Source organism: Salvia miltiorrhiza, chromosome 6 (genome assembly GCF_028751815.1).
Source record: "Salvia miltiorrhiza cultivar Shanhuang (shh) chromosome 6, IMPLAD_Smil_shh, whole genome shotgun sequence".
In the NCBI taxonomy this organism is placed as follows: Eukaryota; Viridiplantae; Streptophyta; class Magnoliopsida; order Lamiales; family Lamiaceae; genus Salvia; species Salvia miltiorrhiza.
In genome coordinates this window covers 18200278-18272366 of record NC_080392.1, presented here as the reverse complement: position 1 = coordinate 18272366, position 72089 = coordinate 18200278, and the positions used below count along the sequence as shown (strand labels likewise).

Here is a 72089-nt window from a genome sequence, read left to right as displayed (position 1 = left end):
TCCATAAATTCTTCTTCAATGGCTGCCTCCTTCTCCAGGTGAGTTGGGCATTCTTGCACTATTTCCTCTTTGGGTGGCAGTTTGTCCATCGACTCTTTTTCAAAGGCCACCTCATCTTGTAGGTTATCAAGAAACTCCTACACAATTTCATCATTCTCCTACATAATATCATCTTCCTCCTGCAGATTATCAAGAAATTCCTGTACAATACAACATAAGAACAGTTATGCAATGAAAGAGTAGGAATAACAGGTTTCATATCAAAAACTGAGAATGTTACCGATCTACCTGATCCCGCCATACTCAAAGTTCCCGATCCCACATCAGTGCGAGTCTGGGCAGTGGCCATAAAAGGTCGGCCAAGAAGAACAAGATGGCCATTCTCTCCTCTAATTCTTTTTCCTGCATCCAGTACCACAAAATCCACCAGCACTCTGATTCCTCTCATCGTGACTTCGACATCCTCCACAAGTCCTCATGAGCTATTAATAGACCTGTCAGCTAGCTGAATTCTCTTATTAGTGCACTTCAGCTCGTCTTCTTTCCTACCCAACTTCTAAAAAATGTCAAGCGGCATCAAATTAACTGCCGCACCCAAATCTAGCATGCCCGAGACCTCTGTAACTCTACCTAAACCAATACCAAAAATGAAGCTGCCCGGATCTCCTTGCTTCGGTAGTGGTTGGGTTGGATTAACAATGACTGATGGCAAAGGTGGACTGGGACGTTGGATAGCCTTTATAGCTTCCACGGTTTTGCTCCTCCACTTTCCTGCGGTCCTTTGGGTGTCTTCCTTGACAAGTTCAATAGCATGAGCTTGATGCAGCTGTGGGTTTCCAGTTTACTGCGATTGCTGCAACTGATTCAAAGCCCCTGTGAGTTGTCCAACTGTAGTCTCGATGCGCTTGATGGTAGCACTCTGAGCCTCCATCGCTTGCTTGCTAGCTTGCATAAACAACTGCATCGTGTCCTCCAATAATGGTCCCGAGTGTTGGTACTGCTGCTGGTGGGGCTCAAAATTATTCTGCTGCATTGAGCCCTGATTGTACTGCTGAGGAAAATTCTATTGTTGCGGTGCCGAAAAATTTTGCTGGGGTGAGAAATACTGCTGCTGGTTTCGATATCCCATCTGCTGTGGTTTGCGAAATTGATTTCCTTGATTTGTTCCTGATCCTCTAGGAGCTTGATTTCTCCATCCAGAATTCTGTAGACCTTGATTAAATTGGGATCTGTTTGGATATCCTTGAGTAGAATAAACTCCAGCTTGTCCTTCTGCTGTGTATTCTTCCATTCTGTGACACTCATTAATTCCATGGCTAAAATCACCACAAATTCCACAGCCTTATGTATTCTGCAATCTCACAGGAGAATTTTTTGCATTGCTCATCTTTAGTCGCTGCACCTCCCTCATTATCTCGGCCATCTATTTTTGCAGCTCGTCAGTCGGTTCTACAGCACTTGCCTCAACCCGTTTTCCACGAATCAAATTCTGTTGGGAGCTTTCTGCTAAAGTCTGGAAAATCTGATTGAGCTCTGCATATGTCTTCATGGCTATATTCCCTCCTGCAGTACTGTCCACCATGAATTGAACAGTCTGAACCAATCCATCATAGAAAAATTGGCTCAACATCACATGAGGCAACTGATGTTGGGGGCATTTCTTGAGCAGCTCCTGAAATCTCTCTCACGCCTCATGCAAAGGCTCATTCGCTCATTGGATGAAATTCATAATCTGGGTACGAATTTTATGCGTCTTATGATTGGGATAATACTTAAGCATGAATTTTTTACAGGCTTCTCGCCAAGTATTAATGGAATTCCGCGGCAGAGATAACAGCCAGTTCCTTGCTCTATCCTTCAATGCATACTGGAAGCATTTAAGCTTCAGCTGATCTTTTGTGATTTATAGCAGCGGGAATATCTGCACTTGGGTGCAGAAATCTCAGACAAACTTCAAGGCGTCTTCATTAGGTAGCCTATAGAAGAGTGGAAGCGAGTTTGAATCAGTGGGCTTCAGATTATAATTCCTTACGGCAATAGGAAGAACTATAGCTGAACTCGTGGCCTCAATGACAGGCCGAGCAAAATCTCCCATGTACTGTAGATTAACCATCTTTTCTTCTTCTTTTGCGACAAACTCTTCAGAACGGTCAGAGTCAAATTCTGCAGTGTCCTCCAGATTGGTATCTGAATAAAAACTTTATGTTCCTTCACGATCTTTTTCCACAGAACTGTTTGAACTGGATTCAGCCTCCTCCCTACGGTTTGAAAATAAATCCTTGCTGCAATTTCGTCTAAACACACCACGATTAATGTTGTCCAAATGAAGCAGCAATTTTCTTTTCAGACTACGACGTCCCTGCATGCACAACACTAACAAACGGATCAAACGCACCAGAGGGAGAAAATAATTGAATCAAAAGAAAGAAATGGGTTTAGTTAGTGTGTAGAGTTTAGTGCTTTGGGTGGGGGGGGGTTGGGGGTGGGTCAGCGGTCAAAAAATCAGTTTTGTGAAAGGAAAAAAAAAATTGCTTGGGGGGTGGTAGGGGTGGGTCAGCGGTCAAAAAAATCAGTTTTGTGAAAAAAAAAAATTGGCTTGGGGAGGGGGGTGGTGGGGGTGGGTCAGCGGTCAAAAAATCAGTTTTCTGAAAGAAAAAAAAAATTGGCTCGGGGGTGGGGGGGTAGGGGTGGGGGTGGGGTGGGTAGTGATAATACATAATTTGTAAAAATGTAATGCATTTTTATGTTCAAAGTTATGCAATTTTTGTGTGAGACATTATGCATTTTTGTGTGAAAGTATATGCATGTAAAATATGGCAGTTTTTGGGGGGTAAGGGTGGTGGGGGTGGTGGTGGGGTGTGGGGATTGGGGGGGTGGTGTGGCGAAAATACTAAATTTGTAAAATGAAATGCATTTTTATGTGAAACTTTATGCATTTTTTATATGATACTTTATGCATTTTGTGTGAAACTTTATGCATCTAAAATATGTCTATTTGAGAAAATATAATTTTTTTTTTCTGATTTTACCCCTGTACAGATTTTGACTTGGAATGGTTGGAAGCTCCTTGTCATGTGTCACAATCTTGATGCGCCACATGTCACAAATGTGTGGTTTAGATTTGGACCTACGGATCTACCATAAGCTTGGGTACTACAAGAACCCAACCCTATATAGTGGAAAGATCAAGTGTAAATTCTATCTTATATATATATATATATATATATATGGTGCGGTTATAGTGAGAACCACACTTATCGTGAGAACATAAGAACCATTAAAATCAATGCATCTACTATATAAATTAATGCATTCGCTATTAAATTTAATGCATCCAAAAATAATAAATTTTTTGCTCCCTTCAGGATTCGAACCCAGGATCTGCATTCATCCACCAAGATGATGCATCCACCGTAGATCTTGATGATCAAATGGTTTAAAATGGTTCTCTGTTCTAATTTTATTTAGTGGTTCTTATTTGAACATCTCCCTATATATATATATATATATATATATATAGGGTGTGGTTGTAGAGAGAACTACATTATTTGTGAGAACGGGAGAACCATCAAATCTAATGCATCCACTGTAAAAATTAATGCATTCGCTGTTAAAATTAATGCACTAAAAAAATTTAAAAAAAATGCTCTCTTCAGGATTCGAACCCAGGATCTGCATTCATCCAACAAGATGATGCATCCACCGTAGATCTTGATGATCGAATGGCTGAAAATGGTTCTCCGGTCTTCTTTTATTTATGGTTCTTTCTTGAACCTCTCCCTATATATATATATATATATATATATATATATATATATATATATATATATATATTTGTGTGCGCGTGCGCATATTCACTTAAGTGTGACTAATTATTCAAAATTGAGCTTAAACATGATAATATGTTCTACAAAAGCATTTACAATTAATTGAGAACATAGAACAAAGTCAATCGACAATATCATAACTATGTTATTAAAAACCATTTATACAAAATTAAGAATGTCAAGTAAAGTCATTGTTAATATTTTACTGAAAAAGAGGTATATATGAATTTTTAAAATTTAAACTATTTCGCATTATCAATTATATTATGAATATTGATAATAATTTTTTAAATAATAAAGTATTGATTTTATATCAATTGTGTTGCCATTAATTTATCGACATTCAATAATTAACGTGGTTTGTCGAATACCATGATGTATTAAAATTTCTTTAAAAAGTTTTGGTATGAATGTGATGTTATTTCTATTGACAAAAGACTCCCCAATTTTTGTAACTCACCTAGCCTTCTTTCTCTGTTGTGAATGTTCAACCCAAATCATACTTATAAATTGCTCGCAAGTGAATAAAGTTTATTGTAATATGATGAATTGATCAAAGTCATATTCCACAAGAAAAATTTAACAAAATTACTTGCATAAAACCAAAACATCCTAAACATTTTATCCAATAGTTCAAAATTGTATCAAAGAAAACTAGAAATAAATTTAAGACAAATAGTAATATAAATCGTACGTAAGTTGCAAATCAAAACGAGTCTAGGGTCAAGGATTATTCGCTTCGAGAGTTTAAACAGACTAGCAAAGGATAAGCATAATCAATCAAATCTAACAACAACTTTCCGTAAGAGCAACTTTCGTATTCATGATTTGAGACTATGCAAATGAAATAACTAAAATTGATTAATGATTAGACTATGCGTTTCCAATTAAGTCTAACTCCAATCAAACAATGGTATAATAATGAATTCATCTCTCGATCGCATTTATTATTTAACACAATTAATCAATGGCTAATTGATAATCAAAAGATAAACAATTTAATTGTACAAATCATTCACAAACAAAATCAAACTTTCGATTCGAATAACATGAAATATTAGGAATTTTGTTCATGAAAGAATAGAAATAAAAGTAAAAGAAAAAATAATCCATAGAAGTTAATTAAAGGAAGCGAATAAAGTGATTCTAACAATTCAAAAGTACAAATCTACTCCAAATGCTTGACGATATTGAAACAATTCATAAACTGTTATTTTCATGATGTTCTTGCTTCATAAAAGTGAAAGGAAATTAAAAAGAGTGATGCGAGGGAGTTCGAAATTGTTAAAAACTCCCAATAAAAGCCAAAATCTCATCAAAACTTGTACATAAACCACCACACCACAGTCAGCCACGACTCACGATCAGCCATAACTGACCCTTTGTGCTGCCATTACTGCTAATTTCTCCCTCCCAAGTCTCATCGGCTCATCATGAGCCGCGACTAACTTGGACCACTGCCTCCTCCCCCTTTTTGATTTATTCTTCGTCTTTTTCTTCATACTTGTCACATTTCACATTGTTTTCACCCATTTAAAAGTGCGAGTATTTAAATCACCAAAATCGATAAACTAAGCCCAACTTAACAAAAAGGTAGAAGTATCACAATAAATTTGCACATCTCCACAAGAAATCTAGAACTAAAATAACCAGAAAAATAATTAACCTACAAAACGACAAAACAATAAACTCTAGGATTAGTATGGCAAGATTGATGTTGTCCAAATTGGTCCACCTGACTCAACTCAAAACACCTATTGAATTGACTCGCAATCGTACGAGGTCAATTGCAATGGAATAAGCTAACCTAAGTCGTACTCTCAAGGAAGGCTAAGCAGGGCGTTCACTCGTGTTGTGCACAATTAACAAGAAATTAAACCTAAACACTATAATCAATATTTTGGGTCTGACACACACACTCTCTCTCTCTCTCTCATTAACTAGCACGTAATTGAAATAAATCATATAAATCTATCTATGCGAAAATCAAATGTAAATAAGCACTAATGAAATAGCATGTAATTTTACACTAGGTTTTTTTAAATAAGAACATCAATTATCTAGGCAACAATCTAAATCATAGATAAGAATTAATCTAAAGAGCATACGGAAAGAAATAACAGATAATGTATTGAAATCATAAATATAAGAGTTTTATCTAGGCAATAAATGAAAACTTACAGTAATGAAGCTAACTGAAAAATAAATCTCTAACTACTGAATTACTCCAGGCGTAAGGATGAAAAATCAAAGCAATAAACCCTAACTAGGAAAATAGTGTTTGGAACAATGGCTAGAACTGTGTCTGGGAAAGTGTACCCTAAGAAATGAGAAATCAACTATTTATATTCTAGGCGTGAGAAAACACACCCAGCGAGCGCTGGATGATTGAGCAAGCACTGGAATAGCATGCGGATGTGGAGCGAGCGTCCAGCGGCCGCTGAGTCTTATAACTCGCTCGCTGAAATTGCACTTAGTCGCTGGAAGTAGCACTCGATCGTTGGGAATGGGGCGAGTGCTCCAGCGACCGCTGGAAAGGAGGGTGCGAGGTGTTGAGCGTCCGCTGGATGTGTGAGGGGCTTCGAGCGCTAGCTGGATTGGCGAGCGACCACTGGGAGGTAGCTGGAATAAGGAGCGGCCACTGGCCGAGAGAGCTTAGGCGTTGGTTGGCGAGGTGGAGCGGTCGCTGGGAGTTTAGCGAGCATGCGCGCGGCCGCTAGCTGGAAATAAGAGCTCGGATGCTGGCCTTTTGAGCGTGTGATGCAGCGACACTCCAGCGGGTGCTAGCTATGGCGAGCGGGCGCGGAGAGTTTGAATGGGCGCGGAGAGGTCGCTGGAAGAAGGAGCAGCTGCTGGATTGACATACGCATGCACTAGTTGCTCGCTGGAACAAGCGAGCGGCCGCTAGAACAATTGAGCGGCCGTTGGGTTGACACACGCGGGCGCTGGTTGCTCGCTGGGCGATGCGCACAGCCACTGGCGGGAGAAAACACGCACGCTGGGTGCTCGCTGCGGTGAGGCGCGCATGCGCTGGCGCTCGGCCACCCGACGTGTGCTGTGCGTGCCGCTTTTCCTCAATCTTTGTTTATTTTTCTTTTAAATCACACATTACCCATATTCCTTCAAACCTCTACAAAAAATAGCATACTCATCGCTAAATACTCAAAATCCAGTTAAATGTAAATCCAAACCACATTCATAAATCCCCTAATATAGTAACAATTAAGCACAAATCACCGCCCAACAAGCCTAACTTTAACTGACCCATCAGTCAATGATTTTTTGAACTGTTGACCATCATTTTGGATCGATCCAAAATTTAGAATCGGGAAGGGAAAGGCTTATTACAGACCTCTTTAAGAAGGGGGAAAAGCAACACACATGATAATCAACTGCTGATAATGTTATGAACAAAATCGGCGGTTCCAACAAATTCTTATTTTTATTTTGTTTTTTGTTCGAATTCTATATCCAAATCTCTAACATCTAAACTTTGGACATTGAAATTTAGACAAAGCTCTTGAATAATTTGGAGAAAACAAAATAAAACGATTGAATAATAATAACTTGATTATCTTACAAATGAAAGATATATTTCTAGGTTACAAACTAAACCTAATACTGAAGCTCATTAATCAAGATAACTAAGCCCAAGTCCTATTACAACAATTTTTGTCTTAAAATTGACATCCAAAGTTGGTGATCAGCAGGGCTAAAGTGCCAGAGGTGTGTTGAGCTAAAGCACCCGATCTATTTTTGTTCTTTTGGACTGACTTCGTTCAAGGTTGATTTCACTCTATCAAAGTTGATTGTTACTATCTACTCAGGTCTGTCATAGCTTAGTCTCGGTGTTGGTTTCAACTCTGATCTTCCATTTTAACTTGTAACAATATTTGGTATAATTCACAAATATATATTAATTGTTAATTTTTGAGTCATAAATCTGTTATGGAACTTTTAAACTTTTATTTCATAATTGTTCTTCGTGGAGCTGAGCCCAATAAAGGAGATACACAAAATTGCCCTCATCACTCGCATATTTTTATTTTTTAAAAAAAAACAATGTAACTTAGTGTCTCAATTGTAAGAGACAAAAAAATGTTTTTTTTATATATATTAATTTATTAGTAAAGTTCATAATTTGTAAAACGTTCTTTGAATTTACTATTAATATGTTTTTTTTTACTTTAATAGATTGAGTGATTTTATAGTATTAATGATTTTACAATCTATACTAGTATACTTATTTTATATTCCATTTTTGTATTTTTAACTATCTCAATGAAATTAAATATAACCCAAATTACATTCAGATTTCATAATACTGAATAAAATTATGACAAAAAGTAAACCACTGATTGAACTATACAGCCAATCGATACAACCCTTAAGCATAACTGCAAACAACTAATCAAAACCACCAGTTGAAGGCGGTATTTGGACCCGACCGATCCGCTGGGTTTTTTGAACCAAATTTTTTGAAATGTTGAACCGACCCGGACCGATTCCTGTGTGTGGACCGATTCGGGACCGGACCGAACCCGAACAACGGGTTCGGTTTGGTCCGGGCCCAAACCGCCGATAATGTAATTTTTTTTTCCTGTTTTGCACTTAATTTTTAGATCTAACACATAAGATATAAGATACCAACTTTCAGGGAAATAATTGTGAAGTTGGATGCAATAAACAAAACTCTTGTACAGAAAACACGGTGGAAGACAAAAGCATTGAAATATCTCCATATATTTGAGTCAATCTTGAAGTTGGATCATTCTTCTTCTTCCAAGAGTAATTCTTCTCGCTCAGTTAACTTGTTAGCAAAATACTCCATCAAGTTTATGTACATGCAGAATATTTTTTCCTTTCATTTGTTTTATTCTTGCCATCCCTTTATTTTTGGAGAAAGTATTGCTTTTATGCATAAGACATTACTTGAAGATGTCATGAATTTTTGAAATTTTCATGTAGTAGGAATCTATTCTATTTTTAAGGGAAAATTGCACCTAAATACACAAACTTTGCCAAAAATCCATATTTGACGCGAAGTTATGATTTTACATTTTAATACACCAACTTTCGTTGTTGTCCAAATTTGACACGACTTAATTCTTAAAAATTCAAAAAACAACCCTTTTTTGTAAATAATTATACAAAGACCCACTTATGTTATAATTTGGGACATTTAAACCAAAACAAGATATTTCCTTATGATATTTTCTTTTAAACCATTTTAGGCGCGGATCAAAGATTAAAAGAAAACATCATAAGAAAATATCTTGTTTTGGTTTAAATGTCCCAAATAATAACATAGGTGGGTCTTTGTATAATTATTTACAAAAATGGGTTATTTTTTGAATTTTTAAGAATTAAGTCGTGTCAAATTTGGACAACAACGAAAGTTGATGTATTAAAATGTAAAATCCTAACTTCGCGTCAAATATGAATTTTTGGCAAAATTTGTGTATTTTCACGCAATTATCCCTATTTTTAACGGGGACTGGACTTGAGTGCTTTTTCTTTTACATGTGATATATAAAGATTGGATCATATATACAATTAAATAGCTTCTAGAAATTTACAATTAACGGTGGCTAGGGTTAGAGATGTAGGGTTCAGTTTTTGCAAATAGCCAAATATTGGGGATGAGTTATTATTTGAATTTTCAGTTTCAAGTTCCAGACTTTAGACTTAGTTAGGGTTAGAAATTTGAATTTAAATTTTATTAATATTATTATAAATATTAAATATATAAATTAAATAATTAATTTATAAATATATGGGTCGGTTCGGGTTCGACGGGTTCGACCGGGTTTTGACCCGGACCGACCCGACAAAAATTCGGTCCTACAAATTCGACCCCCAGACCGTACATGTGTCCTGGGTCGGTTCGATTTGGGTGGATTCGGCGAGTTCGATTTGGATCTGCTCACCCCTAATAGAAGCTGTTGAATTGATGGCAATGGCATGCTTCGATGACTCATCTAAATGTTGGAAACTTGGAACCCATTCTTTAAAATGATATTCACTCTTAAAAAAATATATACTCCTACTTAGTTTGAAAATTCATTTACTTTTAAAGTGAACTAATAAAATATTCATTTTGTTATTATAAAAATAAGGGATAGTTGCACGTAAATACATCAATTTTGACGAGAATTCATTTTTAACACGAACTTAGAAAATTTTTAATAAAACACACGAACTTTAATTGTCGTTCAAATTTGACTCCATTAAATCTTAGAATGTTCAAAACTGCCCCCTCTTTCAAAACAAAATGCACAAAAGCCCACTTCCAAATTTATGTTTACAAAAAACTCCACTTTCGAATTTGTGTGTAAAATTTTAATAAATTATCTTGGTGAATATGTTTTCTTATAATTATACATCCCACACTCTCACACGCTCTCGTAAAAAATGGTATTGAAGCGAGTTTTTATTGAGGATTTATAAAATATTTAATATATTAAGTGTAATTAACCCTATATGGGAGGAGACTCCAAAGAAATTATGGATCCGGACAACTGCCCGAGATACAATGCATATAGGATCATTCTCTAAGAGATGAAAGGTAAAAGAGATAGTCTACGAGACAATATCAGATGGTGCGAATGATGCCTTGAAGGACATATTCATCGAGAAGAAGACAGAGAAAATATTCGTGAAATTATCATGAGTATTGAATATTATCAAACCCATATTCTAGTAATTGCCGAGTTCCAAGTGGCAATAAAGCGAATCCAAGCAAATATCCATCTCGAACAGTTATAAATTTCTTTGGAGTCTCTTTCCACATAGGATTAATTACTTAAGATATTAAATATTTTATAAATTTTCAATAAAAACCCGCTTCGATACCATTTTTGACGAGAGTGTGAGATTTATAATTATAAGAAAATATGTTCACCAAGGTAATTTATTACTAAAATTTTACACACAAATTTGATAATAGACTTTTTTGTACACATAAATTTGAAAGTGGGCTTTTGTGCAATTTAATTTGAAAGAGGAGGCAGTTTTGAATATTCTAGGATTTAACGGGGTCAAATTTGAACGACAACTAAAGTTCGTGTATTTTATTGGATTTTTCTAAGTTCATGTTAAAAATGAATTCTCGCCAAAATTAGTATATTTACATGCAATTATCACTAAAAATAAAATAGCTACTAAAATTGAAAGATAAAAAGATAGCTATTCTCATAGATAAAAGCAAAAAAAAAAAAAAGAAAAAAAAAAGAGTGACCCTATTTGCATATGTTTCACAACAACCAAACTTATTAGTTGTGAATTGACCTTATTTTATCTATAATTTATGACTTAAATGCTTATTATCTTTAAATTAATCATATTTTATTTATAATTTACAACGACAAAACTTATTCGTATAATTTACATTCGCGAAACACATCTTAACAGTGAACTAAGATTAATTCACATGAATTAAGAAGTGCAAAACAACACTTTTAACCAAAAACACACTATTTTTTTAAAAATCTTTTTAAAAGAACATTTATAACTACTTTTTATATTTACAATAGCAAAATAAATATTTTAATATATTAACTGTACTACTAGTTAGGAACTTAAAACAAAGTATATTAATCATAATGATAAAAATACATTTACAGAAAATTAAGAATTGGGAACTCAATCAATTGATATGAATTATGAGTCCAACAGTGTAAAATTTGTTTGAAATAGAGATCTCCACCATCCCTAATCTGTTCTAATAAAAAATTAAAAATATCGCGACGAATATAATACTAAAAGGTAGAAAAAGACAGATTTGGAGCAGGCAATATTTTTTTTTGCTTTAATTGCAACACACACTCTCTCTCACACTCAGTCAGACACACATTTTCTCTCTCTCACACACATACTCGCACAGTGTCTCCAACGGTCCAATCCAGCTCGCTCCTCACCCCCTTTTCATCTCTATCCTCACACACACAAACGCGCTCCCTCTCTCCCTAAATTCCCAACCCCCCTTTCTCTCTCTACTGTCTTTCCTCTAGATATTTTTTAAAATTGAGTGCATGGACCCAGCGTTGGATCCACCACCGGTTGCCGCCCAAGCTGCGGCGGCTATTCCCGCCGTCGCCGCCGCCCCCGCCCCCGCTCCCATCGCTGCCGCCCTCAACCACCCTCCCTATGCTGAGGTGCTCTGTAACACTAATTAACTTGACTTACTTTCAAACTAAACCCTCCCTCCCTCCCCTCTCTCTAGATTATTGTTAGCTCGTTTATGACATTACTGTTGTGTGCAGATGATTTCGGCTGCGATTACCGCGTTGAACGAGAGAGACGGCTCGAGCAAGAGGGCGATAGCTAAGTACATAGAGACGAACTACTCCGACCTCCCACCGACTCACTCCGCCTTGTTGACTCACCACCTCAAGCGCCTCAAGACCGGCGGCCAGCTGCTCATGGTTAAGCATTCCTATACGCTCCCCGGTCTTAGATCTACTCTCGCTCCCGCTGCCGTCAACGGCGCCGTGACCGCCGTTGAATCCTCCGCCGATCTCGCCTCCACCGCTGCCAAGCGGCGCCCCGGCCGCCCCCCGAAGCCAAAGCCGGACGCCGTCCACGTCGCCGTCCCCGTGTTTCCTCCTCCCATAAACATGAACGATGCGCCGGTCTTCGCCTCGGAACCTCCTGGAAACGCCACCGCTCTGCCGGAGAATGCGCACATTGCTGCTGTGCCGGCTAACGGCACCCCTGTTAGGGGCCGCGGCCGCCCCCCGAAACAGGGTGGAGCAAAGCGTGGACCTGGTCGTCCACCTAAGAGCAGCAGCGGGGGTGGCGGTGGTAGTGGGGGAAGGGGTAGGGGAAGGCCGAAGAAGAGCGGTACTGCTGCCCCCGTGGCCGCCCCTGCAGCAGCCCCACGTCCGGGGAGGCCGCGTGGGAGGCCGCCTAAGCCGATTAATGTGGTGGAAGGGTTCGCTCCGGTGAGCGGTGGGGTTGTGGCGGCAGCGCCTGTCAGCGCACCGGCTCTGGGTGGTCCGGTGACGGGGAAGCGCCGGGGACGGCCGCCGAAGGCCGGAAATGAGGCGAAGAAGCCTAGGAACATGAATGCTGCGCTTCCCAAGAGGCAGAGGAATCTCTCCGGCAAGCCATTGGGCAGGCCGAGGAAGGTACAAATTTTAGTATTTTTACATTTTTAACAATTTTAAAAGCTTATTGCTTTCGAATTTCATCATAATTATCTGCTTATCGTCATCCATGCCTGCAATGTTATTTCATCCTTTAACTTTACTAGGAATATATTATGAACTGAAGATAGAAAATTGTGAACATTAAACCGTAGTAATTTTAGGGAAAAGCTAAAAAAGGATATTTTTTTGATTGTTGAACGAAAATATTCAACAACAAAAGAAATGGAGTAAATCTTTTAGTGATGGTCTTAGTCTTAGATTGCATGAAATTCAATAGGTCCATTCAGCCTAAAAATGTTAGTTCATTCTTAATTTGTCTATGATATTCTAAGAACTAGAGTTAGAAATAGTAAGAGTTACAGCCGTTTTAATTCGAGGTAAAAGCTACAAAATCACACTAATTTCGTGCGTGCGCATTTTTTTTCAATGCGAATATTCAACAACAAATTAAAATGACCTATTTTTTTTTTTTATATTTTTGAGAATAAAAGGACCTATTATTAAGATGTTCTTAGCTGCTGAATTGCATTACATTTAATGTTTCAACAGCCTAGGAAAATAAAATTTATATCACCTCGAGGACTCTGCCGATATCGTTTACTTTATTTGCTCGACGACAAATTCGTTTGGTGACTTGACCATAATTTGAGGATTACTTCTTTCAAGAAAAAACTGATATGCATTTTGAATTCTCAAGGTCTTACTTAGCTTGATTGGTTAGAAATACCTTCCTTGCATTTACTACCTAGTGGGCCTAAGGGAGGACGCTAAGTTCCACTCCGGCTTTGAGACTCTTGTCTGTGCAAACACCTTTTTAACTTCCAAGTTTTAATTCATATCCTTGATAAATACTTGACTCCTTTTGAAGAAGTATCAACTAAGGTTTTCAAAATGTTGAATCAATTTCGGAAGAAACAATGTGTTTGGTCGTTATATTGGGATAGATGGTTAAGACTAGATATGCATACAAGTTATTAAGTTCTAGTGGCTTGGGTTGTGAGTTGATGGTGCTTTTCGAACTTTATTTTGTTCTTCTGAAAAGAGCATGACATTGCTTTGGGTGTAGTTCAACATTTGTTGGAACTCATTGCAGAGCGATTAACTTTAATTTGATAAACAACCTAGTTTGTCTGTCACTTTGAGAAAATTTTCACCGCTAAAGCATGCTAACTTTCTTTTGAACTTTACTATCTAAATTCTTTTTGTTACACTATGCATGTAAACAACGTGACTTCTTGCATTATTTTTGCCACATTGTACCATATGTAAACAATGTGACTTCTTGTATTCTTTTTGCTATGTTGTACCATGCAAATGGCTTGCGTGTTGTTTAATATGACCTAGTTCTAATTAAGATATTCCAACTAGATACTTTACATATGCAATGAACAAGACAAAGTATGCTATCAATTACCTATATAATTATAAATTATTACTTTTAGATTATAATATTATAATCACTCACTATAATCTTAGTGTCTTACTATTGAAATTACTGTATGTATAATATTCATAATGTGACAATATGCAATAGATTATAAATATAAGTTAACATGTTATTTCTATGATGTTATAATAATCATCACTTTGTGCATTGAAACTTAAAATTTTGTTGTAAATGTAAATTTATTAAAGTTGAAAGCCTATTGCTTAAGATTATTTGGTCTAAATGATAAGCATGACCTCACATTTAAAATTTTAACATATTTGATGAATTAGAAAGAAAGCTCAAGTCTGTCAATCAAATTGAACTCCTCCAAAAGCAATGTCATATTTTTTTCTTTAGATCAAATCAAGCTCATAATCAGATGAGCCAATAGTTTATGATGGACAAGCACCATCAAGCCACAGGCCAAGCCACTAATTCAACCAATGAAAATTGATCTACTAGGATCAAGTATGCACATCTACTCTTAACCATTTACTCTAATATAACTACCAAACACATTGTTTCATTCAAAAGTACTTAACTCTTTTAATACCTTTCTCAAAAGGAGTAAAGTATTTATAAATATACGAATCAAAACTTTAGAAGTTAAAAACCTACTTACCACTTTGTAAATGTAAATTCATCAAAATCCAAAAGCTTGTTGCTTAAGATCATTAAAACTTTTGGTTTGAGGATTTGCCTATTATCTCATATAGCTATTAAGCCTATTATGCTTATTTAAGTTATTTTCATAATAATTTGTGATAATAGTGTGAAAATTCTATAGTTTAACATTTACGGAGGCACAAATATTATTTTAAGTAATATCTTATTTTTTTTATGTTTATCAATTTATTGACTTTGTTCTTCATTTATAGAATAAACACCAATCAAATTTTTATCCTCTAAAAGGAAAAATATTTTTTTTCATTTTCTTTTAATGTTTTCCTTTTTAAATTATACTAATTCTAGTACATGAAAAATCAATCTATTTACAATGTTTTAGAACACATTTCATCTACAGTTATCGTAATACATTATTTGCCATGAAGAGGGTATCCTTTGTTTTATACAAGTTATGTGACTTATGTCCAAATTGTAATACATTATTTTCCATGAAGAGTACCCTTCAATTAGGATACAATACACCCTCTAGTACCATTTTATAGGAAGGTTGACAACTTGACATTTAAATTCATTGAAACGTGTCCGTTATTACGTGTAAATTTTTCCAAAACATATAAGATCTGAAATTGGCTTAATTATTGGTAAGAATGTACGGTTCATGTAAACTAAAAATTAATTATATGCATGTATGACTAAAAATTTGAATTGGATAAAATTCACTAACTTGAGATTGATAATTTGAAATGAATGGATGCAACAACTCACTAATTTTAAATCTCTAATTTAGGTTTAGATTGGATTTGTTTAAAGAAAGTCAAACCCATAGGTTTCAAATTCATTATTTTGCAAAGTTTATTCCACTGATGAGTTTTATATTTTTCTCTATCTTACTATAGTTAGGTAAGAAAACATAATTTTACATGAATTTTATATTAAGAACTGTAGAATGCAATATTTGCCAGACTATATCTACATAGCAGAAAAAGGGATACTACATATTTCGAAAAAGATGCATCTAGACATCTGAATTGTTACCCAATAGCAAAGTAGATACCTTATATAAATGAAGTCAAATTTTATAAAGAAGAAAGAAAAGCAAACAAAACCTAAAAATCTCAAGATTACGCACTTGAGGTTGGGCCTCATTAAAACCTCTCCGGCGAAAACCCAATGGAAAAAATACCAGAGTAGGAAAAAGAGTACTAGTCAGTCTATTACACACTTCTAGTGCAGGAAAAACAATGCGTGTCTTCAAAAACTAAGCTATTAATGACCTCATGTGCATTCCCATGCCAAATGTGTCTGAAGAAGAAGAGCAAAGCAAATGAAGCATGCCCACTAGTAAACCAAACCCCTTGGGGACTGCTATGAAAAACACCATCGACGCCCACCAACCATCATCTAAAGACGAGCTAATTCCTTTCCCGATAGATGTGGAAGATAGGGAAGTGTATTTGATCCATCATGCTAAGAACAAGAGCAAGTAGCTCCATGCAACCAAGTGTGACGGGAAGAAAAGAGGCTGACTACGCAAGTGGAGTCTGACTCCAACCAGAGATGCATCCACCCAATAGCAAAAGCCATCTCAATAGCAGTCATGGGCCGCCTCATGGCTGCTAGGAGTTCTCCTTCAAAGTGGGAATCAATCCCGTTAGAACAGTGGAAGCTACCCTTCACAAAACCTCTACAAGTTCGAAACACACCACCACCATGGAGAGATCCCAGAGAGCCAAACACTGAGCCGTCCATATTAGCTTTAACCCAACCAAGAGGCAGAGGCGATCAGACAGCATTAATAAAGCAAGGAGGGGGGGGGGGGACGCACAGCCCCTTGCTCCCAAATTATGGAGAGTCAATAAATCAGCCATGGTATTGTGAATGAAACCCATATTGGTGAAGTCACAGGCTTCCTTAAGAGTGAGCTGAACAAAGCCCAGCAGGCCATAAATCGAAGGTTGTTTCTAGTTGAAAACACAACTATTCCAAGCAGTCCAATTGTCCGGCCCTTAAGAACTACCTTCTTTCCCATCTAGACCACTGAATTTTGTAAGTATAACTGGCCCCTTTTTTATCCAGCACTGTTTACTAAAGGTGACATGGTAAAAAGGAAAGTCAAAAAATTGGTTACATGAATAGTTTGATGCACAACCTACTCTATTTCTCCTCCGCTGCCCCTTGCTTTCTTAATCCAACTTGAAACACTCACCCTGAAACTTCACTAGCAGAGAGGCCCTCCTCCATGCCAATAATCATCTTTTCAACAAGGTTAAACTTTGGCATTCTTGACAAGGGGGCAGCACTGTCTCCATTACAACAATATGTTCCATATCCAAATTGATGTTGGGCATTGGACAATGAAGAAGCTCGACTACTAGAACATGCTAAGTGCCAATTGGGTGACGAAAGAAATGCTTTCAATTTGATCATGGATAAACTAACCATCAGGCCTAGGTATAGGTGACAACGAACGATAACCTCATTTGGTTTCCGAACTAAATTCATTCTGTTTTCGTACTCCATGTGTTTGCAGTGAAATGAAAACCATGCTCATTGTTCTTGATCTAAGATTGGAAAGTAGAAACAATCAAATCATACCCCTTTTTCCTTTTATTGACAAGCAAGCATAGCTAGGGAATCCAAGTTTGGACAAACTTGTGGAGTCATACTCATTCCTCGACACTTTGTTGGTCCTCAAAGTTGAAGGAAGAAAATGAATATAGAGATTGTAATCTTATGTCCGGAGTTTCTTAAACCAAGCTCGATGATCTCGTTTGCGACAAGAAAAATGACGAGAAGAACATAAAAAATGTTGCAGTATAATTTTGGCATTGGTTTGTTAAATTTGCTTAAATTCTTTTTAGACTCTGTTTTGTCATGTGAGCAATAGCAGATGGGTTCTTAATTTTCCTCCACAGGGATAGGCTAGGCGGACCAATTTCAAAACTTCTTGGGGTGGGATGGGACACAATTTGGTTATAGTACTACCATGTGAAATAGTTCATTAGTCTAGACTCACATTTTCTATCTCTGTATGATGAATGTATGTGTTATGTGCACGTAGCAATTTCTGACTATGTATGTCCTTGTGTGAACTATATGGATACATGTTTGCCAGGGGGGTGGGGGTTTATTATACAAGTGAATTTTTATTGTGTGAGAGAGGGGGAATGAGTTCAAATTATTAGGCATAGTTTAAATCGAGTAATTTGAAATCAATCTAATGCCCAAGTCCACTCTATTTCCCTCAATCCAAGCACAACCTTAATGCTTGTCATCATCACATTGCTATTCACACTCGACTTTGACTTGCTCTCTTACATGATTTACTCCCAGTTTACTTTGTTGAAACTTCAACGTCTCGATAGCAGTGCTGGCGAGTTGAAGTAAATAATTAATAGGTTATGTTAAACTTATCGATCATGCCCACTAGGGGTGGGGAGCATTCGAATTTACAAAAACAAATAGGGGTATATAAGTCTTTTCAGGTTGATAATTAAAAATTTCTTTTTTTTTGGCTGGAGTAGTGTTGTTCTTTTTATGATAAAGTTAAGTTGGTAGTAAATTTCCTAGTTAAATGATCTAATACACCGATGAAAGTATATCTCGAGCTAATTTTCGATTGTGTGGCAAGTACGAGCAGTACAACTTTCACTTGTATGCAGAAATTGTAATTTTTTATTCTCCAATATGAGAAACTTGATATCCTAATGTAATATTTATGGGGTTGGATCCTCATTTGAGTTTTGTGTACTATTATGTTACTATTGCATTTGATCCTTTGTTTATTGTGGTGTATTATGAAATAAACAAATATTTTAGTTTGCATGATAAGGAACTAAAGTTCACTTTGAATTTTGTTATCATATTGTGGTTGTTTTCATGTTCACCACTAATGAACATAGTCTAGTCCAACCTCAAAGAAATGCTATGAGGTGGTCATGTTAACTATTTTTTTAATAACATTGTGATGTAATTTAAATGGTAATATTATTATATTATATTGTTATTTATGTCTAATTTTTAATTAAAAGATATTTGTAAGGATTTATAAATCTATGATTAGTTGGACCCCTCTATGGAAAAAGTCTAGGTCCACCGCTAATGCTCATTATTGGTATTGTGTATTTTGGCCTAAAACTATATGCCTATCACTAGTCCCTCAAAAAGTCTTGTACAAATAAAAATATAGTAAAAACTCTAGAAAGTAAAATATATTTGGACAATGAAGTTTTCAATGTTTAGATAGATAGTATTAATTGATTTATAAATTAATAATTTGTGGGATAAGGCTCTATTAGACCCTTCAACCATTGTCCATTTCGGTGAAAATTTTGACAAATAAAGTCAAGTTTGAATGTTTAGACCTTTGACCTAATAAAACTGGGGCAACAAGCATGCACACCCACTAAATATATTGTTTTCAAGCTTTTTTGAACCATTTTATGTATCAAGGTTCTTAAAATCTAAATTAAACTAAAGCAATTGTAAGATTCTAGAATCTAGTCCGGACAAAAGAGGAAAAGGACATTCATTAAGTCATGATTCTTTGTCATGTTGAGGAAAACAAAGTATGAGCCACCTAGCCTGAACAGTGCCTAGCAAAATAGGCCTTTGATGGGGTGGCTAAGCTCTGCACCATAGTCCTTATGTTCCTGCCTAGGCCGAATTTATTCAGCATTGCTATTCATCTTCCTTTTTTTAGGTACACTAAATGGTATTTTATATATTCAAATGAGATGTGAGTCCCACAAATGGTACTTCAAATATATGGGTTAAAATTGAAGGAGTAGATTCCTAAAATAGGGCTTATATGCGTTTGTAACCTTGTAATACCTAAGACGGTAAGACCTACTATCATGTAATTCGTTGTCTACTAGAGTTCATCCGTGAATAGTCAGTGGTTGAGCTTATGACTTGTAAATGCCTGCGCCAAGTTGTACAGGACGAGTAAACCTTGAGGCTACAATGCATTGGCTTGATCATCTAATAAATTTAAAACTAAATTAGTACTTATAAGCTTGCCTTACAGACACATTCTTCACCATCATGAAGCACTAGGATAAATATCTAGCGGCTTATGTTAGCTTTCCATTAATATCCTTCTTCCAATCTGCAATAGAGTCTGATGTATTATGATTTCATTATGCTATATGTGAAGTCTGATGTTGGCATTATAGTCTAATATTACACTTTCTCTGACACAAATGTCACTTCTAACTAATTGGCTATCAACAAGCTATCAAGCTGATATACTGAGAATTATTTTGTGCTAGCAATTCATTTAGTCACATTGATGGTAGGATTACGCCAAAGTGTAAACTGTTTTTTCCTGTTTTGACCGCTGGACCTAAAGCTGTACTGTGACTCTGGATTTCCCAAACTTTTCTCTTTTTGGTCTGAATGAATACACTTGTGTTTGCTTTATGTGGTTGTTAGAATGCACAAGCAACAGTGAATCGGACTCCAGACTCGCAGCTCCTAGTGGCATATCTTGATCTCAAAGCTAAACTTGAAAATTTGGTGAGTACATGTAGCGTTGTAAATGTTTATCTGTATTCGTGTAAACACATAATGATTTGTAGTCTGTGCTCTAACGAATATGTCTTTTCACTTGGTGCCAGCAATCAACGGTGAAGCAAGCAGCAACTTTGATTAGACCATCCTTGACAAGTGAAGCTGCAGTTAACGCTTTACAGGAGCTCGAGCTTGTGGCGTTGAATGTGAGTGCACCCCCAAACGCTCAAACCCAGCAGCAGCCCCTGCCCGAGCAGGTCCAGCCCCAAAGTTAGAGCCGCTGACAAGAAAATGTAGTGCTGACTATTGGAGGGAGCTAAGTTGGGTTTTTTTTTCTAGTCATTTGTTACAATTTTAAGATTAGCATAAGGTGCATAGAGAAGAGGATTGTGATTTATGGGCGAAGACGAGCATGTAATCAAGCTTCTTGTAACGCGTCTTCACCGGACAAATAGGTCTGTATTTGTGTAAGATGTAGGGAAAGCATGCTTCGACTGCGGATGGTTTCTATTGATGTATGTAGCTGCGAGATATTTTAGGCAGACATAACTCTCCTATTAGCTTTTGACATATCCCAGAATGATGTAACTCTGTTGAGATTGGTAATACATTTGGTAGATCTAGAGATCTAGTGCTCCTTCATTATGGATTCATGCTTTTAGGGAGCCTTTAATTTGGGGTATGTTTTGGCTGGCACAAATTGTAAAATTTTCGATGTAATGTTGTGGTAGTGTCCGAGATAGAAACAAATGTCAGTTATAAAGATAATATTAGGGGGTGTTGCTTGGCATAGTGCTACGTAGGATTAGTCTTGTTTTATGAGTACCTTATGACAATTAATCTGAAACTAATGCAATCATAAGTAATTTCAGGTCAATTTAATCTATAATTAGCTCTTCAAGGAATAAGAAAATATGCTATACATTGTGAATTATTTATAATTTGATTTTTCATTTTAAAATTATGTATAATATTTAAATATACTTATTTAAAATATCACTTAATTTTTATAATTATCGTGCAACGCACTAGAACATCTACTAATAAATAAGTAAACGAGAGATGGAATACTCCACCTGAAAAAACCTTTGTAAACTCTCTTCATAGCTATATAATCTATAGCACAACAATGGTGTAGTAGGTAATTGTAAAATAAATAACAAACTTAGATTCATTTTACAATTTCGACTTCACTGTCAAATATTTGTAAGTTAATGTTATAATTTTAAAAAAAACATTTTACCATTAGGGCTTCCCAATCTTTTCGACGATGAAAAAGTTGGCTCATATAATATTTTTCAAAAGTATATTAAATTTTTTTAATGAATTCTTTGTTATTTGGGAATGTAGAAAATCAATGACGATAAATAGAAAATGATGTAGAACCGAGACGAGAATAAATTCTCTCTCCGTAAGGTAAAATTACTTTCGCTCTGTGCTTGCGGATCTACAGTAATTATCCCCAAGATACAACGGTTTAAGGATGATAGACGAGTCCTTAGCACCAGGAGATCGCTATCCGGTCGAACGGCTTGATACTCGGGACAAGTTGATTATCTGAATTCGTTGGTGAGTAAATCTCATTCTGGGGGGGGGGGGGGGTCCTATTTATAGTATGTGGAGGGGTGCTGTGAAAGGCTGTGTCTATAGGGAGGAGGCTGACCGAACCAGTGCATGGTTCGAACCATCACACTGTTTCGGCCAAACATCATCCAGACTTATCCAACTGTTGCACATCAGCAGAGGCCTTCCACCCGAACCCCCCTTATCTGTCACGTCACCGAACCGCCTATTCCACGTCACTCGAGCCACCGTTTCATTCATCTAAACTAAAGGCTCCTCAATGCTCCTTGCGACGATGCGAACGAGCGAAGTGCAAAGTGCGCCTATAAAGCGCCCATTGCGACAAGTGCGACGTGCACGTGCTCGGCCTCGGACTCGAAAGGTTTTAGCCTTAAAAGGCTAAGTCAAAACCCACTTGGGTGCACCATAAGGTCCACCATAGAAGAGCACACTTGATTGCTCCTTTATGGTAGAGAATACTTTATAAATAGCTTACTAACTCTCTTGTTTTTCCAATGTGGGATATCAGACCACCTTTCCATTTAAAATGGCTATCTTTGGGCATTAATTACTCATTCAATTCTTAATAGTTTTGAACAAGTAAATATACCAAATTAATCTACTCAATATGTAGATTCCAAAAATATCATTTAATTCCATTAATTACCAAAGTAATTATGGTATTAATTAGCTATTTATTCCAGTATTTTTGAGTTAGACTAGTCCGATGGGCTAGCCGTTGTGTCCATTTTGGCCTTTCGCTGATGACTTACTGTTATTTGGCAGAGGCGATGTAGGATCAATGGCCATTTTGGCAGATGCACTTCAAGAGTTTGCTGATGTGTCGGGTCTTAATATGAATAAGGAGAAATCAAGCATTTTCTTTGCAGGGGTTAAAGTAGAGGACAAGGCACAAATTTTGCAAATGTTCGGCTGCCAAGAGGGAGTGCTCCCTTTCAAATATCTTGGCATCCCTTTGGCTGCTAAGAAACTGTTTGTTAACGAATATGCTCCTCTCATTTCCAAAATTTCTGAGTCTATCAATAAATGGTCTAATTTGAACCTTTCGGTGGCAGGTAGACTGGAGCTTGCACGGGCTGTCATTCAAGGAACGGAGGCATATTGGCTCCAAATCCTCCCCATCCCGGCTACAGTTATTGATAGGATAAACCGGATTGTCAGGAAATTCATCTGGAATAACAAGCCCAGCCCCGTCGCATGGAGGGAAGTTTGTAAACCGAAAAATGAAGGAGGTCTTGCTCTTTGGGATTTATCTGCATGGAATAAAGCTTTGTTGTGTAAAACCCTGTGGAATATTCACCACAAGACGGATTCAATGTGGATCAAGTGGATCCATGAAGAGTTCATCAAAGGAAGGGATTTCTGGGAGATCAAGAAGAATAATGGTGACTCTCAACTTTTCAAGAACATCCTCGACTTGCGAGATAACCTTCTTCAACATTTTCAGAATAATAAGTCCAAGTTCTTGGAAACTTTGGAGAAATGGAACACTAAAGAAGTGGCAACAGAGGCATATGAAATGATTCGGCCCAAGGGTGTCTCTTGTTTCTGGCACAAAAAGATTTGGAGCAGCCTTATCCCTCCAAAATTCTCAATCTCAGCATGGAAAGCCATGAAAGGGAGACTCTTGACAACTGACCGCATTAATTTTAAACAAATCTCTAAAGTTTGCAGCATTTGTAAAAAGGAGTTGGAGTCTAACTCTCATCTCTTCTTCTCTTGTGCAGGAACTTCAAGAGTTTGGATGTACTTGAGAGAATGGGCTAAAATCTCACAGTCAATGACTACTCTTTCAAATGCCGTGAAGCATCTGTTTGAAAAGGGCCGTGGATCGGCCATTTATCGAAAAGCACTTACTCTCATTTTGCCCACCACCACCTATCATTTGTGGGCAGCTAGAAACCGTGTGGTGTTTGATAATGAACCTTTCCTGCCAAAGAAAATTGCTCTTGACATCATCAAAGACATCTATGCCATCCTCTTTGGTCACCACACAGAAGAGACAGTCCGAGCTCATCTTGACAAAAGCACGAATCATCATACAATCCGAATCTTAATATCGAGTAACTCTTTTCCATTATGTTAACTTCGATCACTTTGATGGGATGGATATCTTTTGAAGCACTTACTTATGTTTCAGGCCCACCTCCCTGCCATGAAGATGCAAAGTTTTCAGCAGCACCCAGGGATAAAAGGAGTGAAAGGAAAGAAAGAAAACCACAAATGATGAAGGAAAAAAGATGAACAGATGAAGATACACCAGGCAACCCAGCCCTGGTCTAAAAATCCAGCCCTGGTCCGGTTTTCCAGCTCAGTGCCGCAATCCCAGCAATGCCCACCCGCTGGTCTGCCCATCCAGCTCTGCTCCGCGCTGCTCATCCAACTCTGGATTTCTTGCTCAGGGCTGCAAACCCAGCTCAGCGCTGGCCATCCTGGGGTGCAAATTCAGCTCAGCGCAGGCCATCCTGGGCCGCTTTTCCAGTCCAGCGCTGGTCTTCAAAGGCTGTCAACCTTGCTCTGTCATCCGGCTCGCTGCAAATCCAGCTCTGTGCTGAAGATCTCAGTACCGTTTTCTTAGAGTGGTGGTTCCTGAACTAAAGTTCGAACGCTGATGCTCGTGAGCTGAAGCACCAGAGCGGCAGTTTTAGAACCAAAACTACAACCACAGCTGAAATCACGGAGGGACTTGTGTTTAAGTTCCTTGAACTGATTGATTTAAATTTAGCTTTGTTTTTTCTCATGGCACCGTCCAATTGCAAAGGACGTGTCAAGTATGTACTTTTGCTTTCCTTTTCTTAGGATTAACATCTCCCGTTATGTTCCTTGTTCTCATTTGAGACTTGGCGACTTGTACTCCCTTGGGTATGCCCAAGTTCTTTTGTACCTTTTTTCTTTATTTATTTTATTTTCGTATTTTCATCAAAAAAAAAGTGTTGTCGATAATTGAAGCGGCCCCACTTCTTCACTTATATAGGTGATCTCTTGAAAAGAGTATCCTGCCACACTCCACCTAATAAAGGCTATAGGAATCATTAAAAGCTTTAAAGGCTTACCCTTTACCACAAGCTGCAGGCTTTGCACTTGAGCAGCTATGAGAATGGATTTTGAAAGTTCAAGTGCTCAACTTGAACTTCCATAATTTAGTTGTGTCATTGAACCATATTCTTGGGATCTCCAGTCTTCATGGTTGAGTTACCACTATGAAAATTCTTAACGCGTGGATTTTAATCTCATTCCTCTTACTGCGTTACAAAATTGATCACGGTTAATACCTTTGGTAAACGGATCTGCAATATTGTCTTTTAACTTTACATAGTCAATGCACATTATTTATGTAGTGATCAATTGCCTAATGGTATTATGTCTTCGACGGATATGTCGAGATTTACCGTTATACATACTATTCTTTGCTCTCCCTATGGCAGCCAGGGGCGGAGCCAGACTTTGAGTTCAGGGGGGTCCAAATTTTTTTAAATAAAATAAATAAATAAATAATAAAAAAATTAAAAATAAATAATAATCATTAACACAATTATAATGTCATTTAAATTACATAACAAGTCAAATAAACAAAATAAACAATTGTTTTCAGAAATCATAACATTTCTCTCCTGTTTTTCATGTTCTGAAACCTCTGCATAATAGCTTCATTAGTAACATTTACAAACACATCCTTTTCGATGTAAGGTACTAAGCAGTCGTTCAAAAGATTGTCTCCCATACGATTGCGAAGAACACTATTGATGATCTTCATTGCTGAAAAGGCTCTTTCAACTGTAGCAGTAGCAACTGGTAAAGTCAATGATAACTTAACTAACAAATACACCAATGGAAAAATGTCATGTTTCCTTGTAGAAACCATCTTCTCAGCAAGATCTCCAATCCCTGATAGTTCTAAGAACTTTTCATCCATGCGCACATCGACAATAAAGTTCTCAAGCTGACTTTCAAGTTCATACAAAGCAACTTCAGAAAATTCAGACGGATAAAACTTTGCAAGTCGAACTAGCTTTTCAATATCAAATCCAGCAAATGAGTCTCTAGGATCCAAACATGACATGCATAAAATCAATTCTGTGTTGACTTCATCAAAACGTTGATTTAACTCTAAAGCCTGCATGTCAATCACAGTATAAAAAAGCTCAACTCGATAATGGTGGAGATTTGTCATTTTCTCAACTCTACGTCTTCCTCTTCCTCGAGGTGCATATTCATCTTCCATATCAATCATTTTTATCTCATTTTTACTACAAAACTTAGAAATGTCAGTTAACATCATCTCTCATTCTTTATCTCTCATTGCTTGCAAGCGAGTTTTTGCTACATTAATAAGTCTCATTGCATTCACAATATCTTGTTCTTTCCTTTGTAGCACTTGAGATAGATCATGTGTAATTCCCAAAATTTTGTTCATCAAATGTAACACAAAGACAAACTCAAATCGACTAATAACATCTAACAAATCCATAGCTTCAGATTTTTGTGAATCATCGGTACCATTTGCCCCAACATACTCAAGAACATCAACAACTGAAGTAAATAAGTGAATCAAGTTGATGAGAGTACCGTAATGAGAACTCCAACGAGTGTCCCTGGGTCGTTTCATCCCCATTTCTTGATTCAACCCTCTTCCGGTCTTAATTTCATCACTTGCAATGCCTTCCATAATCTTCTCTCTTTGGCTCTCTCGAAGCATATCCCTGCGCTTACATGAACCTCCAACCACATTGCATAAACGCGAGATAGTATTAAAGAAAGACCCAACAATGATATGCTTTTTGGCAACAACAACAATTGTTAGTTGAAGCTGATGAGCAAAACAATGAACATAATAGGCATTAGGATTCCTCTTAAGTATCAAAGTTTTCAATCCACTGAATTCACCTCTCATGTTGCTTGCACCATCATATCCTTGACCTCTCAAACTAGAAATGCTCAACCCATAAGTAGAAAATAAGGAATCAATTCCCTTCTCAAGTGAGGTAGCAATTGTGTCACTAACATGCACTAGACCAATAAATCGTTCAATGACACATCCTTTTTTATTCACATAGCGTAGAACAATACCCATTTGCTCTTTGACAGACACATCCCGACATTCATCAACTAATATGGCAAAAAAATCATTACTAATATCATCAATGATAGCTCTAGTAGTCTCAACTGCAATTGCATTTATGATATCTTTCTGAATGTCAGGTGATGTAAGTTTCAAATTTTCAGGAGCATTCTTCAATACAACATTAGATATATCTTTGCTACAAGAAGCCAAAAGTTTCAAAAGCTCCATAAAATTGCCTTGGTTCAAAGATTCTTCTGACTCATCATGTCCTCGAAAAGCCATTCCTTGCATAAGGAGATAGCGGAGACACTTTATTGATGCATCTAATCTAGAGCGATAATCAGTCTGTGACTGTTTAGATACTCTAGAAAGTGTCACCTCAATATGTTGGGCTTGATTCATCAAATCTTGACATGCCAATCTACATTTATTATGATCACTATTAACCTCTCCAACATGATCTCTCAATCTATCTTTCTTGCGCCAAGTACTAAACCCTCCAGATATAAAAGCATCATGTCCTTTTTCACTATTACCCGATGAAAACAAATAACAATATAAGCAAAAAACATCATCTTTTGCAATACTATATTCCAACCACATCTTGAATTCATCAAACCAAGCTGAAACAAATTTTCGCTTTCTATTGGCCTCTATTTTCTGTGGAAAATCATGATTACGCGATTGACATGGACCTTTTAATAAGTAAGCTCTACGCACCTGCTCGATCATGTTTGGAGGATAGCTCATTATGTTAGGTCGTAGTCCCGGATCACTTGGCAGATTTAATAAATCAACCACTTTTGAAGATGGTTCAGGTTGAAGATCAACTTCAATATTCACTTGTGCTATGTTGCTCCAGGCTCAACATGTGTAGTAGGACCATTAACCGTTGAAGATGAACCATCTACACTTGTTGAAGGTATGTGATGAAAATACCGTTTCATTTTTACTACGTCCTGTCAATATAAAGCATATATTTCAATCAATTAAAAGAAATAATTGAAAATAGGAACTGAATTCTTAACATACTAAAAAACATTCAATCTGACATCCTAAGAAAAACAAGCATTTAATCCCAAGGTCCCCAACTACTGCTAGTCTGCTACATATGAAACTTAAACAAAATTCGCCATTCAAATCAAAGCACTAGCGCACTATCATTACTAAATTAGGAGGTTATTCAAATTAAAGCTTAATAATAAACACTACTGCACTACTACCCCCAAATCAAACTACCATTCAAATTCAGCCATTCTCATTCTATTCGGCGGCTTCGGCCCATTTAATTAATCAAACAACAAAAGTCACCAAGTTTCAAATATGATTCAAATTCAGGAGGAGGTCGAATATGATTAAACCAAATTAAAGATGCATTTGAGCTTTTCTTCAACCAAATTAATTAGTTACCGAACTTACCTTCGTGGAAGACAATGAGCGATGCGGCGCGGCGATGTCGACGGTGGTAGAGAGACAGATTGCCGGTGAAAATCGAAGCCAGCGGAACAGGGGCGGAGCCAAGGTGGGAGCAGCCGAGCTTTTCAGTAGGGTGCGCTCAAAAAAAAGAAGAAGAAACACGCTAGGGCTGGAATGAAACAAAGATTTTTTAAAAAAATTAATATAAAATATATATTTATTTTAATTTTTATTAATATATGTGAAATTACCAAAATACCCCTGTGAAATTTTCAAAATTCCAGGGGGGTCCAGTGACCCCACTGCCCCCCCCCCTTTGGCTCCGCCCCTGATGGCAGCCATGCTATCCCAATGTATCATAACTGGAGGCAAATCTTTTTCCTAACAAGGAATATCTTCTAAGAAGTTTCTTAACCATTCGGCTTCTTCGCCGGCTTTGTCTAAAGCAATCAATTCTTATTCCATTGTAGATCGGGCTATACATGTTTGCTTAGAAGATTTCCATAATATTGCTCCTCCACCAATGGTAAATACAAAACCACTTGTGGATTTAGAGTCTTTAGTGTCGGATATCCAATTTGCATCACAATATCCTTCCAAAACTGCGGGATATCTCGAATAGTGTATACTATGAGAGACTGTGTGTTTTAAGTATCTCAACACTCTTATCAATGCGGTCCAATGATTCTTTCCGGGATTACTTGTAAATCGACTTAATTTGCTAATAGAATATGTTATGTCTGGCTTTGTACAATTTGATAAGTACATTAGGCTTCCAATAATTCTAGCATAGTTTGATTGTGATACGGGTTCTCATCGATTTTTGGCTGAGTGCGTTGAATTTCTTAAGCATATTCTCAACATAGTGAGATTGTGATAAGACTATTCCTTCGGGTGTTCTAAGTCTTTTAAGAAATATATGATAAGTTCTCTTTTTCGAACTTGTATCATTTTTCTCTTTCTTAGGGAATATAGTTTCAAAAAATATGGCGTTTCTTGATTTTATAATCATTCCCTCATTTATATCGGGTACTTCCGATTTGTGTACCAAGAATCGGTACACACTACTATTGTTTGCATATCATATGAAGATGCAATCAACAGTTTTTGGTCCTATTTTTACTTGTTTGGGTTTTGGTACTTCAACTTTTGCTAAGCACCCCCCACACTTTTGTATATTTATAGGACGACTTCCTTTCTTTCCATAATTCAGATGGAGTTTTATCTTGTTTCTTTTGGGGTAATTTGTTCAAAATTTTATTAGCCGAAATAATAGCTTCCCCCCACATGTTATGTGATAGGCCCGAGCTTATCAACATAACATTAATCATTTCTTTTAATGTTCTATTCTTTCTTTCTGCAACACCATTTGATTGTGGAGAATAAGGTGCAGTCGTTTGATGAATAATGTTATTTTCACGACAAAATTCTTCAAAAGGTGCAACATATTCGCCACCTCGATCACTTCGAATCATTTTGATCTTGGTGTTAAGTTGATTTTCAACTTCATTTTTGCATGTTTTAAAAGCTTCGAATGCTTCGTCTTTGCTTCTCAAAAGATACACATAGAAAAATCTTGTGCAATCGTCTATAAATGTTATAAAATAATTATTTCCACCTCTTGTTTGCACAAGTTTTAAATCACATAGATCGGTGTGAATCAATTCAAGAGGTTTCGTTGATCGTTCCACTGAATGGAAATGAGATTTTATCATTTTAGCTTCAACACAAATTTCACATTTTTTGTATTGATTGAAAGTCATTTTTGGCAATAAGTCTAAATTTACTAAACGACGTAGTGTATTTATATTAGCATGTCCTAATCTATCATGCCATAAGTTAGGAGACTCAACTAAATAAGCAACTTTCTCGTTTATTTCATTAGGAGAAATTACATTTAAAGCACTAAGCTTGAAAAGGTCGTTATCTATATTGCCTTTTCCTATAAAATGACCATTCTTGTCAGTACAACCTTGTCGGCTTCAAATACTATTCTAAAACCAGCTTTGCTCAAGGCAGATCCTGAGACAAGGTTTTTGTGGATGTCGGGAACATGCAGTATGTTTTGCAGGCTTATCTTGAGTCCCGACGTCATCTTGAGCACAATGGTTCCAGATCCGACGATCTTGGATGCGGCAGAATTGCCCATATACAACTTTTTGTTTCCGAAGATAGCTTCATAGGAGGAGAACATTGCTTTGTCAGCGCAGATGTGCCTAGTAGCACCGGTGTCGATCCACCAACCTACTGGGCTGCCGATCATGTTGACTTCGTCTACGACTACAGATAAGTCGAGTTCGACTAAGTCGAGGGGCACACTTTTCTCCTCCGTCACGTTGGCTTGATGGTGACTATTTTTTTTATCTTTCTTTGGTTTGCGACAATGTATCCAGTTTTGCCGCAGTTGAAGCAATCTCATTTGATCCTCTTTTGATTCTTCGAGTCTGGCTTTTTGCTTTTAAACTTGCACTTCTTCTTGTTGCTAAATTCGGCCAAATTTGCCTTAATTTGCCTCCATGGAGGTTTTGTTTATCTTGTTGTCGGAGAGTCTGTTGTCCTCTTCGATTCTCAAACGAACAATCAAGCCTTCAAGTCCCATCTTTTTGCGTTTGTGCTTGAGATAGTTCTGGAAGTCCTTCCAATGTGGTGGTAACTTCTCTATCATCGCAGCCACCTGAAAGGATTCAGACAAAACCATACCTTCGGCAAGAATGCCGTGCATGATTAGTTGAATCTCTTGCACTTGTTCGACAACAGTCATACTATCCACCATCTTATAGTCCAGAAAACGACCGACTATAAATTTCTTCAAGCCGACATCTTCTGTTTGTATTTCGTATCCAATGAGTCCATAACTCCTTGGACGTCTTAATGCTAGAATAAATACTATAGAGAGTGTTGTCTAGCCCGTTGAGAATGTACCATGCATCATATGCAATACGTTTTTGTGGATCGGTTTCGTCTTCCCCACAGTCGGAGGAGACTCATTCAGAAAATGAACCATATTAAAAGTAGTAAGATAAAAAAGCATATTTGATTGCCAACGTCTAAATTCAGAACCTGAATTTTTTTTCGACTTTTCGGCAGGTGCTGGAGCAGTTGGAATGTTGACTAGAATATTGTTGCTTTCTATTGCCATCTTTCCACACTAATTTTATCTTACGATTGTTATTTGGGAGTGTAGAAAATCAATGATGCAGAACCGAGGCGAGAATAAATTATCTCTCCGTAAGGCAAAATTACTTCCGCTCTGTGCCTGCGGATCTATCCGGTCGAACGGCTTGATACTCGGTCGAACGGCTTGATACTCGGGACTGAGTATGTAAACTAAACTAATATGACAAGTTGATTATCTGAATTCGTTGGTGAGTAAATCTCACCAACAAAGTGCCCATTGCGACAAGTGCGACGTGCACGTGCTCGGCCTCGAAAGGTTTTAGCCTTAAAAGGCTAAGTCAAAATCCACTTGGGTGCACCATAAGGTCCACCATAGAGAAGCACACTTGATTGCTCCTTTATGGTAGAGAATACTTTATAAATAGCTTACAACTCTCTTGTTTTTCCAATGTGGGATAACAGACCACATTTCCATTTGAAATGGCTATCTTTGGGTATTAATTACTCATTCAATTCTTAATAGATTTGAACAAGTAAATATACCAAATTAATCTACTCAACATGTAGATTCCAAAAATATCATTTAATTCCATTAATTATCAAAGTAATTATGGTATTAATTAGCTATTTATTCCAGTATTTTTGAGTTAGACTAGTCCGATGGCCTAGCCGAAACTCAAAACATTTAGAATTAGGATTAATCCGATAATTTGATAAAACTAATATGAAATCCGATGAATCTAATCAATTAACATCCCTAAATGGAACAACACAAAATTTTGAGTCTTGTAGGACTCTCCCGCACAGCGCGGGCGGCCTACGAGAGACGGCTCAAATAGCAGAAATGCCATTTATTCGATTGAGTGTTAACATAAAACATTACGATCATGACCTTATATATGGATGCAAAACTGCGGAGACAAATCCACAGTCCAAATGTTAATAGTTGCAAAAATAATTCTCACATAAGATGTAACGTACACACAAGATAGGGATAGGGTTTAGGTTGCAAATCTATTTTAAATACAAACAATAAACTATAAATATATAATGAATTTGTTATGAAAAATAATATTAATAAAAAATTATACTAATGAGATTCAAATTTAGGACTATAAATTCATTCAATAAAATAAAATGATAAATTGGAGGAGATCTTCATGCTAAAAATGATTTACTACTATTTTAAAATAAGTAGTATAAATATACACCATCCATTTCATAAACAATAATGTTATTTGGTCAAAATCTAATCGACAACTTAGACGAACGGGGAAGGACGTTTTTCTCTATAGGGTTTTCCTGAAACCCTAGTTTTGCAGCCTCCGACCGCCGCTCCGGCGATGGCGGGGCTCGCTGATCGCTCAGCGCTCAATCTACCTCTTATCACAAACAACTTCCAGCCGCCTGCTTGATCACTAATTTCTTAGCAACAAAAACTGCAACTAACACATGCAATTGTAGCAAATAATAAGTAACCGAGTATCGTATCCACATGGACTAACACAACGAAATAACTTTAACTATCTCCTAAACAAACTTAAGTAGTAGACAGGTAACAGAACGTAAAGATTGATTGACTTAAACTAAAACGCAAATAGCAATAAATAAAATTACGTAGGAAAAATCAAATATAAAAGACAACTGATCCTAGGATAGTAAATTCATTAACTAAATCTACGCAATTAATCTATTAATCCTATGTACCAGTTTAATCCAGTTATGATGAGAGATCACTTAATTAATCAATTACTCTCGCTAGAGCAGCAACGATCGTAGATTAGTAAATTATCTATCTCCGTTAGGTCTCAAGAAAATCTACTAACTCCCAATAGCTCCTAAGAATAGCTCCCTATGATCTACCTATCTCCGCTAGGTCTCAAGGTTAAAATCATATCATACATTCCTGAATCCGCTAAACAGTTATCTCCGCTAGGTCTCAAACCGAATAGCTAAACATGCAAACTATTGATCAGATAATTCACAAGAAATTAAGCACCAGGAATTATGAATCATAAACTGGAAGGCACAAAGGTATTAACAAATAAATCACATAAATTCAATCACCTATTTACATAAATTCAATTCAACACAAGATCCACAGCGGTAGTATGAACAAAGCGCGAGTTCTCGCAACTTCCAAGCTCATCACCGCACAAAAAAAAAAAACCCAAACAAAACAACAAAACAAAAAGAAACAAGACGAAACTGAAAGAAAGAAAGACAAAACAAAAACGGTTGGGTTACCTCCCAACAAGTGCTAAAATTAACGTCTATAGCTTGACAGTACTTCAAACTCATGGGTCATTGAATTCGACAACTTCAAGACCACGATCCACGTTTGACTTGAAGTATGGTTTGAGACGATGACCATTGACAGTGAAGGTAGTGCCATCAGCGGCAAACAACTCATACGTCCCATTCCAATTGCTCTTATGCACCACATATGGCCCTGTCCATCTTGATTGCAGCTTGCCAGGAAATAAACGTAATTTCGAATTGTATAAAAGTACCTCATCTCCTGGCTTGATTTTCTTGGTGCGGATGCTCAAATCATGGAATTTCTTGGCCAGCCTCCTTGAACTCCAAATTGATTCTCCACGTCGCCCAATATGCCTTGTGCTCAATCTCAACAGGTAAATGACATGACTTGCCGAAGACAAGTTGATAGGGAGACATACCAATCGGAGTTTTGTAGGCAGTGCGATACGCCCAAAGAGCATCATCTAGGTGCTTCGCCCAATCCTTCTTGTTGGCCACACTTTTCTCCAAAATTTGCTTGATCTCTCGATTAGCCAATTCCTCCTGCCCATTAGCTTGAGGATGATATGGAGTTGTCACCTTGTGCTTTACTCCATACTTTGCCAAAACGCTTGCTAGCAATTTATTGTTGAAGTGCGACCCCCCATCACTTAGCAACGCTCGCGGTGCTCCGAACCGAGTCAAAATATTCTTTTGCAAGAATTTAATGACTACTTTGGAATCGTTGGTGGCAGTGGGAATCGCCTCCACCTATCTAGAAACATATTCCACAGCAAGCAAAATATAGGAAAAACCACAGGACGTAGGGAAAGAACCCATGAAGTCAATTTCCCAAACATCAAACAGCTCCACCTCAACAATGATATTCTGCGGCATCTCATCCTTCTTGGTGATATTGCCCATGCGTTGACAACGATCACACGACTTCACAAAAGCATGACAATCCTGAAAAATTGAAGGCCAATAAAATCCACTTTGGTTTACCTTCATGGAAGTGCGGTTAGCAGCAAAGTGACCTCCACTAGGTGAGCTATGGCACTCCTCAATGATTTTCGGCCATTCATGCTCCCTAACACATCGCCGAATAAAGCCATCGGCGCACCTCCGGTATAAGTAAGGGTCCTCCCAATAATAGAACTTGACACCATGGAGAAACTTCTTCTTTTGATAGTGCGACATCCCCTCGGGAAGAACTCCAATAACCAAGTAATTGCTAAAATCTGCATACCAAGGATCCTTAAATAGCATAGCCCAAATCTGCTCATCAGGAAATGACTCATTTATGGCTATCTTTGGATCATCCCCCTCGATCGGATTCTCCAATCGAGACAAGTGGTCAGCTACCACGTTCTCACATCCCTTTCGATCTCGGATCTCCATATCAAACTCTTGCAGCAATAAGACCCAACGAATCAAGCGGGGTTTGGAGTCCTTCTTCGTGAACAAGTAGCGGATGGCGGCATGATCAGTGTAGACAATTGAATGAGTTTCAATCAAATAAGAACGGAACTTATCAAAAGCATACATCACAGCTAGCAGCTCCTTCTCCGTGGTAGTGTAATTCATCTGCGCAGAATCCAAGGTTTTACTAGTGTAGTAAATTACCTTGAACAACTTATCTCTCTTTTGCCCCAACACAGCTCCCACGGCCCAATCACTAGCATCGCACATCAACTCAAATGGGGCACTCGAATCCGGCGTGATCAACACTGGCGTAGAAATCAGTGCTGCCTTCAACTTCTCAAAGGAGACAAGGCATTCATCGGTGAAGATAAACTTCACATCCTTCTCAAGTAAAGCACAGAGTGGTTTGGATATCTTGGAGAAATCTTTGATAAAACGCCTATAAAATCCTGCATGCCCAAGAAAACACCGCACAGACTTCACAGATGTAGGATGAGGCAGCTTCTCAATGGCTACGATCTTGGCTCGATCTACTTCCAAACCTTAGGCAGAAACTTTATGCCCCAACACTATGCCCGAACGATAAAGTGGCACTTCTCCCAATTAAGCACTAGAGACCTCTCCTCACAACGCTGCAATACTTGAGACAAATTTTCCAAGCAATTATCAAAAGAAGATCCAAAGACAGAGAAATCGTCCATAAATACCTCCATGATATTTTCAATCAACCCATGGAAAATCGCCATCATGCAGCGCTGGAAAGTGGCAGGAGCATTGCAAAGACCAAAAGAAATCCTCCTAAAAACAAAGATGCCATAGGGACAAGTAAACACGGTCTTATGCTGATCCTCCGGGGCTATCATGATTTGATTGTAGCCCGAGTACCCATCCAAAAAACAGTAGTACTCATATCCTGCCAATCGGTCAAGCATCTGATCAATAAAAGGCAAAGGAAAGTGATCCTTTCGTGTGGCTGCATTCAAAGCTCGACAATCAATGCACACGCACCATCCTGTGACTAGCCTTGTAGCTATGAGCTCATCTCTTTCATCCTTTACCACAGTCATGCCTCCCTTCTTAGAGACAACTTGAGTTGGGCTCACCCACTCACTATCAGAGATAGCATAAATAATGCTGGCATCCAACCACTTAAGCACCTCCTTTCTCACAACTTCTTGCATAGCTGGATTCAAACGTCGATGCGGCTGCACCTTAGGCTTGTATTCCTGCTCCAATAAAATACGATGCATGCAAATAGAAGGACTAATTCCTTTGATGTCAGAAATAGACCATCCTATAGCAGACTTGTATTTCCTCAAAACTCGCATCAACTTCTCCAACTCCAACGGAGATAAATAGGCAGATACAATAACAGGAAAAGTTTCATTGTCACCCAAAAATTGATACCTCAAGTACTTAGGAAGCGATTTCAGCTCAAGTTTGGGTGCGGCTGCAGCTTTGGATTATTCCGCTGCTCTGGATGATCCCGCTGCTCTGGATGATTCTGATGGCGCAGGGAATTCTTTTTCTTTTTCTTTTTCCACCGACTTGCTTCCCCCATCAACAGGTTTGTGAATATCCATGTAAGGCACATGATCGATGGGATGTCTCTCTACGGCCTCCAGCTCTGCAATATAATCTAAGATCTCATCACACACCTCGTCTAGATTGGAATAAGGGTATAATGACTGTGTGATGCACTCCTCCAAAGGATCCTCCACGGCTGCAGAAAAATCCACTACAGACTCAATTGAATTGCAATCCTCGATTTGTGGCTCAGCTGGCTTCTTCATCGCCTCATAAATGGACAACGTCATCTTTTCATCATTGACGCGGAAAGTCAGATCTCCCTCTTGCACATCTATCAACGCACGGCCCGTAGCTAGAAACGGACGTCCTAAGATCAATGGAGTATTCTTGTCCTCCGGCATGTCCAAGACCACAAAGTCCGCATGAAAAATAAACTGCTCCACCTGCACAAGAACATCCTCCATAATTCCCTTTGGATAAGTAATGGAATGATCTGCCATCTGCAGAGCAATCGATGTAGGCCTGATCTCTCAAATCTCCAATCGTTTGAAAATAGATAGGGGCATCAAATTGATGCTTGCCCCTAAATCACAAAGAGCACGGAAGAAATTCTGTCCTCCAATCACACAAGCGATGGTAAAGCTACCGGGATCTTTCTGCTTCAACGACAGCTTTTTCTGTAGTACCGCACTGCACTCATCTGATAAATTGATCGTCTCATATTTCCCCAACTTTTTCTTGTTGGAAATTGCATCCTTGAGGAACTTAGCATACCCCGGCATATCTCTCAGCGCATCAAGTAATGGAATATTGATTTGTAACTTCGAAAATATCTCCATAAACTTGCCCATCTTCTCATCCAACTTCGGCTTTAGCAAACGCCCTAGAAACGGAGCTACATGCTTGTACTCTGGTCTAGGGAACGAAGGGGTAGGAACAGGCTCCTTAACAGCAGAAGAGCTCGAATCCTTCTTAGGGGGAGGCGACTGTTTCACTGCAAGCTTCTCCAAGTCATCATCGTTGTCCTCCACTACTTTGCCTTTTCCCTTGTCATTCTGTAGCTCTGGAAAATTCTGGTACTCAGTCCCGCTTCGAAGATGGATCGCATTACATTGATTTTTGGGATTAATTTCAGTGTTGCTAGGAAAGTGGCCCGGCTTGTGCTGTGCAGCTGCTTGGTTAGCCATCTGACCAACTTGATTCTCTAACATCTGCACCTGCTTAGAAAGTGCTGAAAATTTTTGCTCCATGCTAAACATTTTGGTTCCCATGTTTGCCGAGTTTGCCTCCATCCCGGTGACCTTCACCAACACTTGCTTCATCATCTCCTCCATTGAATCTTTCTTTGGCTCATTGATTACTCCCCCACTAGAAATAGAAAATCCTGGTGGAGGTTGCACAACATTATTTGGGTTTCCATAAGAAAGATTTGGATGCGGGCGTCCTCCTGGCTGGAACTGCTGCTGGCCTTGCTGATATTGCTGACCTCTGTTATACATTCCTGGTTGTCCTCGCTGGAAATTCCCATAGTTTCTGCCATTCACAAAATTGACATCTTCCATGCCTGACGGATCTATTACAGCTTGCTCAGGACGTCCAACATTCAACTCACCAATTTTAGTAGTCAGCTCTGCCAGCTGTGTAGCCATCGCTGTCTGCTGTGTAGCCATCGCTGCCTGTTGAGTAACCAATGCTGCCATAGGAGACGCAGCTGCAACCTTCTTCAATTGTATTCTTTCAGATGGCCATTGGTAGCTCGTAGAAGCCATACTATCAATAATGTTCCATGCGTCAGAGCTGCTTTTCTGGAGTAGAGCGCCACCTGCAGCTGTATCCATATGCATCCGTGTACGCTCCCCGCAGGCATTGTAGAACATTATCACGAGTGTGCCTTCATCAAATCCATGGCCCGGACACTTTCTGAGCTTTTCCTGGTAACGCTCCCAAGTTTCCGCTAGCTTTTCTCCTTCAAACTGTTGAAACTGCACGATGTCCATCTTCAATTTCAAAGTAAGGGCAGGCGGATGAAACTTGCGTAGGAACGCATGAGCTAAGTCCTCCCACATGGTATTCTCTCCCAGCTGCAGCGTATGATACCACGACTTCGCCTTATCCCGCAGTGAGAAAGGAAAAAGACGAAGACGGATAATGTCATCGGGAACACCATTCATCTTTACCGTGCTACATAGCTCCAGAAAATGCGCCAGGTGCGCATTAGGGTCTTCGGTTGCATGTCCACCATATTGGCTCTGTTGGACCATTGTAATCAACCCCGTCTTCAGCTCAAAATTGTTCACGTTCACTCGTGGAGGTTCCTGGTAAATATATTGTGGTATGAATGCCTCATTAATCGGAGGCTTCTGAGCCTCTGCAGCCGCCTTTTCATCAAGTATCTTTTTCATTTGATCTTGCAAAGCTCGAATTTGAATTTGCTCAGGGGTAGCCATCGTATCTTCCTCAACTTGATTCTTCTGCTTCTTAAGATTGCGCAAAGTCTGGTTGATTTCAAGGTCCAACTCAAAAAGAGGATTTCCGTGAGAGCTAATGTTCATACGCAACCTACAAAAACACACCTAAAAAAAATTAGAACAGAAAAATAAAAACAAATAAAAACATGAACTACTATAAAGTCCTATCGGAAATATTAAAGTAACTTCTAATCAGTCCCCGGCAACGGCGCCAAAAAGTTGATCATTAATTTCTTAGCAACAAAAACTGCAACTAACACATGCAATTGTAGCAAATAATAAGTAACCGAGTATCGTATCCACAGGGACTAACACAACGAAATAACTTTAACTATCTCCTAAACAAACTTAAGTAGTAGACAGGTAACAGAACGTAAAGATTGATTGACTTAAACTGAAACGCGCAAATAGCAATAAATAAAATTACGTAGGAAAAATTAAATATAAAAGACAACTGATCATAGGATAGTAAATTCATTAACTAAATCTACGCAATTAATCTATTAATCCTATGTACCAGTTTAATCCAGTTATGATGAGAGATCACTTAATTAATCAATTACTCTCGCTAGAGCAGCAACGATCGTAGATTAGTAAATTATCTATCTTCGTTAGGTCTCAAGAAAATCTACTAACTCCCAATAGCTCCTAAGAATAGCTCCCTATGATCCACCTATCTCCGCTAGGTCTCAAGGTTAAAATCATATCATACATTCCTGAATCCGCTAAACAGTTATCTCCGCTAGGTCTCAAACCGAATAGCTAAACATGCAAACTATTGATCAGATAATTCACAAGAAATTAAGCACCAGGAATTATGAATCATAAACTGGAAGGCACAAAGGTATTAACAAATAAATCACATAAATTCAATCAACTATTTACAAACCCTAGAATCAGCTAAACGAAACTAGCCAGACATAATAAAAGAAAACATAAACATAATTAAAAAGAACGCAATTGTAAAAACTGAATTATATAAAAACCGAATAAGAATGATTGTAGCAGCTTGAATCTTCAATCTTGATCCAAGCCTTGAAAACTAGAAAGCAATAAAATTCTAAAGCTAGAAAACTGAAAAATTAAGTCTGAGGGTCTCCCTAGATAGGTCAAAAGAGGACCTATTTATAGTTTTCAGATTTCCTTCGATCACCATGGAAGTTGCCATGCAAAGTAAAATTCTAAAGGTAATAGAATCGTGTAAAATAAGGCAACTCTCCAGCTGGATGCGCGCTCTGGAAAACACTCCTACTCTTGCCGACTTCGCAGCTCTTCGCCAGAGGAACGACTGTCGTCAGAGAAACGGACCTCGCCAGAGAAATGGCTATCACCAGGGAAATGGTGATTTCTCTGCTCTGTCTTATTTCTTCGATATGCCTTATTTCTCTGCTCTGACAGTTGAGTCAGAGCTAACTTTTCTCCTCTATTCTGACTTCACTTCTGACTTGGTTCCGCTGCTCTGGAGATTGATTTCTCTGACTTTTCACTTCTCTGACTTTTATGTTGATTTCTCTGGCGATTGATTTATCTGCTCTGGAGAGTTGACTTCGCTGCTATGAGCTTTGATTTCTCTGGCGAGTGTATCTGCTCTGCTCTGCAGCGCGTGGCTTCTGCTCTGGCGCGGGCCTTCTCTGCTCTGGCACGGTGATTCACTTCTCTGACGCGCCAGATTATGCATAAAAACGGGATTCTTAGCCCGAACTCTCCAAAATTTGTTCTCTTCATCTCGGAAACCTAAATCTCCTGCAAAGCATATAATACACCATAAAACGCACCAATTTCCAGAAGATTATCTTAAAATACGCATATACAAACCCTTGAAAATAGAGCAATTTAAACATAAATCACTGCTGCTGCTAGATCTCCCTCTTTGAGCGTCACAAACCCTAGCAAACCTATATCTCCACCATCTCTGCGTTTATCTACTGATAACGCCGTTTTTCCCCCCTGTGAACCAAGTCGAAGATTTCAGCCACGCCCTTATTGGAAGACTTCTGCTCCGTAAGGGAGATAAACCGAGAACTATTATCGATCTTAAAGTGGAACTTCAACAGCTTTGGCACGTAAATGAGCGCTCGACTCTTACCCCTATGGCTAAAGGGTTTTATATCCTGAATTCAACTGTGCAGAGGACAAGGCGTTGGTGAAGCAGCGAACTGGATGGGAACTGTCAAAAGGTTCTCTTCGCATCAGAGAATGGGTTAGTTTCTTCGATCCTTATAAAGAAATATCTTCATTATGCCATGTTTGGGTCAGAATATACTATCTTCCAATTGAGTTATGGCATCCGGAAGTCTTTGCTTCCATTGGTTGAACAATAGGACTTCCAATACGTTTTGATAGCACTTCAGTGCATAGAGAAGTCGGACACTTTGCCCGGATATTGGTGGAAGTGGATTTGGCTCAGCCTCTCCAAGAACCTATGACGCTTGGCTGTGGGAATAACTCATTCTATATTGGATTCTCCTACGAGCAGTTACCTCTCTACTGTTCTCATTGTAGGCTGACGGGGCATAGTAGAGATAAATGCAATAAGAGCAAAGCGGCGATGAAAGAGGATGTTGATCCGAGGCCGGAGATGATTGACACCACGAAGGGTGCTCATATCAAAGACCCGTCTGGGGATGGTTTTGCTGCCGCTAGAGCAAAGGGCAGAAACTGGCAGCCTATTGATCGATCTTCTAAGGAAGTACACCAGCCTGCTTTTTTAGCGGGACAACGACATCCCGCAGATAATATTGTAGATAAGAATGCTCTGAAGGACTCAGCGGTTCTGAATCAGAGGAGACAATCGGTCGAGGGTGTTGCGATTATGGATGTTAATCCGTTTGGGCCGTTAGCTAATGAAGATCTGCATAAGGATGAAGTGTCTTATATTTCGCCGGCAAGGGAAGCGGGTGAGGCTGCTCTGGGGCAGATAGCACAACTTTCTGCAGAAATGAATATTGGGACACTTGACAATTTTCAGTCATCTCCCATTGCACGACAGAAGAAGGCGGATAACTCTATTGAAGGGAGGCAGTCTGGGAATGAATTGATTGAGAAGAGGCATTCTAGGAAAGAGTTGGTTCAGCCACACGGAGGTCAGCAGCTGGGACATTCCTCGGAACAGGAGGGCAGTCTGTTTCAGGGCAGTTTAGATTTATCTTATGGCCCAGATCTCTTGCAGGCCACTTTTGCAAAAAATGTTGATAGAGTATCAGACAGTGAAGAGGAGATCGATGAGGTGCTTATAATGGATGCGACTCCGGGAGAGTTGGGAGAGAGCTCTTTGGGCGCTAATGAGAACGATGCGATGGCTCTTGAAACCAAATTGGCTATAAAAGAAACGATGTTGGAGACCAATATAAAAGTGCAGCGAGCTCAGGAGATGCTCCAGAACAGCGACAGTAGCAATCCTGATCTGGCTTTGATAACTCGCGGCCGAGGGCGTCCAAAGGGGACTACCAAGAAGGGGAAGGTTCATGATTCTTCTATTAAGCACATACTCAGGCGTATAATCAAGAATGGTATGTCTTCAGATTTCCAAAAAGCTCCTGGCCGTGCTACTGGTGCCGTTTTGCAGGGCGCCGTTCTTGACACTCCGTTGCCGATGGAGTTCTTGAATAAAGTGCAGAAGGCTCAGTCTGGAGGAGCGATTCTGCAAAACTTTGTGATTCACTCATCTTCCGACGCAGCCCAAACTATAAAAATTGGAGAGATATGTTGGACGACGAGGGTGATGAAGACGAGGACGCCTCCTCTTAGTTTTCGTTTTCTTTGTTTCGACTACCCATGGTCCTTTGCGGGTGTTTTCACGTGGTTTTTTATTTTTGCTTTTTGACGGATCCTTTGAGATTTGCCCCTTTGTTAGCGTTTGTGCTTTCAAGGGTTTTTTAGTCCTTTTTCTCTCTGTTTTTTCTTTCCTTTTTAATAAAATTTCTATTTCAGCAATAATGTTATTTGGACAAAATATAGTTAAATACTTTAAAAAAAATCATTTAAAAAGTTTGGTTCAAAATAAAAAAGAATTTAGTTAGTTTTATTGTTTTCTCCACATTGTAGTTTTTTTGTAATTTTTTAATATTTTTTTTAATTTTTAATTTTTTGAAGTACAAAAACTACAAAAAATAATACTCTCTCCGTCCACGATATCGTTTTCACTTTTGTCATTTTGGTTCGTCCACGATATCGTTTTCACTTCCATTTATAGTATTAGTAGTAGGGTCCACAAATTTCCACTCACAATATAGTGAGACTCAAACTCCACTCATAACAATATCTACTATTATCAACTAATATTCATCACTTTCTTAAAACTCGTGCTGTCCACAAAGTGGAAACGATATCGTGGACGGATGGAGTAATAATTAAAAAAAAGTTGTTAAAAATTAAAAAAAAAAAACTATAATGTGGAGAAACAATAAAAGTAACTAAATTCTTTTTAAATTTAAACCAATTTTTTTTAAATTGATTTTTTAAAGTATTTAACGTTTTTTGACCGGACAAATTTTGTTCCAATAGCACTACTCATAAAATTACAAGTGGGACGTCCCACAAAAGTGTGCACTATCCCACCATAAAAAATTGTGCACTTTCGGTAGAAGGTTAATGGACAATGCCTGAGGTCCTGAGTTCAAGTCCTTCGTCGCGCAATCTTTAAATTTCTTTAATTATTTATGTAATTTATTAAAAAAAATGCATTTTTTTATTTTGAAACGTCCCACAATGGACATTTGCCACCCACTAATAAAGTGGTCTCCTTTTTTATTTTCAATATACTTACTTAATTAAAATTCGTGTCATCAATAATTATTTACACTTTTCTATATTATAGATGACAATATGTTGAACTTCAATAAAATATTATGCATTGCAGATGGACACAGGAATTTTTCAGAACCTATTCTTATTTAAAAATGTAGTTGTGGACTGATAGGGAGAGGACAAGTTGGAATTGGTTTTGGTTCGTCGAAAGTAAAGGAGAAAAGTGGTACAAAATTATGTGGAAGAAGTGGGTCGTATTTGTTGAAGGTCCTACTCTACTTCCCACTTGGATTGATTTTGCTGTCTCTGCAGCTACATAAGCATATGCGTATGGCTCTTTTTCCAAATTGACCAATTACAATTTTTTCCTCTTTTTTTATTTCATACTTCCTTCTCTTTCTCTCTCTTCACACAGTTCAAGATTGTAAAATTGACTGCACTTCATTTGACTCTCTCTCCCCCACCCCTTCAGCAGTTCTTGAAATTTTAATCTGGGGATTGGAAAAGAACAATCTTTATTTAGTTTCACCCAAGTAATTAGTGTACCTGCTGTGTATTTTTTTGGGTTTTGCGAGGCTGCAAGTGTGGTATTCTTTTAATTTATGGGGTTTTTGGTATTTTATGAGTAGGGGGTTCTTGCTATTATTGTGAAGAATTGAAGTTTAGTGGGCATTTTCTTGGTATTAGTGGGATTTGCTGCAAATTCTTGGATATTGCAAAAGGGTTCATTGATGGAGCTGGAAATTTGCACTCTTTGATGTGAAATTGGTGTTTTTATTGATTGAGGTTCATGCTTGGATTGAGGCCATGGAAAGATTTATGCAGAGGTTCTTGTTTCTTTAGCATTGACTTTCTTAGCTTAGGTGAAAAGAAATGAAAAACTTTCTGAAGAAGCTTCACATAGGATCTAATCAGTCTGAAGATATAGATGCTTCTTCAACATCATCAAGGGGTACTACTAGATTGAGTGATGGTTCACCAACTGTTAAGTTATCTCACTCTAAGTCGGAGCACAAGCCATTTTCGACGATTTCGGGGTGGTTGAACTCTGTCACACATAGGCATAGTCCTAGCCCCCCATCTTCATCTAACGTGACGAAGGGGGAGAAAATGGAGCCTTCTGATTCTGTGGGCAGCAGCAGCTTGGATGCTGCTTTGGATGCAGTGAGGCGTGATTCGGGTTCTAGCAACTCGAGGGAGAATGAAATAGAGGAGGAATATCAGATTCAGTTGGCCTTAGAACTGAGTGCAAAGGAGGATCCTGAGGCTGTTCAAATTGAAGCTGTGAAGCAGATCAGTTTAGGTACTTGTCATCCTGAGAATACTCCGGCTGAAGTTATGGCATATCGATATTGGGTATGTTTTTGGGTTCATGTCTTATATTATCGATTATTGTTCAGCATTTTGCATTCTTGGTACTTGCAGATGTTGAATTAATTGAGACAAGTCCATGGCCATTGTTTCTTCTCTTTAATCGGTTTAAGGAACTTTAATTTAAGGAAAATGATAAGACCGGGGTAAACCTATGCAACGGCTTATAGGTAACGGAAATTAGTCATTTCTAGGTTGATATGAAACTAGTCGATTGATAGATAGTTTGTGGAATGAAGACTTAAGTAATTCCTGACTGTTTTCTAATAAATCAACTATTCAGGCAAAATAAAATCGAGATGTGCCCTTTTTATTTCATTAAGCTTTTGCTACATAAATCGTAGTAGTTCAGTGTTGGAATATAGGTCCGTACTCAAATAGATGGCATAATCAATGGGGAATTTATTGCTTATTATGAGTCCAAGACTACGTTTGACAAAGAGTGATTATGTAACATATCACATATGGGAGCCTACCCCTGCTCAATTGCATTTGCGATGAATGACAATAGTTCTCTTTTTCTATGAGCCATGGATTGAAATTCCCTGTTCTAGTCATATCTTTACGTCGGTTTGAATCTGCTAGAGTGGCATCTGCTTTGTCCAATCTGAGGGTGTTCTTTCTTATAAGCACTTAAGAAAACATGACATAATGTCATTCTAAAACAGGGAACTGAGTCAAGAAGATAAGATCTCAAAACAGACTGGCAATTTGCATGCTCTGTACAAGTACATTTTCATGTGCATTTTGTTCTTGGAAAATGTAACATTTAGATATTTTTTGCACTCACGTATCCTTTTTCATAGCATGTAATCGTTAATTAGGGGAGAGAAATGGGTATATTCTTCTTCTAAAATGTCATGAAAGTGAAACCACATATATCAACAATTTTTTCATGTTTTTTTTTTTCCGACATTTGCTCTTTACAATCATTTTAGGTATGTTTTCATCCTCCATTATCTCTTGCTTCTCATTTTCTAGGCTCACTGTAATTCAGGCTTACATATTAACTCAAGCTTAATATTAATTTGCTACAACATAATTTTACAAAGAACAATAAGTAAAACAGTAGAGAATGGGGAAAGAAAATTAGCGAGAAGATTGACATGGCCTATCTCTGGCCTGTGTGAACCCTAAAGAAATTTTTGACACTCTATTGCCAGATATTCTTTACATGAAGACCTCCTCCCTATTTTTGAAATATGTCCGTAATAATTCCCTAAGCGTAGCTTCTTGGCATATGCATTTCATGAGTTTCGTTGTCTGCTTCACAAGTAAATATCAACTTTTCTTTTCCCATGAAAAATCATATGCAGTAATAAATAGGATTCACTAACTACATGGGCCTAAAGGCCCTAAACTAAGGGAAACTCCACAACTTCAACTCTTTTTTGCTTTGATCGCATTATTAAGGAACTATACATGTTTGATTTAGAAATATCAGGTGCCCTGAAAATATTTTCCCTAATTTACTTTCTTTCGGATCACAGCCTTCTTAGATAGTCTCTTAAATAAACATGAAGATCTGTTTGAAATGACAATGTTATATAACCCTTTCTCTTTGCATATTTGTGGAGATGCTTCTTTAAACTTATTCTATGTTGTAAGATTATCCATCACATAAATTGTACCTTATCTGATTTGTTCTCGACTTGAAGGAAGATATATTGTTGTTTCATATGCATGATCCTCTTTACTCTCCTTTCTAACATATCTCATATTCTAGATTTATCCATGCTTCACAGAATTACAATGCTCTTACCTATGACGACAAGATTCTGGATGGTTTCTATGATCTTTATGGCATTGTGACTGATTCCACATCATCTAGAATGCCTTCCCTTGTCGATTTGCAAGCAACACCTGTATCAAATGATATTAGTTGGGAAGCCATTCTTGTCAATAGACAATCTGATACCAAGTTGTTAAAACTTGAGCAGAAAGCCTTTGAAATGGGTTTCAGATCAAGGTCACATTCTGTAAGTTCTGTAACCCACAATACAGTGCGAAAACTTGCTACTTTAGTTTCTGACCACATGGGAGGGCCAGTTGGTGACCCTGACAGCATGTTGGTAGCATGGAGAAATCTCAGTCATACTTTGAAAGCAAAGCATGGGAGCATGGTTTTGCCTATTGGTTCTCTGACTATAGGACTAGCTCGTCATAGGGCATTGCTGTTCAAGGTATCAAATGTTTTTAATGTTGAGAGTTTTTTTTTTTGTTTTTTTTCAATATGCCCAGCGATTCATTTTTCCCTTACTGGGATTGAGTCATTTACATCTTGTGAACATAATTCATGCTCCATCAATTCCTGTTTATTTTTTCATCACGGAGCTAAATCCGCCTATCCAAGTGCAAAACCTAAATGCATTAACACACATTGTGCAAGCATATACACATGCAGGATGTACAAACATATATGCACATACAAATATGTATGTATGTATGTATGTAACTATTAGTTTATTTAGTTCACCCTGAATTTGTTTTATAGTTTCTTATAATTTTTGGTAAAAGGGAATTTGGTGGATGCTGTCATTTATTCACATGTATATGTATATTTGCTCCATGGGTTGGAGAATTGTAAAAGAAGATATATGATGTTAATAGCTCATGGTTTGTTTTGTATAACACAATGAAATCAGAGTCCTTATATCTATTACTAATGTGAATCATCAAATCTACGTGACATGTACTTATATAGAATAAATAAGAATGAGCATTTGACACTCACCAAAGGACATGTAAATGTAAAAGAATATATTAGGTAGTGGCTGATCTTTATGGATAATGGACAATTGGACATGCACCTTTCATTTAGTCTCTTACCTATATGGCATGATTGTTCAGGTGTTGGCTGATTTTTTTGGAATTCCTTGTCGCTTGGTGAAAGGAGCACAGTTTACTGGTTCTGATGACGTGGCAGTGAACTTTGTGAAAATTGATGGTGGGAGGTAAGTGCTATTTAATTGCTATATTCTCTATTTGCCGTACTTTTCTTTTGTCTTTTCCAACAGAAATGAGCAAAATGCCATATTGGACTTCCGTGATTGCTTAGGTGCTGCCTAACCAGTTAAATTATTGCTTGCCACATTCAATGTCGAAGTGAAGTATACAGTATAAAATAAGTTCTGAGTCTTGAGGTTTATACATTAAATACATCTCTTCTCTGCAAACAGCATCAACGGTTCTAAGTTCTAGTCATAACCATGTTTGTTGCTTAATTCTTAATTGTTTGTTTTAACTCTGCTTCTTATTCAAAAGAATCTCAGAGAGTTTCTAGCATATGATATGATAGTGTTTCCAAATACATTTAATCACTATTGTGTGATTAATAAATGATCCTATCCTAAGATGTCAAATTGTGGTTCAGGGAATACATTGTTGATTTGATGGCCGACCCTGGTGCACTTATTCCTTCTGATGCAGCAGGGGCCAATCCCGACTATGAAAACTCTTTTATGCCCATCTACCCAGTGTCTAAAAATGCTGGTCCTTCTCATAGGCCTTCATCCCGTGCATTTGAAGAAAAATCAGATTTTGGATTATTGGACCAAAGATCCAAATTCAGGAACAGTGTCACTGAGGGAAAGGAATCGATGGATGATGGTGAAAATAAATCATCAAATGCTTTAGGAGAGTTGCCGATGAAAGGTCAGGGAGGATCTGAACAGTATGCTTATGGTTCAGATGTGAAGAGAGAACCAGCACTGGAAACCTCTACCAGGCCCAGCCATACACATGCAAGATCTCCATCCTGGACAGAAGGTGTTAGCTCCCCGGCTGTTCGAAAAAAGAAAGTGAAGGATGTATCGAAATACATGATTGAGGCTGCCAAAGAAAATCCGCAGTTAGCTCAGAAGCTCCATGATGTTCTGCTTGAAAGTGGTGTTGTCGCACCTCCAAATTTGTTCACAGAAATGTACACAGAGCAGCTAGATATGCCGCTATCAGAGGTCAAGTCTGCAATGCAAGAATACGATAACAAAGGATCTGATGACAAACTTAAAGGAAAGGGTTTTCATAATTTTGATCGATCTTTTCTCCCTCCCCTGCCTCATCAGGATTTTCATTCTAGAGGCAATGTGGATAAGCACCCACATCTCCAATTAGATCTGAAAGAATCTAGTGAACATGATGTTTCCTCAGATTCTGAAGCAACTCCTGTAAAATACACAAAAAATGTTCCGGTTGCTGCGGCGGCAGCAGCTGCTGCTGCTGTTGTTGCCTCTTCGATGGTAGTTGCTGCTGCAAAGGCAAGCAGTGATTCAAAACTTCAGCTTCCTGTCGCAGCTGCAGCTACTGCAACAGCTGCAGCTGTAGTAGCAACGACTGCAGCTGTTACAAAACAGTATGAGGCTTTGGAATCTGCTGTTCATTCACCAGATAACCCTGGCATACTTAGTCCAACAGTGGGTGTCAGAAGTGATGGGGACACTGATGTTGCCATTCATGAACGAGGTAGTGGTGACAGAGGACATGGAGGTTCGGGACCAAGTTCTGGAGGGGAGAGGAAATCAGATAGGTCCACTGAGAATGAGAGTTCAAAATCTGATTCAACCTTAGATGATGTAGCGGATTGCGAAATCCCTTGGGAAGATATCACCTTGGGTGAGCGTATCGGGCTTGGTACTAATCCTGCATTATGTTTGGGTTTGGCTAATAGCTGTTATTTTGTTATACTTACAAGTGATTGATTTGTCTTGGACAAACAATTAATATACTTCTTTATTTAATTTCCTTTGTTTCAGGATCTTACGGCGAGGTATACCGCGGAGACTGGCATGGAACTGTGAGTCTCTGAAAGCCTGTAGAGGGATTTTGTTTATTTTTCTATTGTGTACAAATAGAAAATAGATTCAGTAACCCCACTAGAGAATCCTGCATTTTCCCCAACCTCAGTTGTCTTTTGAAATTCTCAAATTAACATGCTGTAAGATAGTCTATTAAATGGATACATGTTTTATCTTTGAAAATGTTTTGATAGAAACAGTGACTTATTTAATTTATTTTCACTCAAAGCTAGGTGATTCATGTTGCTTTCTTGTACCTCTGTTGCCTTCTCAACATCTCACTGTGCACAAAATTAGAGTTTTGATCGTTTTGTCTCTTGAAGTGTCGGGCTCTCTGTTCCCTTAATCAATATGGAAAATCATTATTGAACCCCAATTTCCATATTTCTATCGGTTAGACAATTATGAACTATCAAGTTGTCTATGTACCATGTGGTGGTTCTAAATGTCATCTTGTTGTTTCTAAACAAAGTCTTCCAGCGATTGTCATTTATTTCTTGTCATGGTTTCTTAAGCATAGTTTGTTTTCATCATGTCTGTGTGTTTGTATTGTATGTGTTGCATTTTTAGTTTTTACAAGTCTTCTTCTGCTGCGATTAAATCCTGGAAGATGAATATTTACACAACTTCAATTTTTAGGAAGTTGCTGTTAAGAAGTTCCTTGACCAAGATATAACTGGTGAATCTCTCGAGGAATTCAGAAGTGAGGTAATCACCCTATATGATGGCTTCTCACTTTCTAGCATTTAGAGCCAGGTCTTGCATGTAATAATGTCTGTTTCTTGCTAGCAAAGAAGGTCAAATAAATCCAAATTTTTGTAATGAGCTGTTCTTGCTCTTAAATAACTATCTAGTACTAGAGTAGCTTTATAATTATGTTTAACACTTTGACTTGTATATTTCAAAGGTGCATTTATTGATCCTGCTCTTCCGACTCCATTCTATGTTCTAGTTCTATTTTATTTTGGATTTTCATATTTACTTGAGATGGTTTCATGAGCTGACATGCATATTTTCTGGTTTTCAAGGTCCGGATCATGAAAAGAGTCAGACATCCAAATGTTGTTCTCTTTATGGGAGCTTTCACTCGACCTCCAAATCTCTCGATTATTACAGAGTTTCTCCCTAGGTATGCTTAAGATCCTTTGAACTTTCGGACCTTGAAGATTGATGTTGTTTGTAATTTCCACGTTCTGGGATTAATGATTGTCGAACCTCTGTCTGTTGATTTTTGTATACTTGTTATAAAATATGCATTTAAGAACTGCCTTCCATCATTCCAAGTTTTGGCCACTTAAATATGAAACAAATATAATTTGTCAAGTCAAGCATGGTTCTGTAATCTATTTGAGTGAGGGCAGCAAGATAGGACTAAAGAAGATTGACCATGTCACTGATATTCTGGTGAGATAGGTGCTTTATTTTTTTTACTTTTACATTTTGTTAATTGAAAGATGAAGAGTTAATATAAACATAGACACTAGCGTTTTAGAGCGATGCCCTAATAAACTGAATATTGAGATTATGGAATTTGCATGCATTTGACTTAACAGATGTCCATCTCTCTTGGGGGATGAACGTTGACAAATTTAATGCACCAGAATTGGTTTTTCTGAATTTTGCTGTCAGTTTTTATTATCAAATGATTCATATCATGAACTTATAAATGGTTTTTATTTGACAAATTCTTTATTTGGTCAGAGGTAGTTTATACAGATTACTTCATCGCCCAAACAATCAACTAGATGAGCGTAGACGGTTGAGGATGGCACTTGATGCAGTATGCTAATTTATATTCTATTTTTATTTCATTTGTCCACTGTTAATTAAGGGCGAATGTGCTAGCGCTAATAAAAGACACGTGATGTGACAGGCTCGAGGAATGAATTATTTGCATAATTGCACTCCTGTGATAGTTCATCGAGATCTGAAGTCCCCAAACCTTCTCGTTGACAAGAACTGGGTGGTGAAGGTGACTTTCTTATCACATAGAAACGGTGATGTTACCATGTTATAGTTTAGATATTAATCTGTGCTTCATTTTCTGTAAAAGGTGTGTGATTTCGGATTGTCGAGAATGAAGCACAGCACGTTTCTTTCTTCAAGGTCAACTGCTGGAACGGTAAGCTAGTCTCACATTTTATTATGATCATTTACAGTGTGTGGCCATGTAAAATTTAATGTCTATACTCGACTTTTCTTATGTCATTCTCTGCATTGTAGATTTAGAGTCCTCTCAATAAATTGACTTGTAGCTGTCACTTTATTTCCTTTATCCTTTGTGTATTAGTGAGGTTTCATGTTGGAACACCTGTTCTTTTAAGTAGTTTCTTGGCCCTTGTTTCATCTCTGGTCCCAGTTGGCCTCTATATCCTTTGATGCTGCATTAAGAAAAACGAAAATCTAATCATGCGACCAGCTAATTTTTATGCATCATTGTATCATCAGCAATTTTGTAGAAGATAGCTCAATTGCAGTTGATCCTATTACTCGTGCTTTTGAGAACTTTGATTGCCAAGTTTCGCCTTCAGAAAAGGTGGTCTGCTGTGATCTGTGGTTCAAAAATGAATTCAAATTTTCTATATCTATCTCTTTTTGTAGGAAAAGGCGAAAAACCAAGTGTCGATTCCTTAGTGTCTTGATATCTGCATCATGAACATGTATCAAATATTTTCTGTTTTTTGTTTATCTTTTTGTTGAAGAGATTAGGTATCACAAAATTCAGGTTATAAAAATGAAACATGCAACTATCTGCAGTCTAAAATTTCATCCTAAGATAACTTATGGATCTAGGCTGACATTTGCACGGTGGAGCCAGCTTATTTTCGTGCATAAATGTGCCATTTTGCAATTATATCTGGAACTACCATGTCTTCTTTAGTTGTATGATGTGATGCAGCTTGAAAAATTAATTTTCCTTGTCTCGTTTGTTCTTGTGCTTCCACGTAAAAAATTGCTCGTTGTTACATGACTAAGCGTTGTTGGGCCCAACAATGGTGTCTGTTTGAAACTGAAACGCGACTCACCAAGTTTGAATAGCTCTCTTGAGCAAATAGCGCTGCTAATTCTGAGGGTTTTCGTCTTGCTTAGGCGGAGTGGATGGCACCGGAAGTGTTGAGAAACGAGCCATCCAATGAGAAGTATGCAGTCCCATCTTATTAAACCTGATTCAGCTATAATAATGTATGAAAATCTCAAGAATCACATGTTAGCTTCTCAACCATCATGATCTTTTATTATTGTTGATAAACAATGCAGATGCGACGTTTACAGCTTCGGCGTGATACTCTGGGAGCTTTGCACCATGCGGCAGCCTTGGGGGGGAATGAACCCGATGCAGGTCGTTGGCGCTGTTGGGTTTCAGCATCGCCGTCTTGACATACCAGACGACATGGATCCCGTCATCAGAGGCATTGTCTTGAGATGCTGGGAAACGTAAGTCTTAACTACTTGTAGCCACTTTCCACAGCCATTTTTCAAGAGAATGAAAAGCCCCTTTTCGTGTTTGCAGAGATCCGAATCTACGGCCAACGTTCGGTGAAATCATGGCCGCCTTGAAACCGCTTCAGAAGTCGATCGCAAGTTCACAAGCACCCAAAGCAGGGAGCAGGAGAAGTGTAAATTCGCAAGATAAGAGAAGCTAGTGAGAGAAGCAAGCAGCAAAAATTTTCCCTGGTTGAATGCCTGAACAGTTTGGCATTTTGCAGCCTTGCTTTGAGACAATTGTTTGAAGAACTCAAGAAGACATGAAAGCTCTTGTTTGAGTCAGTTAGAATTACTTCTTTCTTTCTTTCTTTTCTTTCTTTTTTCTTTTTCCTTTTCTTTTGGGTTGTTGTTGTAGTTGAGTAAGTCGTCCCTTTATACGTATTTCTCCTTTATTGTCCTTTTATATTCTTGGCTTTGTAACGCCACCTTCAAGTAAATTGTGCAGTTTGTTGTTGTAAATTCACAAGAAATTGTTGTAATTATTGCTTGTTAACTTTGTTTCAATTGAGACTTGGACGCCTTCTCTTGTGTTTCTGTATCTGTTGCATTGATGTGAATTGGGCAGTTGGTGTGGTTTAAACAAAATGCAAAAATTCGTCCATAAAAAAGGAGCAAGCAACAAAATCATGACTATGAGATGGATTATAAATTTAACTTCTCTGTAGGGGGTAAGTTTGGAATTTAATACCACAAATTGTATTTTAATCTATTCAATTAAGTTCACAATCTCATTTCTATGATTGCATAAATTTTCAAACACCACAAATTCATAACATTTTTCAGCAATCAAGCGCTCCTTTCTTCTTGCAAGTGCGGCTTAAACTATCATCGATTTTCTCGCAGAGAACTCACTTTATATTCCAACAAGCAAATAAATAAATAAATATTCCACAATTTTACAGGTAGGGATGACAGTGTTATCTACGGATACTCGCCCCTAATGAGGCGGGGGCGGGAACAAAACATTCGGACAAGGTCGGGTTTGGGTTTATATTTTCATACCCATATCGGGTTGGGGCAAGTGTGGGGGTATAGATCCCCGCCCCAAACTTGCCCCGATAAAATTTAAACTTAATATCTCTGACTTTTGCGTATGATATTTATGATTTATTTATTCGATGTGGAAGAACTTATATAGGCTACTACTCCCTCCGTCCCACCTATCCTGCGACACTTTTCTTTTTGGGCGTCCCACCTATCTTGAGATATTTCCTTATTTGACAAAAGTTTTACCATTTATTCACTTTTTCACCTACACACAAAACATTACTTTCTTAATGCACGTGCCCAAAAAAAAGTCTCAATATTGCCGAGACGGAGGGAGTATTACTTAACTTTGTTTTTTTGTCAACGAGTACCCTTCCCCCCACTGCATAATCTCTGCCCCGCCCTCGCCCCGATTAAACGGGTATCATGGTATGTGGTCGGGTTCAGAGGTGAATTTTCGGGGCATGTATGGAGTGAAAAGCAATATTCGACTCCACCCCGCTCCATCAAGTGTATTAAGTAGAGAAACAATTATCATTGATGTACTTCTCGCGCAGTACTCATCCTTTCGATAAGTTTTGTCAATTCGAGTTTCTATTTCGAAAAAGTTTCCAGCAAAAAGCTGTTGTTTTTCTTGGAGCAAGTTTGCACCTAATATTCTTCAAAAATTTATGCAAAATGTTTTCTTAAGATGCTTTTTTTTAACAATGTAGCGCAACTCAATTGATAAAATACTTTCCTTCCAACTATTAGGTTGGGGTACAAGTTATCACAGAAGTAGATGGAGAACCATTATTGATCATTGTTTTTTTAAAAAGATGCTTTCTTTTTAATTTCCTTGTAAGACAACTTCAATTAGTAGATTCTCTTGCAACTTCAAAAAAGAGGCCTTCTTTTCAATTTTCTTGTAAGCCAACTTCTTTTCGTCTTTCACTTCCATTTGTCTGTCTTATCTTAATTGATGTAAATCAAAATAAAGTAATGCAAACAAGCTTTCTTTTTACCATACCAAAAACCACATAAAAGTTGGTAAGTCTCTTGCCTTCCGTTCTGGTGAATTGATATTCACTAACATTACTCGTACAACATCAAAGGCAATAGATTCAAGCATGCTTCTTTATCCCAGCCTCGTCTACAACTTGTTGATTAGTCAAGGTTTCAAAGAACGTCCCAATGATATGCTAGTAAAAGCTCTTGAAATTTATAAAACTCTATTAGCACCTGATTGAAAAAGGACATCTCATACACCCTAGAAAAACATGCCACATATCCAGCATCGAGTGTTGATGTTGAAGAAGAAGAGACTCCTTCATATCTGAGCTCAACAAGTATGAAGCCTTTGCGGCTGTTGACAAAGTTGGTAAAAATGTTCATGACAATGTTGCTAAAACTACCTCTAACAAAGTTTACATTGTGGCAGGTTCTCACTCCAAATCTAAGAAAGACAACCAATTATATGTCAGATGAGGTGGAGATTGTAGTAGACATTACGAATTTGAAGCAAGCTATGCCTGAGTTTGCGACTCTAAAAGGCCAAGTCAAGATATTAGCGGAACACACTGCCAAGATGAGTGATGCACCATGCGTGCAAGAATCTATCACACAGAAGAAGTTTTTAAGCAACTTCTTCATTTTCTTTCTTCAACAAAAAGGGAAGTAGATGTTGCAGTTCGTTTGCTAGCGACATGATGTTTTCTAGCAGTTGTTTATTGTTTAAAAACAATGTTGATTCAGTGGTTGGTTTCTTGTGAAATGACACAATTTCTTCTTTTTGTTGATTTGTAGTGTGTGGTCACGTGGATGATGTTTTGTGGTGCATGGACACTGTTTTTATCAATTCTTTGTTATTGATTTGGTTTTTGATAGCATCTTAATATCATCTTGTTTTGGTTTTGTTGTTGTTTCAGTATTACCTTTTTTTTTTTTTTGAAATACTTATCTTAATATATCTTATTTTGTCGTTTAAAAAAAAATAATCTTATTTTGTGTTGATCTTTTAAATTCCCAAGTTTGATATCGATTAAAAGTCTTAGCCTTCGACCGACCTTAAACAATTGAGGAGGAGTTTCGAGAACAATATTATTTGTTGCATGACTCAACCTAAAACACTTAGTAGATTGGCTCGCAATCGCACGAGGACATCCTAGCGTGGTAAGTAGTCGTCTCTCAAGGAAGGCTAAACAGGACTTTAATCATGTTACTCATAGAAAACTGTAAATCCTAAACACTCTAATCAAAAGTTTGGGTCTGACACTCTCTCTCCGATTAACTAATTCGTAATTGAAATAAAGCATATGAAGTTATCTAGGCGATAGATAGGAAGCAGGCAAGGAAAACAGTAAGAAAGAATACAAAACTAGAGTTCTAAGCTAACAATCTAGATAATTAAATCCAAAATTATAAAGCAACAATTATCTAGGCAAGGGAAATAAACAAGCATTTAAATCTATGGAAGCACTAATAATCATTTATCCTAAAGAACATGTAAAAGAATAGCAACACAACTTCAACGGAGAATTACACTAACAAATCAAATAACGAGCTAACTACTATAACTAGGCGATGAATAATCAAAAGCATAAAGCAACATCAATAACCATTATCTAAATATGCTCATTTATCTAAGCAATAAACAACCAAGAACAACTAAAGAAAATCGATAAAACTAGTAATGAGAATTCAACGAGATCTTACATAAATTCGATGCAAAACTTCAATCTAAATAATCCATTATTGTTAAGACCTATTATCAACCAAAAATGAGGTAAACATTGCACTAAATGTTGATGCAAGTTACAGCAGTAAAGCTGACATTTGGGAGGTAGGGAGTTCTTTATTCCCTCTTGTTTGTTTCAGGGGGAGCATTTTTTAAATATTATTTTGGACTATTTTCAAGGTTTCTACCTCTTGTTTGATTGAGGAGGAGTTTCTAATTCCTCCATGATCTCATTTAAATAGATTTTTCTTTTTTATCTCTTTTGTTTCAATTGTAGAAAGGAAAAGATTAAGAGAAAGATTGTTAAAATCAATATTAACTCCAACAATATTGGATGTGATGCTTATAATATTTTATTGTCAACATTTTTGGTGTACTACCAACATTTATGGACTCTACCTTAAAAGTGTATTTCGACTCTCCACAAGTAACTATAAATATTTAATCATTCTCTTTATTTTTCATTTTGTTATTCTTTTGTAGTTGAATAACGTGGATTGTGCAGTTGGTCACGTTTGAATAAGTGGAGTGCGATTTTATCATGATTCAAAGAAAAGGGAGCAATTTGTTTGTACTTTTCAAGAGCATGATCTAAACCAATATTCCGCAAGCAAACTAACTAGGAGTTTCTGGGAGCAGATTGCAGGAGCTATTTAAGGAATTTGAATGTAGGAAGTGAAGCTTAATAACCAAAAAATATACATTACAAAAGCTGCAAGATAGCTCTTTCATGTGTATGCTTCAGAAGCATAATGTCTCTGATTTATCATTCACTACAGTTTATCGTCATTTTCTTATTGCAAATGTAAAACGGTTACTTTAAGGCAAACTTAAATGGTGGAAGTCCTTGGCAACCAGTTTGTACAGACTTCTCACTATATTGTCGGGAGGGCAAGAGTGAGCATCAAAGGCTAAGGCATCATTGGAGCATAGCAAGTTGTTTTAATTGTTTAATCGTAGGGCTATTTGACTGATTTTTCTGTGTTGAAGCAATATTCTAGGTGCGATCTGTAATTAAATGTTCTAATCTTAGGTAATCAATATGTAAAGGTTGATCACCATGAGATCCCAATATTATTGTTGTTAAATATAGTTGATTGTACTAAGTAATGTTATTAAATATAAATGATTTTTTATGAGCCACTCACTGAGTTCTATTTATATAACATGTGAAAATATCATGTGTTTTTTACTTTTCGCCACATGTTTGTTTGAAGGTTATTAACTGTAACGCTCCAATTTTCATAAACTTTTCAAACTAAAATCTTGAAGAACTAATAGTTAAAAATAAAATTCCTTGACTATCAAAATTTAAACTAATTTAAAATCAACTTGCTAAAACTAAAGTAGTAACATGAAAATAAAATAAAATAAAACAATAAATTAAATCTTAACAAGTTCAACTTAAATTTCTATAGAAATACTAAATCTCTAGTCATTCTCGACTTCCATGGCCACCTCAACTCCATAACTGCAAAACTGAGAAGATAAGGGGTGAGCATATTGAAAATATACTCTGTGAGAAACCATGCAAATATTCACATACGCTTAAACATGCAAATAATTCACATTGTCATACACATATACTGAAAATCTGATGGGCGAACTGAGAGCCCCTGAACATGTATTTCAACATGGCTAAATTTCTGAACATGTATTTCTACATGGCTGATATTCTGAACATGTATTTCTACATGGCTGAGCAAGTATAATCAAACATGAAATAAGAGCATATAAAAACATGCATGAATATAACCAGGGACGGATCTAAGAATTTAATTAGGACTGGGCGAGATTTCATCGGATGTTTTTAATGAATTTTTAGTAAAGAAAACAGACCGGGCGACCGCCGAGATTTCATCAAAATATATACATATATATAGGTAATAAAAGAAAAAATTGACCGGGCGACCGCCGAGGCTGCCCGGCCTCTAGATCCGTCTCTGAATATAACCACAAGCATATAATCTCTCACCTTAACAGTCAAATTCGAAATCAGGATCTTACTCGCACCGCACCTAATTTAATAAATACAAAACTTATATGAGGATTTAAGTAAAAACCTTCATTAAAAGTGTGATATATGATTCAATATTTTATAGAACCTAAACTATCTTTCATAAAACTTATGTAAACCTCATTATTAGTAATACTAATATTAATACTAATCTAGCATAGTAAATTAAAAGATATGTGACCCGTAAAGAAAATAAGCTAAATTAAACAGACCATTTAATCACAAGGCCTAATCAACTTAATTATTTATATCCTTACTTTATTCCACAAAAATATGAAATTGTCCAAGTCTGTGTATGGAAATTTACGAATATTAAACTAATTCATAGCTTAATTGCTACTAAAATATTCCCTTTAGTAAAAATATATATATAATAAAATTTGAGCACAACAAGCTAATAAAAAAATTATTCTGATCAACTCATCATGCATGCGTCTTTAGAATTAAAAAGATATATTTAAAACAACATCCTATTCCTATTCCTATTCTGTTTGAAAAAAAAGTAACAAAAGTGAACGACTATAATTTTGAAAAAAAGGATAAAAAAGCTTACCAATTTCTAGAAAGATAGTTTCCTGACTTGACGAAGAGAAAAAAATATCTAGAGCTAACTTCAATATATGCGTGTGTTTTCTTAGGGTAAATATTATGCCCCCTATTTATACAAGTCTTTAAAAGAGTTTGATAAGTGTAAAATTTGTATTCTATGTATATCTCTAATAAGATAAAGAATAAAGCTAATAAAAGAGTTCTAGTTCTAATAGGAATCGAAATAATAATAATAATAATAATAATAATAATAATAATAATAATAATAATAATAATAATAATAATAATAATAATAATAATAATAATAATAATAATAATAATAATAATAATAATAATAATAATAATAATAGTCTAGATCAAAAAAATTAATGGTGCATATCTATATGTTTCAGGTCATTATCTAAAAAAATAAACTATAAAAGAAAATACTAATAATTCAACTTATATATAAATCTAAATATTTGGGGTGTTACATTAACAATTGTCAACCACAATTATATTTATATAACAGTAAAAAAGTATCATGTGTGTTCTTTATTTTTTGCTTGTTATTAGTTTGAATGTTACTAACTTTTCTATTAACATTGGTTCTGAGTCACTAAGGGGAGGAATGAGGAATCAGTATTGATCCTCTTTTTTTCTTTTTCTTTTTTAAAAAAATCTTTTCATATTAATATTACTATTAAATGTTACACAATTTATTTATGATAATTTAAGGTATTAATTATTTCAAATACGTTGATGGAAGAAATAAGAGTCACCTCCTTGAAATAAAATAGATTAAAATTAAGACTCTCATTCTTAATTTGATTTATTCTTCACGTAAGATATGTTATATGTGCAGTTCGACGAGACATATTATTTTGACTTAATATATTAAAATACCCACTTCCATAATATGTCTATGAAAAATACTCACCCCTAATAAGCCTATTATTTTTTCGATGTCATATTTTATGCATTCCGTCAAAACACATCATATTCAGACCTCATAATTTGAAAAAAAAAATGAGATAATTATCCCAACAAAATCTTGTTTTTTGACGGCTACCTTAAAAAGACTGTTTGAATTCCCTATATGGAAGGTTTCATAAATTTCTAGTAAACCAAACCAAATGCAAAACTCAAATAAAAGTAAAAGAGAAAAGTCAAGACATAAGCCATGGCTGGCAACTTTGAGAGAGAGAGAATAAGGTGCTTATTAGTACAGCACTCCCTCCCGACTCTGGTTTGTTCTAAACCACACACTACCCAATATGTGTAATAATAAATGAAATTCGTTGCTTTGCGAGTCAAAACAATATTCTACTATTATATTATTAACAGCCGAAGTAGTTTCGTTTACATATTTTGTCACAGTGAAAAGCGCTGTTAGTTGTTAGTTGGAATTCCAGCTTAAATAGATCATCTGTTGATTCATGGGAACCGTTATCGATTCCCATTTCTTGGCCCTCACCGCCATCGTCACTGTAAGTACACACAGACACGCGCAATTGGTGTGGTGGGGTTGCTGAAAATTGATTCTTTTTGTTATCTTTTGCAGGTGGCATATCAATTCTTCTTCTTTGTGATCACAGCTCTTCTGAAATTTGATAAAGTCACTGATTTTGCAGGTAATTTTCATCAATGACTGATCATACTTTAGTTCGATTGGGTGTGTGTTTAGGCTGAGGGTAAGAAATTGAGGTGAGAAATTGCATTGGCAGATAGTTGCATGATAATTTTGAATTTTTACTGTTGAAGGGCTGCCTCTGTGTGCTTATTTTAAAGTGTTTCGACTATTTGCTTGTTTCTTTAATAGGTGAAAAATAGACTTGAGTTTTCGATATTTGATTGATCAAAAAAGGAATACTTGTAAGGATGCGTTCTCTTTAGTTGCAAATTTATCATAATAAAATGGGAGATAAGAAAAGATTGTAAATTTTATAACATTTTAGTAGTCTCCACCATTTTGATCCCATGTTCTCTAGGGTGGAAAAAAAGTTTATCCTATCTAAAACATGAAAAAATATTATCACATCAATACCCATAATAGTATTATCATGAATTAGAGTGAAAAGGAGGGAGGGTAAAGGGGCTGCCTGTAAAAACTTTACATCCTGCCCGATGAAAATTATGCACCCTACAGAACATGTGAAAAGAGTGGGAAAATGGTGAAAATATATGTTTTCCACTATGTTCCATCAAAGTGAATGCACTTTATGGGAAAATGTTTTTTGAAAAGTTAGATGGATAGATGGTAGGTTTTTTCATTTCAAGATCAATTACTGGTTTCTTGAGAGGCTGCAAGCTCTACTTTTCATATTCATTGTAATTTTTGTAACATGTTAAGTAGAGCAATGTGTTGAGCTTATTCTGTAATACAGTGTAGTAATATTGCCTATGAAATGGGAGATCGTATAGTGAAACTGAAACGCATAGCTGCGTCGGATATCAGTTTGTTATCTTGTTTAAAGCATCATCTGTCTCAAGACTAGAAGAAATTACTAGAGGTGTAAGTAAGGGAAGTGTGTGTTTTCGTTCTGTGTCTAGGATCAGAGTCCTACAACTGAATTTATAAGCTCGTAGAAGTGGTGAATTTGATGTGTTTGGTCTGTTTTTGGGTGAACATGCACAGTGGCAAGTTTGTATGCAGACGGTAAAACAATGTGGATCCGGTAACACATTCAAATAGTGCAGGGTTAAAATGCCATAAAGAAATGGCAAAAATATGAATTATTGAAGCTCAAATGCGTTGTCCAACCATTACCTTTGAAATTGATAACTATGTAACAAATAGTGTCGAGATTAGAGAAACGACTAGAGAAGCTTTTATAGTTGAAGAAACTGTATATCCTATTTGTAGCATGGGGTGGGTTGAGATTTGGTGTGGATGGAGCTGCGGAAACTGAATTTGAAGTTTGTAAACGTGGAGTTGATAGGGATGCCAATGACCATGAGTAGGGGCATGCAGGAATGGATGCAGAAATTTAGTTTGGGAGGTGCTAAAAATAATTTTTTTATTTTGTAAAAATACTAAATACCCCCTGGTTCCGCCTATGACGGCATATTGCATGTCAGAAGGAAATTTTATTTTATTGTTTATAGTGATCTCTTGTTATTTATGACCTCTTGTTCACAATTACAGAACCACTTTCCTTGCATAGGTAGCACAAATTTCGTAATACTCGCTATCCTTACCTTGATTGTCAACGGATCATGGCACTTCCGGCAGGTGATTGATTCTGTTTTAAACTTTTCATTCTTAGAACTTGTTCCATTAAATACTCATTTGTTAGAAGCAGCTTTCTCATAACTATCTTTTGTCTAGAAATGTGGAATACACTTTTGTGCGCTACAAGGGGTTATGTATTATCACTTTATAGAAATGTTCAGGTTAGTTGAAGAGATCACAAGAATAAATGTAGGAATGAGTAAATATGAAACATGCTGGTTTCTGTGGACGCATCATGAGATATTAAAGAGTAAGACGATGGTATGGCTGAGATATGAATAACCGGGCTGCAGATTGAAGTCACTGCATTGTGTTTTCTTCTCTGGGTGTTGGAGGAACACAAGTCGTAACATTCTTGGATAAAATTAATCTACACAAACTAAATTTGATATGTTTTCTTCGACTTCTTCCTTCCTCATAGCCAAAAAAATCTTTGTACGATTTCATTTCCTCTGAGCTCTATTAGCTTGTTTTGTTCAGAAGAAAATTGGACGGCCTGGATGTTATTATTAGAAACCAAATTCTGTAAAGTCTTCTAAGTGGGTGTATGTATTGTAGATTTCCTGTAAATTGCATTGGAACATGCACGTTTAAGCTTAAGCTTTCATTTTGTGATGTATCTGAAAAGTATACCGCTGAGGCATAGTCTTTTTACCCTGTTTTCTTTTGAAATTGATTTTCTTGGCTTACTTGTCAGGTGATATTGTCCCTTCTTGTAGTTATGTGGGGCCTTCGTCTGGGGATTTTTCTATTAATGAGGTTTGTAAACTTCTTACCATTTTTTGGTGACTCCAACATGCTTATATCTGTATGAATATGAACAAAGTCAAAGAGTTACACATAGCTTATATTCAACGTTCCATGAATATCGAAACTTTTTTTCTTTCTTGCTTTATATATCGTCTTTGATTGAATTTGTCCGTGCTCTTTTAACTCTTATCAGGATACTGCAGTGGGGGGAGGATCGGCGCTTTGATGAAATGCGTGAGAATTTGGCAAAATTGGCTGTGTTTTGGATATTTCAGGTTTCTGTAATGATATTTTATTTCATACGAATATGTTTGGTTATTGCCACATGTCCTCACGATCTATTGCTACGGTTTTTGTGACAGGCTGTATGGGTGTGGACTGTGAGTTTACCGGTGACATTTGTTAATGCAAGCAATCGAAATCCTTCCCTTCAAGCTGCGGATATTATTGGATGGATCATCTGGTCTGTAGGAATTCTTGTTGAAGCGACTGCCGACCAACAGAAATTAACATTCAAAAATTCTCCAGATAACCGGGGCAAATGGTGCGATGTTGGAGTTTGGAAGTATTCTCGCCACCCCAACTATTTTGGAGAGGTGAATTGAGAACTTTTTTCTGTTTTTTACAAGGGACCGATGCATGCCATTCTAATTTTTCATGTTTTAGTATTTCATTTACAGAAAATATTATGCATAGCTGTTTCTATTCTTCTAATCTATGCTTTTGAATTTGGGAAGCCGGGAACATCTGACTGACTAAGTTGACTCTGAGGCTTTGTTTTGTCATCTAATTCTCTGCATATTTAAGATGAAAATTATCATTTAACAGACATGCTACTTGTTAGGCATATAAGTTAGGGAGCCCTAACTTAACCCAAAACCATGGTCAAAGGTAAAGGGTTGACCCCCTCTTATATACCATTCCACACTTTCATGTGGAACCGATGTGGGATATCGTAACAATCCATCCCCCATTAAGACCGGACGTCCACGGACGGCTCTCACTCTAGGGAGCCTTCGATCGACCCAGGCAGGTCGCCTTCGAGCCCCTGGAGTCGTGCGGCACTCTCCCCAGGTAGCCCTCTCCCGTGAACTTCCGGATCCGGCAGGTCGGACCAAATTGTTAGGCATATAAGTTAGGGAGCCCTAACTTAACCCAAAACCATGGTCAAAGGTAAAGGGTTGACCCCCTCTTATATACCATTCCACACTTTCATGTGGAACCGATGTGGGATATCGTAACACTACTACTATCTGATAAGCACATCTCTTTCTTCCTTTACTTGTGTTCGTACATATGAGATTAATAGGCTGTAAAAGCAAATGAAATAAGAGGAACAATGTCAGTTTTTTGCGTGGTCTTAGTGTTCATGATAGTATAATTTTGTCGTTCCATTTTTTCAATTAATTTTCTTGGATATTTGCTCTATCACATAATCTTCATTTGTTGCTCAGATCTTTCTCTGGTGGGGAATCTTCGTAGCCGCAACACCTGTACTCAAAAATGCAGAATGGCTCGTCATCCTTGGTCCAATATTCCTCACGTTACTGCTTCTTTTCGTCAGTGGCATACCACTGCTTGAGGTTGCTCCATTTACTTCGTTCGTTATACTCAAAACTGGTCCGAGTTATTGATATGTGCTCATTCAGACATTCTTTATGCATACAGGAGTCGGCCGACAAAAAGTATGGGAACATTCCTGCATATAGGCACTATAAAAGAAAAACGAGGTGGGTCTCTCCCATTTATACTGTTTAAATCTTTTCCAGTAAGGAAAGCTCAGAAATTTCCTTTTCTCAGCCCTCTCATCTTGCTTCCTCCTGCACTGTATGGAAATATGCCGGGATGGTTCAAAACAACGTTTCTATTCGAGTTTCCTCTCTACAGTCGCGGTTTGCCCCAAGAGACCTGGTGAGACTAGTCTGAACTTCCTGCATTTTTTCCAGACTTACATCTTATTTGCTAAATAAATAATGAAACTTACCTATAAACTTATCACGTGACTATTAGTTTCATTAAAATGTGTTTTGGTAAGATTTTGAGCGTTTAGAAAAATCATGATATTTATACATAGGTCTTAGAATAGAGAAGCTTGATATCGGTTTTCCCCATTGATGGAAACATAAAGCATCAGTTGAGCTCCCCTGCTCCTCCCCCAAATCTTTGTTTGTGCTTATTAGTTTCTTAAAACAGCTTATAAGCTGTTGAGAAGTGTTTGGCAAGATAAGCTTCTAAACAGCTTATAAGCTGTAAAAGTAAGCTATAACAACTTATAAGCTCTTAAAATATAAGTTCTTCAATCCCATCTTATTTTTTAGTGATCTTATAAGCAACAATCAATTTACAGAAATAACCTTACTATGGTTTGTTATTCCCAACATATACCTTTCCGATTTCATCTCTCTTCAATTTTCTCTCGCTAATTAGGATTTTTTCTCCATAACTTACAATTCTCCTTTTAACTTATAAGCTCAATCTTCCATTGACAACTTATAAGTTCTTCAGACATTACATCTTATAAGCTCTTGAAACATTTTATAAATTGTCGGAACGTATAAGCTCTCTAAAATAAGCTTAGCCAAACACCCTCCAAGTCCGTCCCAACATTGTTAGATTTAGCATAAATGATATCAATCTGAAAAGCCTCATACATCATCAGTTATATACTCACATAGTAGTGCTTTGATCGATGCCTCTTCCTAGTCAATCAAGACACATATTATTTGATACCCGCCATGATGCATTGGAAAAGCTTGTCTTGAATATTACACCAACAAGATTCTATGATGCTCTTGTTGATACTTTAGAATGTAGGAAAAATGTACGAATTACACTGTTTGCCTCTTCTTTAGGTTGCTTTGCACTTGAAAAACCTAAGTAATCTGCTAGGCCTTTGATGTACTTTTTTGCCTGTGTAAGGAGTAGAAGTCAGCTGGAGACAAGCGTGCACAAGATTAGTTGAGCATGCAACGATCTCTCGACTCTATGTTGTGGATGAATTGTATATCACATCCTATGAGACTAATTGTTACAACTCAATTTGTTTGGATTATGGCATGCTCGTCTTGGACATCCAGGAACTACTATGATGTTTAATTGTAGTAGACATACATTGAAAAACTAGGCATGTTGATACTTAAAAGACTATTTTTGTGAACCATGTAAAGAATCTTTTCCTCAGCCCCGAGAGGTTAGAAGTAGAATTTATCTTGATAAAAATGAGAGTAGCATCTTGTTTAAATTCGGGTACATTTGAATGTAGTGAAGTAGCAAAATTCTATATTCCATCTATAAATGCTCTAGTTCAGATAATCATTCTCGAAGAACACAAATGCTACTGTACATCCGGATGTACAGTGTGCACGGTCCGGTTCATCCTATCCTCTTTTCTTTTAACAATCCTTCTCAGTCCATCTCAAAAGTATCATTTGCATGCATTAAAAGTGTCATTTGTAACATATCTTTTATTTTTATATAAAATATCATCTAGTTTTATAAAAAAATATCATTTGCGAAATATCATTTGCATACATTAAAAGTGTCATTTTATTTTTTTCAGAAGTGTCATTTGTAATGTATTATTTATTTTTATACAAAGTATTATTTGTATTTAATAAATGTGTCATTTGTTGTTAGTAAAAGATAGTATTATTTATATGGGTCGGACATTAAACAAAAAAATTGAACAAAAAATAAAAATAAAAAGATAGTGCGGGTCTAATCGAGTCGGGTCAAATGGAAAAATTGAACAAAAAATAAAAATAAAAAGATAGTGCGGGTCTAATAGTCGGGTCAAATGGATCTGGTGCGGACGTACGTTCGGGAGACTACGCCCTCGAAAAATAGGTAAAAATGAGTGATCTTATCACACATCGAAACGGAAGTATAGGTTTGAGTTTCAAGTCCATCTTCAAATGGTATTTTAAAATATTTGATTCTCCTATTCCAAAGAAAAAAAAAGTCATAGTATATTGTTGGGTCGATAAATATAATAAACCTCAAACACGAAAGGAGATGACAGATATATCAAAATTCTTGGTTTTCCTCTATGTATAAAGCCTAATGTTATAAATTGACAATGATATCATGGCACTCAAAACAGTATTATTTATTTGAAGTTGGTTGCTGTTTTGCGATGACTCGACATGTTCTCTATTCTGTACATTAATGTGTATCAACTAGTCGGGCAGAAATTGCATGTACTATACAGAAGATCACTTCTGAATGTTGGCTAAAACAATTAATCCAAAATTATACATATAAAATAATTCAGACACCTCCTGTGTTATTAATATTCTCCAGTGAGATGACGGCGCCGGATCGACCTTCGTCCGACACCGGAGAATGTGACATTAGAATGTATACCACCCACAGATGAAGGCACGCCAAGTATACAAGAGACCAAACTCTGGCTGTCGAATTTCTACGAAGGAACACGGCACCGGTGCAAAAGAGCGAGTCCAGTTGTCGAACCAACGACCCCAACTGCTGTTGACCAGATTGCATTCTCCCTTTCAGTAAAGACCTGAACTTCAAGTTGGACAATTGCCATGTATCTTGTTGCAGGTCATCCCTAGATGAGGTGCTCGGAAAATCAGCTGGCCCGTGCTCGTCCAACAATTTTGATACGGCCTGTAGTGTTTTAATCCGGGGATTCAGAGACACGATAAAAGTTAATCAGGAAGCGAGTTTTAGATTACGGATGAGTATTACCTCGATCCTAAGAAGGAGCATAGCCTTCTCGGAAGATAGTGTTTCCACCTGATAGAAGTTAAACATGTCATCAATCGCCAAAATAAATTGCCAAAAATGTAATAAGACAGAGAGATTTCCTTGGTGCAAAGCAACCCTCAATAATCAACTAGACTTTTGCTTTTGCATTTTATCTCCAATATAAAAACCAAAACCATGCATGTTTTGTTTATTCTTGTATTTCTCAAAAATCGAAATCATATTGCCAATCAACCAGCTTATGAAGTTTGAGGGAATAACCTGAGCTTGCTTCTGAATCAAATGATCAGTCAACTGACTAAGCCTTCGCTTGAGCTCAATTTCAACTTCAGAAGGATCTTCTATTTCTCTTCGGGTTGTCTCAATGCTTGTTTCTAGAGTCTTGGCCTGCATCACATACGAGAAGATTATCCATATGAACATAACATGGAAAGACTCATTGTATTAGAGAAGTACTCTCTAGAAGCAGCAAATGTAAATCACCGACATCTGCCAAACCTGTATTCGCATTTACAGCATGGCGAAGTTTTGGGAAAAAAATTCTTTCAATTCTATTTTCACGTGAGGGAAGTGTGGAAAGAGGGGAGAAGGAAGCATTCTAGATGATTTAAAGAAATGAACTGGTTACGTACTTAATAGCCTTAAATATTGTCGCAATTGCCTTGTATGATTTTTTTTTTTTTCTATTACAAAAAATACCTGGGCTTGCATTCTTTCTACTTTGTCAGTTACGAAAGCATAATCTGCCTCAAGCATCTCCAGTTCAAACTCAACACCTTTTGAAGCTCTTAGCTGCAACATCAATGGCATAAACTTAATCAGAATGCTGCTTAATGTTTATATATTTGCAGAAAATGTAGAGATACTCACGGTATCATCATTTTGGTGCGTATTTGATATTTCTCTTCTCAATTCTACAAGGAGAAAAGAAAAGGTTTAGTAATGTGTTCTCGTGTCATCAATAACAAAGTAAAGAAAAACTTTTTCTTTGAAATTAAAGAGGCCAGTTTGCCAGAGAAAATGATTTACACTCTTCTAGGGACTCCCTGTCTAAGGGCTAACATAAAGGATCAATGCCGGAAAATTCCCAAAATTAACTGTTCAATTTAATCTTATTACTTAGAAACAAACATCACTAATTACCACTTTTTGTTGCAACTTGAACTAAGGTTTAAAAGCACCAGCAAATTTTTTGCAGCAAGTTCAACTTAAATACATCTTCGAATTCCACCGTGTCCGCAAAAGTGCAAAAACGAAGATGACAGTTTATATGTAAAACCCCTAATTGAAACCCAAAACAATCAGACCATAAAGAAACACATTGTTTTAATGTGTGGCAATACATGTGAAATCTTTGAATAACACACTGAAAAATCTCCAATAGTTGTCTTATATGGATAATTGATAGATTTGGTCAAAATTTCCAAACCACCTGAAGTTAGGACACTCTTTTAGCAATTAAACCTTAATTGACAGCATGTGAACAAGTATGGTACTGGCAAAGCTTAATACAAGTATAATAAAGGATAATGGAGCAATCAGTAATAGGGGATATCTGAATTAGGCTAAGTACTGTAGAATCCTCCCTATTTTTGCCCTTCGAATTCTGAATAAGCCTTATCTGATTGAAGCGCCAAAAGTATAAAGCCAAAGTCAACTAATAGCAACGTAGAAGTTCAAAGAAATAACATAACAGGAAAACAATTATGTTGGAAGGAAACAAAGAGAAATCTTGAAGAAATGGGATATGGGCTTTACGTGGCTGAAAGACACATGGCCAAAATTTCAACTCTTACCAAGATAACTATTCTAAAATATGATTAGGTTTAGCACACAAATCAGGATCAAGCATAAGACTTTGCAGATATGGGAACAAAAAACCAAAAGAGCCAGCTATGAGTCCAATAATGCACCTTCTTGAGTAGCTTCTTTCATATGAAATTGGTGACGAAGTTCAGCTATACGATCAGCCTACTCCAGCAAATATAGATACATGAAATTCAGTAAAAAATGCATTAAGAGCGAGATGTATATATATTAGCTAAATTTATTATTCATATTGCACTGTAGACACATATCGGCATAGCATGTCTAATTTCTCAAGAATCAAGATATTGATGAATGATTCAAGACTCAACTACATATAAAACCATAGAATGAAACTAAAGAAGAGCATAGAAATAATTGCACGTTAGCAAGAAATTAAAAATTATTCTAGCCAGCATAAATGTAACATATAAAGGAGTTAAATACCTCAACTTCAAGATTTTTTTGTACATTAGCAAAAGATCTTGCAAGATCAGCATTTAGACTCTGCAAAACAAACACAATTTTAAAACTCAGATCATCATAAACAGAAATTTAAGCAGGAAACTATGGAAACTCAGAAATAAGTCCCATATAAGAATATTAGACAAAATAGTTATCAGGCCACTCCCAACCAACCAGTATCACAGCAGCCTCTTCCCATTGCCAGATAAGAGATAAACTGGGAGGAAAGTACTTAATGTAAATGACATGTTTACATCATTACATGCATAATTGATTAACACTCTCAAGCAAAAGAGAAAATTATACAATAGCAAAAAACTAATAATATACATAATACATTTTCCGTAAAGGCAAGGACGGTACGATGCCCAAACACATCATATATGCAGGTATATAGGTAAATTGACCACACATTACTACCACCAGAGTAAATTAAAAGAGCATTTTTATTAGACTACAGCACCTCAAGTTTTGCTAATCGTGCAAGGGCCTCCATACGAGTATTATTATGCTTCTGCTTCTCTAGTTCAACTGCATCCATGGTCTCCATCATTGTAGTCTGTAAATCTGAAGCCTGAAAAGGTTCAACTATTTACTATTGCAGCCATTTTAAGAGATTCTTACAATGCTAAAAAACAAAAAAATTATCCTCTCAAAAAAGAAAACAAAAACACATTACACATGCTCACACTCACACAACTGGCACATTTTTCTAGTAGTAGAAGAATCAGCTAGTGATGGAGCTAAATGAAAATAATTTTGCAACTACCAGTAACATAAATCCACAAGACTAAAAAGGCATTACTAATAAATTAATAATCAGTACAATTTTACCGAAGAATGTTCCGTAAGCTACTAAAAGACCATTATGTTAAAGAGGAATTGTTCTTCAATACAGTAAGTTAATAGAAATATTTTTAACTGTACTGAAAACAGACGTATATGTATATGTGTAAGGTAGATATTTCTTTGTCAAGCAGTCTCCCCAAGCAGATAATTTTCAGGCTACAATGTTCCAAGGGCAGAGTGAGCATTACATATCTTAGTTAAAATAATGTATCAACAA

At 37.1% G+C, this 72089-nt stretch overlaps 5 protein-coding genes across 13 annotated transcripts in view; 2 read left to right on the top strand and 3 right to left on the bottom strand.

Annotated features, from left to right (window-relative positions):
• Window positions 1-25728: 25728 nt before the first annotated feature.
• LOC130990599 (uncharacterized) lies at window positions 25729-26364 on the bottom strand. The gene has a single exon (XM_057914823.1). It carries the CDS (start codon window positions 26362-26364, stop codon window positions 25729-25731), a length of 636 nt encoding a protein of 211 aa, XP_057770806.1.
• A 51-nt stretch (window positions 26365-26415) lies between these two features.
• Window positions 26416-27945, bottom strand: LOC130990598 (uncharacterized). The gene has a single exon (XM_057914822.1). It carries the CDS (start codon window positions 27943-27945, stop codon window positions 26416-26418), a length of 1530 nt encoding a protein of 509 aa, XP_057770805.1.
• Window positions 27946-44302: 16357 nt separating this feature from the next.
• Window positions 44303-54322, top strand: LOC130990294 (probable serine/threonine-protein kinase SIS8). 6 transcript variants are annotated; one of them, XM_057914511.1, is made up of 13 exons: window positions 44303-45494; window positions 47255-47692; window positions 48360-48463; window positions 48883-50120; window positions 50261-50301; window positions 50942-51010; window positions 51331-51431; window positions 52004-52082; window positions 52176-52274; window positions 52356-52424; window positions 53393-53442; window positions 53561-53737; window positions 53814-54322. In XM_057914511.1, the coding sequence occupies exons 1-13, from the start codon at window positions 45012-45014 to the stop codon at window positions 53944-53946; spliced, it is 3081 nt and encodes a 1026-aa protein (XP_057770494.1). In that variant the 5' UTR covers window positions 44303-45011; the 3' UTR covers window positions 53947-54322. The 6 variants fall into 6 exon arrangements, 3 of the variants coding, with proteins under 3 accessions (XP_057770494.1, XP_057770493.1, XP_057770495.1); XM_057914510.1 differs by having other exon boundaries at window positions 48883-50138; XR_009090911.1 differs by lacking the exon at window positions 53814-54322 and having other exon boundaries at window positions 48883-50138; window positions 53279-53442; window positions 53561-53660.
• A 6876-nt stretch (window positions 54323-61198) lies between these two features.
• On the top strand, window positions 61199-67333 carry LOC130990293 (uncharacterized). 4 transcript variants are annotated; one of them, XM_057914508.1, is made up of 10 exons: window positions 61199-61526; window positions 61601-61670; window positions 63204-63271; window positions 63969-64030; window positions 64215-64296; window positions 64384-64617; window positions 65476-65604; window positions 65690-65751; window positions 65822-65932; window positions 66947-67333. In XM_057914508.1, coding segments are annotated over exons 1-10 (870 nt in total). In that variant the 5' UTR covers window positions 61199-61475; the 3' UTR covers window positions 66948-67333. The 4 variants fall into 4 exon arrangements, with proteins under 4 accessions (XP_057770491.1, XP_057770490.1, XP_057770489.1 ...); XM_057914507.1 differs by having other exon boundaries at window positions 61237-61526; window positions 66874-67093; XM_057914506.1 differs by having other exon boundaries at window positions 61238-61526; window positions 66941-67333.
• Window positions 67334-68108: 775 nt separating this feature from the next.
• The window catches only part of LOC130990292 (golgin candidate 2), a 7218-nt gene continuing 3237 nt past the window's right edge, over window positions 68109-72089 (bottom strand). The window contains exons 3-10 of the mRNA XM_057914504.1: window positions 71487-71597; window positions 71006-71065; window positions 70666-70723; window positions 69623-69666; window positions 69452-69544; window positions 69014-69139; window positions 68735-68782; window positions 68109-68653 (exon numbers count right to left, since the gene is read on the bottom strand). Of these exons, the coding sequence (XP_057770487.1) occupies window positions 68291-68653; window positions 68735-68782; window positions 69014-69139; window positions 69452-69544; window positions 69623-69666; window positions 70666-70723; window positions 71006-71065; window positions 71487-71597 (903 nt within the window). The 3' untranslated portion in view covers window positions 68109-68290. The remainder of the gene's footprint in view (window positions 68654-68734; window positions 68783-69013; window positions 69140-69451; window positions 69545-69622; window positions 69667-70665; window positions 70724-71005; window positions 71066-71486; window positions 71598-72089) is intronic.

Coding starts and splice junctions, on each gene's coding strand:
- LOC130990599 (XM_057914823.1), bottom strand. CDS start 26,364: ATGATTGATATGGAAGATGAATATGCACCTCGAGGAAGAGGAAGACGT.
- LOC130990598 (XM_057914822.1), bottom strand. CDS start 27,945: ATGAGCTATCCTCCAAACATGATCGAGCAGGTGCGTAGAGCTTACTTA.
- LOC130990294 (XM_057914510.1), top strand. CDS start 45,012: ATGAAAAACTTTCTGAAGAAGCTTCACATAGGATCTAATCAGTCTGAA. Junction 50,139..50,260: donor GGGTGAGCGTATCGGGCTTG/GTACTAATCCTG, acceptor CCTTTGTTTCAG/GATCTTACGGCGAGGTATAC. Junction 52,425..53,392: donor CAAGGTCAACTGCTGGAACG/GTAAGCTAGTCT, acceptor CGTCTTGCTTAG/GCGGAGTGGATGGCACCGGA.
- LOC130990293 (XM_057914506.1), top strand. CDS start 61,476: ATGGGAACCGTTATCGATTCCCATTTCTTGGCCCTCACCGCCATCGTC. Junction 61,527..61,600: donor CCCTCACCGCCATCGTCACT/GTAAGTACACAC, acceptor TATCTTTTGCAG/GTGGCATATCAATTCTTCTT. Junction 65,752..65,821: donor CACTATAAAAGAAAAACGAG/GTGGGTCTCTCC, acceptor TCCTTTTCTCAG/CCCTCTCATCTTGCTTCCTC.